The 72089-nt window shown below is 48.5% G+C and overlaps 1 protein-coding gene across 1 annotated transcript; it reads right to left on the bottom strand.

Moving 5' to 3' along the window:
- Nucleotides 1-25614: 25614 nt before the first annotated feature.
- LOC149335108 (uncharacterized) lies at nucleotides 25615-35771 on the bottom strand. The gene is made up of 4 exons (XM_089553876.1): nucleotides 35466-35771; nucleotides 30230-30871; nucleotides 26567-26632; nucleotides 25615-25671 (listed from the first exon to the last, which is right to left on the bottom strand). The coding sequence occupies exons 1-4, from the start codon at nucleotides 35769-35771 to the stop codon at nucleotides 25615-25617; spliced, it is 1071 nt and encodes a 356-aa protein (XP_089410002.1).
- Nucleotides 35772-72089: the final 36318 nt, after the last annotated feature.

Genomic DNA, 72089 nt, shown 5'->3' on the forward strand with positions numbered 1-72089 from the left:
CGGTCGCGTGCGGCCGGAGGGAGCCTATCGTGTACAACACACGATCGCAGCGGCGCAATCTGCAGGCGTCTTTCTCATGCTTTCTTTCGCTGCAGGCTCTGATCCTTCGTCTGCCGTGCGAAAGAACATTGCCGGTCGTCTCTTCAACGCCAAGTATTTGTCCCTGCTCACAACCATTCAGTAAGGTAAGTCCAAACCGCAGTCTCCGTTCAGAAAGGGGCGAGTAAATTAGTGTGCGCGCTTCTGTGGCACGTACTGCGCGCAGTGCTCATGTCTACTTCAGCACTGTATGTGATTCCTATTGAATAATAATCCCTTTATAATTTTAGCGCTGCAAGGCAACTCCTTCTGCCAGGCCGCTGTTTTTTTTTTTTTGCGAGTGGACGGCGTCAATTTTTTTTTTTTTCTTTACCGCGGAGTAGCAAGCAAACGATAAAACAGTAAACGTGAAATTTATTTATTCATAGGCAAGAAATTAGCAGCTCATTTGTGCTCTGCGCTTCCTGGCATGCGGCCGTTTTCGCTTACACCTTGCAATATTTTTGCTAACCCAGAATGTGACTTATCATGCCAGCAGTTTTACTGCATTCGAATGGCAAGATGCGCTTGCTAATGGTGTTAAGTTGATATGTAACTGGCTCTTCACTCAGGCTGAGAACTAATAGAGAAAAGCGAACTTTAGTTCTTTTTACTAGTGAAAAGGTCGGGGCTAGTTGGTGGCCAAACATTAGCTCACGAAAGCGTACAGTCTATGTCACCTGTTTTTGTGCTCTTGTATTCTCTTGTGAAAGAGTGAGACTTTAGGTTTGATGTCGCTCTAAGAGGTTGAATAGAAGAATACGCTAGTATCTAAGCTTTTCTGTTTAGAACAATAAGGATTTTGGTTGCACTGCGGTAATCTGTCAACGAAAAAAAAAATTCTGTAATGAATACTGTCAATCTCGTAAGCAGTAACAGTATAGTTCTTTCTTTTTTCTGCAGTAGCTGTTAGAAAATATGTTAATTATGTTAGGAACTTAGTGACAATTCACTGGTAATAGGCCATTGTGCTGTAGAAGTTTGTCTAGGCTTATTGTGCCAGTGCACTGTGTCAATTATGCCTGTTATAAATATGAGCAAGTGCTGTAATGGATAAAATTTGGAATCTTTCTCGTTTTCAAACTATTCCTGTCGTTTTTTGAGCATGTGTGCTGCCATTACGTGGTTTAATGAACATATAAGTTATCACTAGCCATTACACTAACGCTATAAACGACGCCTTTATTGCAGTGTACCTGGGAGAAGGAGGGATGCAAAGGTGCACAACCATTGTCACTCCTAGCACCGAAGTTCAGCCTGGATTCTTCAAAACCGTACAAGTGCCCGGGACTAGATGTGTATAGTATGTATGTTTTTATGTAATTGGGACATTGTTGCAAGTTCATCATCACTTGATGCCCATCCGTGAACATAGTATGCTATGTTGCGCAGCTGCAGCCATTCGATTACAGAGATTTTAGAGCTTTTCAATGTTTTCGAGGACTTAGTTCTGAAAGAATTTCTGAATAATGGTTTGAATAATTGTGACCACTTTTTATGGCATGAAGTATAAATGCAGTTCTTTTTCTGCAAAAGTAGGCTGGACTTCAGCAAAGATTTCATATTGAATTAGTTTGAGAGGCGCTGCCTACAATCCATGTTGCTTGCGTCAGAAAAAAATGACACACAGTTATGGTAATGCTTGGCAGGGTGGCATGCTACCAACCCAATATGACTAGCACCGTTTATGCATGTGAAGCTTAATGTGATATGCAGCTACGTGAGGCTGTTAATCTTCTTTGCACTGTTCACACTGTCTTTTTGAGTAGGAAGGTGCTGTTCACTGATGTGAATAATTTCCAATAACTCACATGAATCCATATTAGTTTTATTTCACAGCGGAGTGAACTTAAAATTTAATTAAGCTCACGTGCCTTGCATGTGACAGCAGATATGTAAGGCAACTGTTTTAATAGCCATTCTTGCATGCTCTCAGTCAGTGTTTACAATTTCATTATGCTAAGCATCTGAAAAGATGTGTAAAGGTAACATTGTATTGTGCCAGCAAAATGTAGTTCATGAGAATTACTGCTGCTGCATATGCTGCAAGCATTGGATGAAGCAGCACTGTCTAAGTGAAAAGACGAGATTTGTAATTTCCTCAAGCAAAATATTACTTTAGAAGGAGACTGTTCTATGCTGCTTGTGTAGTTAATGTAGTCTCTCAGTGAAGGCCAGTCCATAACCAAAGCTTTTTGCACAGGCATAATGTAGAGGTGTAGTATGAAACAGGCTATGAACATGAATAAAAAGTATCTTTATTATAATGTGGTCCAAATAATTTTTTTGGTATGACGTTACCTCATGCATGGAGACAACTCTTTAGATGTGTAAGTTGCCCTAGCTATTATTTCACATTTAGCCGAAAGCTTTTCCTTGTTTTCCAGGAGTGGTACACTAAGATTTATAGTGCATAGCCTTTGTGGCCTTTCACCAGGTATTTAAACTGTATCGAAAGGCTGTGACAATCGAATGCACCCAGAAATGCCATCACAGGCACAAGCTTCCTGCTGTTTGCTAATCGGAAATGAATTCACAGGTAATATATGCAGGTAAAATTACAGTTGGAAGTATTACTCATTGATGCTCAGATAATCACCTACACTTCCCTTTTAGGAAGGAAATTCACTGTATGGGCAACAAAACATGTAATGGCATCAGAGACCAGAGACATATTGTTAGCAAGGGTTGCATGAAACCTTAACCACTCTAGATACAGAGAAATAAAAACACGAGAATGGAGGGAAGGGTTTGTTAAATGGCATTTCATTTTATCACCTTTTAGTAGCTTCCATTTCATGCACATGTTTTTCTGTTTCTTGATATGACCTTGTTCTTAGTCTGGCATCCGGGATGCCTACAACCTGACCGTGCAACTGGGCACAATATTCTGGTTTTTCCCTGAGAAGCCAGTGTGCTTGTGATAATGTCAGCATATGTGAGTGATTAAGTAGCTGCCATTTAGGACATGTTTTGTTTTTCCTGCATATCTTTTCTGAATTTGGTTCTCAATAATAAACTGAAGCCTGGACTTGTGGCATTGTTTTCATGCATCTCCCTTTATCCCTGTCTTTTGTGTGGTTTACACTTTTAGACCTGAATTAACTAAGCCCATGGTCACGTCGTCTGAGCTTTGTGGTTGCAAAATTCATTATATGTTTTCTTCTCTGTGCAGGCCAAATACATGGTACATACTGCCTCCACCTGTATGAAGAAGACTGCCAGGGTCATTGCTGTAATATGGTGTAGCATGTGGCAAAATAAATATGACGGTATGTTTCTTTCTCCGATTCGTTTATGAATTCTTTGTGTACATTCTGCAGTAGTACCTGCACCTGAACACGCAATGACACAGACCATCTCACATGAAAGATTCGTCGCAACATTTTGACACTGCCTGCACTTCCAGAAAGGCTCGGGCTTCTACCATATGGGTCAACTTTAGTTCTGCATTCAGTGGGCAGGTTTACGCTACAGAAGTGTAATCATGCTCTCGTGTGGACAGTATAAATACACCACCGAGTAGTGCATAGATACCCTTTGCAGTAGGGCATTACTTTGTACCACTAGAAGGGTAACTTTATCCATCATGTAAGGGTATAAGCGTGCACCACAGGGGTGCAAACTTTGCTCTGTTTATGACGGTATAAGTGTAGTCTTTGACAAAGTAACTTTGCACTTCTATACATAGCATAAATTTACCTGCTAAAGGTGCAAACTTGCACCTTGCATGCTAGGATATGTTTATGCTTTCCTCAGACTAACATTTACCCCTTTTAGAAAGGCGTAATGTTATACCTAACTGGTTTAAAGTTACTCTTCTTATGTCAGTGCAAGTTTAGGCTATTAGAGCGTAAAATTACTCTATGTGCGTAAGCATAAATACTTAGTCTCCAAGAAACAGCGTAACCTTACCCCCAAAAAGGTGTCAGCTCAGCGACAAGTGTTTTACCTCCCAAAAAGACTAAGATCACACCTTTTTTTCTTAGAGTGTGTCGCTTTAAAACAGCGCCATCAAGCCGATAGAAGGCAGTCAGATACAGGATTAACGTCCTTCTTTCTGCTGCTCAATAACTAAGCAAATTATGCCCGGTAGTTCAAAAAGATAGGCGAGCGGTGTTTCCAAATGAAGCGTCTATTCCACTGCCCATTCACACAGTACGGGAAGCGTAAAACCAACGCAATTTATCAGACACCATTACTGCACATGAGTTCAGTAGATTAATATTGCCGCGAGGGCGTTTCAAACCCGCGGTGGAGCAAACAGGTCTGCTTCGCTGGCTATTGCACGAGGGCGCGATGCTATCGCCCCCCCCCCCCCCCGTCTATTTGCAACGCTCCAGAAACAATTGAGCATTGTTTCATCAGTCGAAAAGACTCGGTAGTCTTTTGGGGTATCATACAATGGAAATTGCAAAAGAAGTTTAGACACCGCATTCTCTACGATATCCCACTGCACTTTCATTTGCTAATGACCCTTTGTTGTTTTTAATTGGAGTACACGGCTTCTGGAAAGCGCTCATGATATACTGGCATTGTGAATCTTGTTTCTGCAAAATGTCACTTCAGAATGATGATTGTTCACTTAAAGGGAGTGTAAACCCGCAATGTGTTCAGACCCGAGTGGCACTCGCTCTTACTAATATGCTCTTCATTGTCTTTTTTCTATTCCTTGTTGCTTAGGTTTACCGTATTATGATGCGTTAGTCATGTGCTCTCTCCATCGTCTCTTTTCCAATCTTTGGTGACTTGAACGCGTCGTGTTTATCTGACGTTTTTTTTTTTTTTTCAGAACGTTAGCGCACAGTTCATATACAAAGGACATTGCTTGAATGTAATAAATACCATGTTGAAAAAAAAAACAACCTGTCTGGGCTATGTTTTTCATCAAAAGCATGAAAACTGCCTGGCCCTTTTAGTTGTGTTGCCTTCTGTCATGGTAGTGCAGTGAAGCCACTAGCTGAGTTCTTTGTAAATAATCTGTATCTAGATTATTTATTTCCACAATGGTTGCAAGTATCATGTTAGAAACAAAAAGCCTTTCTGGCCTAGGGACACCGTGCCTTATCCGCAACCAGCAGGTCAAGCGTTCGATGGACGAATTATGGCCTCAAAATTTGCTTTCAGCGCAAGTGAATTGCTTTATATACTTAGACGTCCAATGACATTCGAGTCTTGTTTCCACCTTCTATTCATTAGTTTTGCATTATTTTATCACTTTTCATTCCACGGCTCCACGTGTTGACGTCAGCAACCTCTCGACTAATCCGGTTTTCCGCGTACACCGGTGACGACGCCAACTAATCGGAGTTCTACGCTGAATGGCACCCTTACCACTAAAGCGTTAAAAGGAGTTCTATGTTCTTCCAACATGCCAAATCTGCACCCAGCTAAAGAACTGTTATTTCGCACTGAATAAAAATATCGAACGTCTTGACAAATGCCGTTTCCTCTCCTGGCTAATATACAGGAAGGCAAGCACGAAAAATTTTCAGTAACCTATCAGGCCTGGCAGAGCGAAATACTCCCAGTCAAACGCAAGGTTATGCGAAGTTGGTAATGCATAACGCACCAGGGGTGGTATTCTCCCGGTGCCGCCTTTTGCGACATGTCGCATTCGCTCTTCGCTGATTGGCTGGAGGCGCGGTGACGGTGGCGGGACGACACGGATCCGCCTTCCTGCTACGTCATCGTGACGTCGCCCCAATTCACTACGCTTAGTCGAACAAGGGAATGCGCTGAAGCGATTCGCGCGGGCGACGGGCTACGAATTTGATACTAGACGTCATGGATCCCACTCTCATTGCCTGGTTTTTGAGTTGTGAAGTGCGGCGTGTCTGCGGACATCGCGACCAGTTTGCCTCGGCCGACTAATCTTGTCGGCGGCATTACCAGCTGTCGAAGAGCACAGCACCGTGGCTACCGTCTGCTGAGCCGGACTGCCACTCGCCATGCGAACTTACTTTGCACCGTCGTAAACAGACGACGAAGCAAACGTTGCCCGCTGCGACGAGATGGCCTTGGCAGCGCTTGCGCTCGCATCTACATGACCCTTCAAGGCGTTTTAATGCACGCTAGTGCAACGAAACAGTGTCTGCACGAGCCAAACAGGATTTAAAGCAATGTGACGACTTTTACAAACCTACAACTGAACATTAGATAGTTTTAGTACTGCGGGCTTTGCGTAATTGCGTGCATAGCGGTATAGCTGGTCCAGAGTGCGCATGCGCAGAAGGCTAATGGGGAAATAGCGTTAGCGTAGGAATGCAACAGTTGGGGCTTTTGCGCCCTTAGCGTGAGAACATGGCGGCGTCCTTCCAAGCGAGAACCGCCCGCTTCAGCCAATTCAGCAGTCCTTGCGATTCCGGTCGGCATGTTTACCGACCACTACTGGTGTTGTTGCTTTTCGCTATGACTTACCTTGCTTCGACGATAAAGTTTAAGCTGCAATTCAGCCTAGTTTTTGAGATACGCTATCGATTCTGGAGCGCGAAAGCCTAATGGGATCTCCAGCTACACTGCTACCGTCTGCAACTGCCCGAAACGCAGCCGAAACCTAGCACAACAATCCGGAACGAAACAAAATAGATTTAGAGCTTTTTCGCTGTGCTTTATAGACTTAAATTAAGTAAAGCGAGTTTATTTTAAATTTGCAAATGTTTTTTGAACATCACAGGTCATGTGATGGCAAATATTCTTGCTATCAAAGATACGAAACTACTGCTGCTAGTGAATCAGCAAGTGTAAATTTTCGCTTCTCGGAGTGAATGAAAGCACCACCGACGAACGTGCCGGCGGCGTTTTGCGTTTCTTCGAGCAACTGTACGCACTTTTTTAGGCCCCGCCCTAATGCGACATGTCGCAAAAGGCCACACCGGGAGAATACCACCCCAGATATATTAAATAAATCAAATAGTTACCGCCTGTACTGCGGTACGTAATCTCCTACAGTGGTACATGACATGTTTAACTGTAACATCACTAAAGGTTAACTAATGGATCATATAGCCTCCAGAATGCCAAGCTGCTCGATTTGGCACAACGACACAGATGCAGCCTCGTTGCTTTATTTCTTTTCCCTCCAAGACATTATTTTGACCTTTATTATGCCGACGTGCTCATTTCAGGGACGTTGGATGCACTGTTTTTAACGAATGCAGATTATAGAATATTATGTATTGATATAGAGCCGTGATATATTTTGTCCAGTATTTATTTCACATTAGTTTATTTATTTGACATTCACTTCTTTTGCGCACCTCTTTGCAAAAGTGATTATAAGACAGGTTTAATGCATTTATAAACAGGTTGTGCTTTACCTTTTCTATTGGGTGCCATTCTTCGTGATATTTATTATGTTAATTTGTATGCTAGTCGGCCTCATCTATGCACTCTTGTTCTGCCATGCGCTAGTGTCCTGGCCTTGTCAAGTGTTTCTTACAGCCGTTTTGCCATGGCATCCATCAGCATTGTGGAAGTTGAAAAAAGAAACTTTCAATTAGCAAAAGCAGTCGTTAAATGCATTCCTGGATTCAAACCGATAAAATAATAACGTAGGGGCAAAGAGTTACTTCCAGAAGATACGCAGGGATAAATATTTTTTTTTTCATTGGAGAGTGCCAAGAAATAACTATTCTGCCATGCCCGAAATTCCAGGCGAAGCCCAATATCCCCAACTATTAACCACCTTCACTTACAATTGTAGTTTTGGTTTTCACTTCAAACATGTACCTGCAATCGAAATCACTATGCAATGATGTTGCAGTCAACCCTGTTGACTTTCTTCTGTTCTGTATGAGTGATTTCGAAAGGCAGAAAAATTTCCATACAGGACGAAATCCAGATTGTAATCTTTATTCCCATAAAAACAAAAAAGGAAAGCGTTGCGCATGTGAAACACTTTTGAATGTGTTCACTCACCATTTTAAGCGTATGCTGCCGGATGTTCAACCTAAGATGTTCCGCAATTTTTAAAGCCGGCCTTTTTCAGTAGGAGTGGTCTTTACGGCTTAGCATTGTCACCGCTGTAGCCCGTCCGTATACAGCTAAAATGTGCTAACCAGCTTAACTGAACTCGACTAGTTAATGTTTTTAACTCTCTGTGCTAGTCTCTATTAATTGAAAGGCACGTAGTTACCTTTAAATATTGCCCATATCAGTTTTTAGAATTTCCAAAACGCAGTTACACACGGCCCAACAAATTTTGCTCACACCGCGCCAAATTACGTGCACTTTTGGATAGCCCGCAGGCAAAGCAACAGTGCAGTTCAAGTAACCCGCCGAAATAGCCAAAACTGGTTGGGGCACTGCGCCAAAGGTAACGTTGTATTCGAAGTTCTAGATATTGATAGGATATTACTCACGGTGATCTGCACACCTCTCAACACAGAAGGAGGCTAAAAGTAATAGTTCAAAAGTTCACTACTCACTATTAGTTCCCCAGCGCAGTAGTTTCTGTGTCCTGGGGGCATTTTGATGCGTTAAATTGAAATGCTTTGCCGAAAATGCGCTCTTCTAACTCTAAAATCCTATGTTAAAACATTGAAAACACCGTTGGTGGAGAAACCTGTATACCGTGTTCGAAGTCGTGATTACAACTGTTAGTCCTCCACACGCGCCCTCAGGGACCCCGGCGCTCCTGAACTTGCTCAAGCTTATTCTGAACAAGTTATTTTGGCAACCACAAGATTCCTGTGCACTGAAAGTGAGCCCAGCGCTGCCCTTAACTGATGACATTCCATTTGACGCCCTTATCCCGGAAACCCTTCCCAAACGGCTACCAAAACGAAAGCGAAGTTCCACTTCTTCGCGTGGCTCCTCTTTTGTCACAGCCACAGTGAAATACACATGCCTAGTGTGCCACAGAGTGACCTCGGCCGACCACCTGGGGTCTTTAGATCACCTGGGGTCTTCAACGTGCGCTGACATCGCACAGTACACGGGCGTCTAGAATTTCGCCTCCATCGAAATTCGGCCGCTGCGGGCCGGGATCAAACCCGCGTCTTTCGGGTCAGCAGCCCGAAAGACGCGGGTTCGATCCCGGCCGCGCCTTCCGGGCTGCTCACCCGAAAGAAGCGGGTTCAACAGAAGGGTTGTTGCTTATGATGTGAATGCATGACACCGATACTATACACCTGCTAGACGATAAGGCGGCAACCAAACACGTGCGAAACGAAACAAAAACGTTCCGCAGGATTTAAGCAATATATATTTCACGTTTCTTTTTAGGGCCGCCAGATATTCAGTACCTATCAATGCGACTGGCATTACCAATCAACTAAACGAAATTCCGATTGGAAAGCGTTAACCACGTATCTCGTGGCGTCAAGAAGGTAATTCGCTCTGAAACAAACCCGTAATGGCAGAACAGCCTCTTGACCACTTACGCGCACTTTATAACGGCCTTTGAGCTTTTAATCTTGGTGACAGCAAAAGTACATGTTTTTTTTTTCGAACATTCATTCGTGTGAGTGTCATAAAATTACAAAAGTATTCCAAAATTTAATGGAAATAGTCACCCATCGACGCACTATGTCCGCTCACGCCGCGATTACAGATCACCATATCGCTGTTTCAAAAAATAGCCGTACGACGCCGCCACCATCGCTGGGATAACCGGGCCTTTTTTCTTACAGAAGCAGGTGTCTCAGCAGGATGTGGACGGGGCGGCTGAACGGCGTTCCAGAGCATGTCACCCACAGGGCTGTACTCATCAACGGCAAGGTCTACTCGTTCGACAGTTACCACGCGGCATGGAACTTGCTCTACGTTTTCATCTTCGACCCCGCGTCGGGCCGGTGGGATATGGTACAGACGCAACTTCCCGACGGCGGGCCGATTAACATTTCCCGCCACACAGTTGTAGCGTACGGTCACTGCGCGTATCTGTGGGGCGGCCCGCCCAGCTGGCCATCCCCGAGTGTCCTTTACCGCTTCGACACAAGCACCATGACATGCAGCCGCCCGGAGGTGGCCGGTGAGGTGCCATCATCGATTTACGCCAACACAGCTTGTGTTGTGCGTCACCGCAAGTATATCTTAAGTGACTGGGATACTTCGCCATATATTCGGGTCCTTGACTTGGATACCCTGCAGTGGAATCTTGTCCCCACCAGCGGAGAAGCGCCCGTTCGGCGTGCCTTCCACACTGCGTCTGCCATCGGCACCCGCATGTATGTGTTTGGAGGCAGCCTAGCAGACCCTTTCCACGCACCTCGCGTAGACAACTCGTTATACTACCTAGAGACGACCACCTCTTCATGGGTACACCCACAAGTGCAAGGAGTTCCCCCTATGTGTCGGCGAGGTCATTCAGCCTTCGTGTACAACAAAGGACTGTACATTTTCGGAGGTTACAGCGATTTGCTGCAGACCTATTTGGCAGATATACACAAGTACGACCCCGTGACGTCGCGTTGGACCGAAGTGAAGCCATGTGGCTCACCACCATCTCCCAGGTACTGGCATGGCTGCTCAGTGATGGGTGAAAGAGTGTTTATCTTCGGCGGCTTTGGGCCGGCACCCAACCATGATGCGGCGCAGGTTGCTGGGGAGCGAAGGGGGCTGACCGATCTCCACGTGTTGCACTTGGCTCCGACACTGAAGAACCTGTGCTTACTTGCAGTAATTGATGCACGGCTGGATCTAAGCCCCTTACCACCCTTCATTAGAGAAATGTTCTACGCCATCACTTCTCACCCATCGTAGTCGATGATTAATGCTGCATGTCAACCAGATGGAGTGCCTTCGGATTAGCCAGCTTGGGGATGCGGCGATCATACAACTTCGGCGCCGCTAATTCACACAGCAATAAACTCTTCTTTTATACGCAAAGAACGCCTTCATTGTGTGCTCTATTTTCGCGCAAGCAAGAAAGTCGCTAGTATTTTGTTTATATTCTTGTCGCCCGGGGCCACCACTTTTTCTTAAATAACAAAGGGAACAAATTTTCTGAACGAAAAATTATTCACTCCAGCCGGGTGGTTTCTTCAAGCGAGTTGCATTACCGTCACTTCGGCATGAAGCTGTTGTTCAATTCTAGTTTTACCGCGCAGCACCTGCTGGTCATGCTTTTAAAAGCATATGGTAGATAGAGATATGTGGCGGTAGGCGTCGATTTCAGCTCTTATCCGGAAACAACTTGCGTCTTTTGCGATGACTTCAGAAAGCCAAACAGTTATCACCTATTTCCGCATGTCTGCCCTCACTTTGACGCTGCTTTAAAGGTTCACTGATTTCATAGCCTGCTAGCCATGGTCCTCTTTTTTCCTATATACAGTCCAATTTCGATCTGGTAGCATCCGATCGGTATATATGTCGTGAACCTGAGCCGATAGAATTCGTCAAAGATTGTGTAACTGATCGTGTCAGGTTCGGGTCGTTTTGAAGGAAAACGACAGCATGCTGCACTATATTTAAAGGTTCCCGACAGCTTATTTACACTGATGCGAGAGCGCTCGAGTGCACTGCGCACGCCAGATACATTCTCGACAAGCCATCCCAAGATGGTTGGTGTGAAATGTTCGGAAAATGTGTCTGTGACACCAGCTTGAATAGACAAGGCAGCTTTTTGCCATGGCGCTCTTCAGCCACAGATGACCTCGCGCCATAAATATTCATCAGAATCGACAGTAAAAGCGAAGATGAGAGAATAAAATGTTAGAGCCTACGTGGATGGCTGAATTAGAAACGACGATCAACCGGAGTAAAGGAGACGATGGGGGACTGAAACACTATATGACATTTGAAAATGGAAGCAAGCATGATGGGAAGGTAAAAACATAAACCTGCTTCCTGGCTGCCTAATGGTGATGTTCGCATTTCTTTGTGACCTCAGCAGCCCGTCCATGCAGGTTTTCACAGACTCTGTGCTTGTGTTCGCAATCTTACGAGCACCGCAAATCTTGTGTGTGCGCTGGGCCTACAGTTCCGTGGTTTCTGAAGCAATCACAGAAGGCGTTTGCTGTGAAGGGATTAAATATTCCTAGCGCTTCGCGCCACCACATCGCAGTATTAACAAGGCTGTAGCGAAGAAAAATGTCTCGGTGACACACACACCTGCGCCACACAGTGCACAGCGCCCTCTCTGCCCTCCTCGTGTCCACCTTTTCGCTCCGCAAGCCTTTTTACAGCCTTTCTCTCTCTCTCTTCTTCGTGTAACCCAAGAAACAGTTGCCACATCGTCTTACCATCAAACTGTGTCATAAAAGCTATCACACTAAAACCAAGACAGACTTGAAAAAAAGAAAAACAACGCTTACGAGATCTGTTCTTTCCTAGTGCTTGCCGTTAGGTGTAGGAAAAACTAACACCCGGCTTCATTTCTGAGAGGACTGATCACCACTGCACGATGTGAACTGTGCGGCTGAACCGGGTTCCAGAAGCCGCCACCGGAATGGCTGCCACCATCAAAGGGAAGGTTTACTCGTTCGGCCTTCTCTACAACGGCCATGAATACATTAATGAAATCCTACGCAGCCGATTCGGCGTATACATCTTCCACCCCGCAACGTACAGATGGGGTATGCCGCTGACTAAGTTGCACCTCGACGACGATCCCCTTAACTTTGTCGTTCACTGCGTTGTCGCCTACGACCACTGCGCCTACATGTGGGGGATCCTTTCGGACTTAAGGTCGCGGATTGGCGGCATATATACCGGTTCGATACCCTCGCTATGACATGGAGCCTCCCGGAGAATCTGCGGCCAATTCCGACACTGAGCATCTTCTCTGCTTGCGTTGTGGGTTAACGGATCTACAGTGTTTGATTTCTTGGACCCGGAATTCTCACATCGTGTATATTATCTTGACCTGCAGAGCCTGACGTGGCATCGCGTTCCGACCAGTGCAGAGGCCCCGGCTAGCCGCTGCTTCCACACGGCGTCCGAGGTCGGAAACCGAATGTATGTTTCAGGTTGCCAGGTGTTCAGCATAAAGATCAACGACCGGTACGATAATTCCTTGCATTATCTGGAATCCACCACCTCGATGTTTGTGCACCAAAGAGGGGAATGTGAGCGCCCCAAAGGTCGCGAACGTCACTGTGCCTTCGTGTATGAAGAGCTGTACATCTTTGGTGGTGCAACGGACAGCTGGGTGCCCACTGTGCAGACATGCATAAGTATGACATCCAGAAATCCTGTTGGATCGAAGTGACGCCACGTGTGTTGAGCCCGTCTGCTAGGCACTCGGCCGACTGCAGCGTGATGGGAGAAAGGATGTTAGTTTTCCGTGGCAACCAATTGAACAGAGAGCAAATCGACGTTTCTGAAGATGAAAAGCCGATAACTGACCTGCACGTGTTGCAGTAAGCACCTACGCTGCAGAACTTGTGTCTCTCTGCTGTCATCGACGCAGGTCTGGACGTAGGCGGATTACTGGCAGCTATTAGAAACGAGATCAACGCTATCTCTTCTGGCTCATCATAGACAGCGGACTCGTGCGGCACTTCGAACGAATGGCGCGCCTTCAATGCAGCCACAGACACTGGTGCGGTGACCGCAATAGTGATATAAATGCTTCTAGTTGAGTTCGACATTCTTTGTGTCTGAGAAATGGCCTAAAAACTGAGCCACCGCGGCGCGCAAGCAACGGCGTCTTACCGCCTAGAAGCTCCCTACTCTGCGATCAGCGCTCCGTCCTCGGCAGCCAGTAGAACCGTGACTGTGGTCCGCAGCTCTTGTGCGTATTCAGCGAGACCATCGAACGCTTTGCAGAAGGCGGATGTGTCAATAGCGTGATGTGGTTGGCGGGTCGCTGCGGCGTCGTGGGAAACCAACGGGATGACGAACTCGCCACCCCGCAGACCAGCTGTCTCCCAACGACACCTCGTTCGAGTTTGGGGAGCAGCGTGCGGAGATTCGCGGTCAACTAACACTCGCAGAACTGCGCTTCGCACATTGAGAGCGCGGTTTCATCGCCAGCGCACGCGTTTAGAGTTGGAGCGCGCGTCTTTCTTGCGTGCCCCGTGGAAAGGCAGGTGCCCCACGGACATTCTACGAGCTACGCAGGCCTCGATTGGGGTACCGCGTAGCTCGTCGTAGCTCGTAAAATGTGGCAGAGTTTTGACGTGCCTCAACCGAGTAGTAGTATGAAATCCTTTGCTTAGCCTGGTTGACTCATGGTTTTGTTTTGCTCGGTCGTTGACACCTCTGGCTACAATAAACTTAGGTTAAGTGCCTATGTGGGTAAGCTGGCCTATCTGCTCGCGCCGCAGGTGAAAGTCGAAGACGAGATTGTGCAATGCGCAGCGCGAGATTTTGTAGCAGTTAAACACGAGGAGTGATCGCCTACGGTGATAGCATATAGTGCCCTCGTGCAGTGACCAGAGAAGCTCATTTGTTCTCGCCACCAAGGGTTCGAAACCCAGTCACAGCAATTTTTATTTTATTCATGCAGGGGCTGAGCTATGCTCGGCTTTGCCAAGGTTCACCTTCAAGGTCGAATTTAACGCAAACTCGGTGAGCTAGTTATACATACTGAAAAATGTGCACAGAAAAAACGAGGACAAAGCAAGACAGACAAGAACGAGCGCTAACTCACAACTGAAGATTTATTCCGAAACACAAGCACATATGAATAGGAAAAACAAAACGAATCATACCAATCTGACATCAAGAACATCACATGTCACCCACTGTGTACCCCAGTGATTTTGCCAAAAATCGGAACTCCCTATCAGAGAAGCGGACGGAAGTCTGGCCGATGCATTTTTCTCCGCTGATACGCATATGAAACGCCTCCATGAGTTCCCGCACAAGTTGGTCCCTATGCCTGAACAGAATTGTTGCTTGGTCAAAGAGCGGTTTACACTGCAGCTTCTTATCACCGGCATTACAAGTGCGGCAATATTTTATGAGGTTGTCAAGGGAATCACCCCTGAGTAATCTTCGGTGTTCACCTGATCGTTGGTTGACACATCGCCCTGTTGGCAGATGTACATCGAACCACAGGATAGCGGCAGCTTAAACACAACTCCCCTGGCACAGGGAACGAACGGGGCTGTGTGCTTGATACTGCACTAATTTTTTCTTCCTTTCCTTCTGCCGCCTCCTTCCTTCCGGCTGCTCACCAGGGAACAGATTGAAGCCAACTTTCTAGGGGCGGACAACACATGAGGAACGTTGTAACGTCCGGCTAGGATCTTCAGCCCATGCGCCAACCTGTGCATGTACGGTATAACGGCGACCCTTCGCCGGTCTGTTTCGCGGAGTTTGGGCCTCGAACCTGCGTTGATCCACCTTGACAACCTCCCGCAGGCTTCCACGATTGTTTGCGGAGGGCACCCACTCTGTCTCAGCCTTTCCCACTGAAATGCAACACTTTCGTTCATGACATGTGGGCACGACTTGAACACGGCCGGAAGTAACTATCCAATTTTTTACGACTTTTTAGTGGCCAGATGAGTAATCAAGCAAAGATTTCTTGGCCCTGGGATGGTATGCCCAACATACGTGTTTGGGGCGAAAATGCAATGACAGGTCTAGGAAGCTAGTTATACTTCGCGAAGTAATGCTTTCACAATAAAACTTTGACGAACAGAAAAGATGAGACGAAAACGCATTTTTCGGTAATATTGTAGTCATGTCAGATCTGCTAGCGCAACTTCATGCGCTGATGAAACGTGTGTCCTTAGGTCACATTTCCTCAGGAGTGGTGGCGATACAAGTTGTAATCCGTTTAATTTGTGCAGCCGGCCGCCGCGGTGGCTCAGCGGTTATGGTGCTCGACTGCTGACCCGAAAGACGCGGGTTCGATCCCAGCCGCGGCGGCCGAATTTCTTTGGAGGCGAAATTCTAGAGGCCCGTGTGCTGTGTGATGTCAGTGCACGTTAAAGAACCCCAGGTGGTCGAAACTTCCGGAGCCCTCCACTACGGCGTCTCTCAGAGCCTTAGTTGCTTTGGGACGTTAAACCCCATAAACCAAACCAAATCTAATTTGTGCAGCCATATCTTGAAAGCAAAGCAGATGCAATATTCACTGATCCGGTTTCGTATGCACGATGATTCTATTGACTTTGTCTCTCCGGATATCGGGACTATGCGGCACATTGTACCATGGCACTGAATCTTACAATTGTTTTATGCACAGCCCTGTTTTTAAGGCGAGTGAAAAGGTGTCAGTATTTTGTGGAAACATGAGAAAACTAATAAAGGTTTTCTGAATCGAGATGGCACTAGATTCTTTTGATTACAGACTTCACTTCTTGGCTTTCACGGACAAATGTTTGCAGGCCGAAAGTAAATTAGTATCGTGGGATCTAAAACGTTCAAGGGTTTGACAGAAAGTGTCGAATGTAAGGTGAGAGTTTATGCTAAAGTTGATATCTTGTACGCAATTTTTCCTTTGTTTTCGAATGTTTGCTACCACTATCGATCGACTGCCCGATGCAAAGGGACACTGATTGCGTTAGCTTATCCTTCCCCCTCTGATAGCACCAAGAAATTAATTAAATATGTGAGTGGTGTTCTTCAATATGTTTCTGTTTTGAAACCTGCCGTTGTCAGTAGGTCAATATTAAAATCTTGGTCAAGAGAACGGCAGGTTTCAAACGTGAAACACAATGAAGAACACCACTCATCGTATTTAATGAATTTCTTGTTGTTATCAGAGGGGGAACGATAAGCTAAAATCAATGTCCCATCGCATTTGACCGTTGTTCCATAATTCTAACAAACACGATGATGAGTAAAATCCTTGCTATCCACCAGGGGAATGCCTTTGCTCTCAGTTACGGAAAACTTCTCCGACATCTAAGATCCTCTGAAAATTCCAAATAAAGCAAAGGGGTGTGAATGAAGACTTTCAGTTTGAGGGACCTTATTTTGGAGTCCTGTCTTAAAACCCAAATACGCTTGTGTTGGTGTTATATACCACTTTTCTAACTGAAATATGCTTGCCAATGGTCAGGGGCTATGATTGTTCGTAGAATTATCTCGAGTGTGACTTTTCTTTTTCAGTTCATGATCATGGATACCGAATTAGTTTAAGGTGATATCGTATTCAGAACCCCTTGCGATTGGGCCATTTGGAATTAATTATTCATCCGCTGCCCCGCTCAGAAGTAGGAAACTCGGGCGACTGTACGGGGAAACTAAGAGGTAGAGAAACGATCACCTGATGATAGGTCTCCTGTAGGTAGCTAACAACTGCCTTCTCACACTCGGGAGCAAACGATAAAAGACTCGAAACGGTCACTGGACTGGAATACAAAGGGCACTTCATCGGCTTCGTCTACGATGGCCCTGCAGACGTTGATCGCTACTCAATCTGAGGAGGTCGAAGGCTGGGAAGACAACGATCACGCAGGTCTCGGAGTTGCAGTATCTGATGACTTCTCCGACGCAGCGGAGGTGACAACGAAGGTGAAGGTGAGTTCGCCTAAAATGGAGGATCGGCATGAGCAGTAGGCAACCTTTGTGCATGCTCCGCTTTAGAAATTCTCAGCTTGATCTGAGTGGGGCGCTGAACAATTGTTTTCGTGCGCTGAAAGATATTCAAGCGACCCGTGGCATCGAAAAGGCTTTTGGTAGAGTCAGGCTTTTGAAAACAACCATGAGATGGCAAAAAAATTTGCTTTGAAATACAAGCGTTCGACCACACTGTACCTCGCCTTTCCGTCCGTAGAGCGGAACAACAGGTCTTGCACAAACATTTTTTTTACGGGAACAACTGACCTGAGGACCAAGCAGCCCTTGCGCAGGGAAAAACTTCCTGAGCGTCCGACACTCGCTCTGATCCACTGGCTCACAGCAGGAGAATCAGCAGCAGTAAAAACTGGAGGTGCTTTTTTTTTTATGCTGATGGGGCCTGCTGCGTGCCAGGGGATCAGTGCGCGAGTTCAGCGCTCTGTGGACAGAACTGCAGGCGTCAGTGTGTAGGCACTAAGGGAGTTTTCCCACCGGAAGGGCTACTTTGTCCTCACCTATGAGGAAAGGCCGTTGCGCTTGTCTACTGGCATTCGAACTGCGTTTGGCCGAAGGGCACCGCCTTTAGCAGGCTGCGAGTGCGTTCTAAACTGGGCTCGGCCTGCGGGGGCCGCAGCGGGGTTTACGCACACCCCTGAAGAAGGCCGAGCGCCAGGCCGGGGGACGCTTGTACCCATTCTTACCGGCGGGTGTCCGGAGGTGGGTTTCGAACCAACCACCTCCCGCAAACGAGACGGGCGCTCAAACCACTGGGCCGCCTGGGCTCCGGACACCCCCCTCCCCTCGGCGTACACTCTCGGGAAAGCAAGCTGTCGTATATCGGCAGCTACAGACATTTCCCCGACGCCACAGAACCGACCAGCCATCATCTCCGCCGACACAACTCCAACTTGTAGCTTATGCGCAGGCTCCCAGACTTCCTGCGACATGGTCTGGGAATGTGTGGTGAGCATCCCCCAACCACCCATCCACTAAGCCTCGTGGGACTACTGGCTGCCCCTCCCCCTGCCCAGCCACCAACTTCTGCTGGCCCGCCGTGCGCGGGATATTATAGTCAGCGCTGGACTTTCGAGATAAAAGTTTTACCTTCGAAGGCAAAGTCCACTTTAATAAAATTTTCTCTCTCCCCGGTACAAGTAAGACTCTAATTCCGTCTAATCAAAGGCCACAGAGGCATCTTCCGCTCATTTCTTTTTTCCTGTCGTCACTACTTTGATGTTTGTTTGTTTCTTTGTACCCTAGACGCGCTGTGATGTGTTCCTTCCTTCTACTCTTCTTTCATTAAATTACTTTTTTTTTCTCGCTTCTAATCTTCTCCTTCTCCGGAGTAAACGTGGCACATACCTACGCGGAGGGATTGGCCAAGGTCTACTCGCTGTGCCCATCTCATCTTCGTCGTCTTCTCCGACGCCGAATATCAGGCCACTATACAACTATTGTGCGAAATACGTTCTTCCTTATATAGTTTGCATTATAGTACACTGGCTTAGTAAGAAATAGTGCGAACAACGAAGAATTCCCACCAGAAAATCTGTTCTGGTAATGTCCATGTCTCGCGACAGAAAGAACGCAGCTTTTATATCAGGCGGAGAAAGTGAATAATAATTAGGACGGCGCCAGCTTATGCCGCGCGCAAGCTGCGCGATCCATGCCCAAAGAACAAGCCCGTAGTGGTCCTGAAAAGACGCACATGTCCCGTCTGCAACCAATGGGGACTCCGGTGCGAATGGCATCACCGACGGCGAATGAAAGGAGTCGTTCGGCGGAAGGCCGGAACATCCCCGAGGCCGCGAACCACAGGGTGCCGGAGGAGTCCGCGGACGAAACGGAGCTGCGACGAGAGCCGCCGCTCAGTGGAGATGAGCCCCGCCGTTCGCCGCAATCTTCCACCCCGGACGGCGTATTCCCATCTGTCCAGCGGGACGCGGTAAGCATGCCGCGGGCGCGTGCCTCATCTTCGCCGTCCTGGCGGTGATCGCCGCCACGTGCTACATCGTCGTGTCGCGGCTGATCTTCATCGCACAGTGGCTGAACGCGAACGGCCTCCCCTCCTACAAGAATCACCGAAGTCCGGCCGCCCCCGGAGCCAAGTGGGGAGCCCTGCGGATATAGATGCCGGGCTTTCGGGACGGTACCGCGCCAGGTGCCTTGCAAGGCGGCACCGTTTGGAGCCGCAGTGTCGCGGCCGCCGTCATCGCAATTTTACGCCTCGTTCCGACGACTGGGACCGCTACGCTGTTAAGCACAGAAGATGCGGTGAATATATGTTACTATCGTACGTAACAAAGTTGGTACCGGCATGTGATTTACAAATAGCTACGCACTTTTGATTTTGAAATGCTGAAATACGTTCTAAGGATTCCAAGTTAGCAAAGCTTTTTGCAGACCCAGTTTTGCGTCCGCACTGCAGATCGCCTGGATGAGGCAGCGCACATTTCATATCATCTCGGACTACAAGAGAGCGAATTTCTAATATTAGATAGCCTTGTGTGAGATGAACCCTGTGAATAATGCGGCTGTGAATAATATGTGCGAACATGCGGCTGTTGGAAAAGGAGATCAACGCGCTAGGAAAGCCGAACTCAAACGCGCTACACGACAAGATCGCTTGCATCCCGAGGTCCAAAATGCTTGCGCCCCCAAAATCTGCTCAGAATAACGTAGACGCGAGTCCTCAGCTCTGCGGGCAAGCCATTCTGTCGCTGCAATTCCCGTTACTAGTGGTAACTGTTCCGCCAGTTTTAGTGCAGGAGTGCAATTTCGGCGTGATTAAGGATTCGTACTTGACAGGAAAAAACTTCGAGAAACTTATGTTCACCTTAAGAGTATGTAACGGTATAGTTAAACAGTCCCTACGGTCGCTAGGGTGTCTCCTGGTGCACCGCTTTGCAGACTACGACACACTTGGTGAAATCATAAACTGTTTTATTGGATATAATCGGCCTTATTATTCAGGTACGATAATTAGTAACTCTAATTAGCTATGCGGTTCTTTCATGTAATTTGCCTGCTGTGCGATGGGAGGTACTCGTACGAGGCCTCTACATATCCCACTTAACGCACGTACCTCAGTGCCGGTTTTGATTCCGACTGACCACATTTCCTTTTTAATATCAGCAAAATAGCTTTCCTACTACACTACCCTCTCGACCAATCAGGATTTTGCAGTGTCAACGATGCTGACGCTGGGTTGCTGGACGAACGGGACCTTTCATGCTGTCGCGTAAAAAAAAATAAAATTGGAGGGCACACTTAAACTCCGCCTTAAGAGTACAAAGCGATAGCATGATGGGTTAATTCCCGTATATGCAGACCATTCACTATTTTACACTGATAAATCCCTGGGAGTCCTCATACCCCTCCTGTCGCACTGGTGCAGGGGTTAAGCGATGGGCCTTGTGGGATCGAAGTTCCCATGCCCGAGTGGCCAATATTTTTTTTAACTGCCACGGTGGGCAGTTTGCTCACTATACGGTGGGAAGCTTGTGTTGACGTAGCAAGGACACGTTACCAAGGCGGCCCATCCGCCTCCTGGGTTGCTCTCGGGGAACCACCAGCCAGAGCCACGCCCATGATGTCTCGCTCACAACGCTGACGTGGACACCGGGGCCTTTAACGCTGTCGCGTGAAAACAGCGCCATCAAGTCGATAGAAGGCAGTCAGATACAGTGTTCACGTTCTTCTTTCTGCTGCTCAATAACTAAAGAAGTTATGCCCGGTACTTCAAAAAAAGAGAGGCGAGCGGTGTTTGCAAATGAAGCGTCTGTACCATTGTCAATTCATACAGTACCGGAAGGGTAAAACCAACGTAATATATCAGACACCGTTCGCATGAGTTCAGTAGGTTAATATTGTCACGACGGCGTTTCAAACCCGCGGGGGAGCGAACAGGTCAGCTTCGCTGGCCGCTGCACGAGGGTGCGATGCTATCGAGGCGACCGAACACGTCTCGGGTTAAACTGCAACACACTTTCGCGCTGTGCGTTGCAAATCGCCTCTTCAACAACTTCCACCCGCGGCACTCCGCTCGTAACACGTTTCCCACAACCGGTAGATACCCGCCGCGGTGGCTCAGAGGTTAGCATGATCGGCTACTCAGCAGTAGTAACCGGGTTCGAACCCATCCACGGCGACCAGCGCTTTGATCAAGGGAAAACACAAAAGTAGCCCGTGTGCTGTGCGATGTAAATGCACGTTAAAGATCCCCGGGTGGTCGAAATTATTCCGGAGCCCTCCACTACGGCCCCTCTTTCTCTCTTTCTTCTTTCACTCCCGCCCTCCTCCCTTCCCTCAGGGAGCGGTTGGGGCTTCCAGCGAGATATGCGAGACAGATACTGCGCCACTTTCTTTCCTCAAAACCACGTATTTAGAGGTGTATGTACAAGGCACAGTGACCAAATCACAAGTTTCTATTTCACCAGAAACAGCTGCAGGTATTCAGCCCCCTACGGCATTTCTTGCCAAAACAGGAAATGAAAATGTGAAATGCCAACGATCCACACCACATTCTCACGATCACGGGGTGGGGGGGGGGGGGGGGGGGGTCAACAAAGTGATTGTTGCTCGCGATGTGAATAGACCAGAGCTGCGTGACACCTATACCAAACACCTGGTAGACGATAAGGCGGCAACAAAACATGCGCGAAACGAAAGAAAAAAGTACCGCAGGATTTAAGCAATATATATTTCACGTTTCTTTTTAGGGCCGCCACATATTCAGTCCCTATCAATGGGACTGGCATGACCAATCAACTAAAAAAAATTCTCGATTGGAAAGCGTTAACCACATATCTCGTGGCGTCAAGAAAGTAATTCGCTCTGAAACAAACCCGTAGTGGCAGAAGAGCCCTCCTGAACACTTATGCGCACTTTGTAACGGCTAAGCGCTTTTAATCTTGGTAACAGCAAGAGTACATGTCCTTTTTGGAGCACTTATTCGTGTGAGTGTCATAAAATGACAAACATATTCCAAAATCTAACTGAAATAGTTACCCTTCGACGCACTACGTCCGCTCACGCCGCGAATACCGATCACCATATCGCTGCTTCAGAAAAAAGCCGCATGATGCCGCCATCATCGCTGGAATGACCGGCCCTTGTTTCTTATCGAAGCAGGTGTCTCTGCAGAATGTGGACGGTGCGGCTAAACGGCGTTCCAGAGCATGTCACCCACAGGTCTGTACGCATCAACGGCAAGGTCTACCCGTTCGACAGTTGCCAGATGGCATGGAACTTGTCCACGTGTTCATCACCGACCCCGCGTCGCACCGGTGGGATGTGGTGCAGACGCAACTTCCCGACGCCGGGCCGATTACTATTTACCTCCCCACAGTAGTAGCGTACGGCCACTGCGCGTATCTGTGGGGCGGCCCGCACAGCTGGCCATTTCCAAGTGTTCTTTATCGCTTCGACCCAAACACGATGACATGCAGCCGTCTGGCGGTGTCCGGTGAGGTGCCGTCATCGATTCATGGCAGCACAGCTTGTGTTACGGGTAACCGCAAGTATACCTTAAGTTACTGGGATCCTTCGCCATATATGAGGGTACTTGACTTGGATACCCTGGAGTGGCATCGTGTCCCCACCAGCGGAGAGGCTCCGGTTCGACGTGCCTGCCAACCTGCGCCTGCCATCGGGACCCGCATGTATGTGTTCGGCGGCAGCGCAACAGACCGTTCCTTCATCTTATACTATTTTGAAACGACCACCTCTTCTTGGGTGCGCCCAGAGGTTCAAGGCATTCATCCTGTGTATCGGCGAGGACTTTCAGCCTTCGTGTTCAACGAAGAGCTGTACATTTTCGGGGCGTACAGCGATGTGCTGAAGACCTACTTAGCAGATGTACACACGTACGACCCCGTGACGTCGTGTTGGACCGTAGTGAAGCCATGGGGCTCAGGCCCGTGTCCCAGGTACTGGCATGGCTGCTCAGTGATGGGTGAAAGAGAGTTTATCTTCGGTGGCTTTGGGCCGGCACTCAACCAGGATGAGGGGCAGGTTGCTGAGGAACGAAGGGCGCTGATGGATCTCCACGTGTTGCACTTGGCGCCGACACTGCAGAACCTGTGCTTACTTGCGGTGATTGATGAACGGCTGGATCTACGCCCCTTACCACCTTTCATTAGAGAAATGGTCTACGCTATCACTTCTCACCCATCGTAGTCGGTGGTAGATGCGGCATCTCAAGCAAACAGTGCTTTCGGCGAAGCCAGCTTGCTGGTACGGTGATGCAACTTCGGCGCCGCTACTTGACGCAGTAATAAACTCTTCTTTTATACGCAGAGAGCGGCTTCCTTCTGTGCTGTATTTTCGCGCAAGCAAGAAAGTCGCTAGTGTTTTATTTATATTTGTCGCTCTGGGCCGCAACGTTTTCGTAAATAATAAAGGGAACAAATTTTCTGAACGAAGAAGAATTCACTGAGATCGATTCACCTCCAGCCCGGTGGTGTATTCAAGCAAGTCGCATTAACGCCACTTCGGCTTAAAGCTCGTGATCAATTCTAATTAGCCGCATAGCCACTGCTGGTCATCCTTTTCAAAGCAGATGGTAGATAGAGATATGTGGCGGTAGGCTTCGATTTCAGCTTTTAAACTCGAGCGATAACGCCACGGCTATCCTCTTCGCGCCATCTCTGAGAGTCGTAGAAATTATGCGGGTATCAACGTCGCGAGAGCGAATGGTAGGAATGTGTTCCCGTTGAGCGATAGGGCTCTCTTCATTAGGTGGACGAATACCTGGCGCATGTCTTCGAGGAAAGCGAGCGATTCGCTCGCCAACACTTTGCCTTCTAAAAACGTGTCTCTCCCCTGTCCTGGTTGATCCCTGTCCAGGTTGATGGTTGAGTTATTCGGGCTGCGACCGTCCTTCCTTCCTGACCACCACGGAGGGCTGCTCGACCACCACTTAGAGCTACTCGACCGCCACTGAGGGCTACTTGGAAGTTTTTGTTGACCCGCTTATCTGGTTCTCATTCAGTGTCCTAAGCGTTTCCATGATTGTCTGCAAGAGGGCGTCGTGGTGGGTGACGCCGTTTAACTTGGTCCTCCGTCGCTGGCAGCTGATTCTGGTACGGTTCCAGCAGGAGTGCCTTCAATTCTTCTGCGCGACATTGGCGTCGCCTTCTCGATAGACCCGCTGTCGCATAATTCCGGACGGCTGGTTGTGGAAACGGCAGACGGGATGCCACGACAAGCTGTCGTGTAGTGCGTCACGAAGCCCGTATGCTGGACGGTGGCGCCACAGCGGTGACACTCAACTGCGTGGAAGGTGCACTCAAGCTCGTAGTGCCAGAGGACACTTGGCATGGAGCCCGTGAAGCGGCAGCCATGGTCTTGGTTCCAGCAGTAAACCTCGAAAAGAATAGAAAAGGCGAGGTTCAAATATAAAATCCCTGAACACTGCAGCTAAAGGTGATTTCTAGCTGAAGCCACCAGAAACGAAGACCAGCACCCTGTAGAAGGAGATAATCGCAGAAAGACTAGTGAACCACAGGCCTTAATGTGCAAGGAAATAACGGATGTGAAAACACCACATGCCCTCCCCACTTTAAGCCTGCTACTTGCATTCTATGTACTCTTTATAACAGAGATTGTTTTATATGTCATTTCTATTTACTGCGAACACGACATGAAGACCTAAAGACGTATTCGGTAATCATTGCGCAATGACATTATCGGGCTTTTTTACAAGCGCCTAAGGTGCCGTAATGTATCAGCGAATGACATACGCAAGTCACAACAGCGCGGCTTTATGTAGGTGAGGGAATGCGATATTGTGAATTGATTTGCTTCAAGTACACCTCCAGAACTCCGGGCAGGAGCCAACGTACGGATTACCCCTTGCAGAGGGTTACGCGCTGCTGTGACTGTAGTTCATGTTTTTAATCGTCGTAATTCTGGATTTGTCAACTTCCTCGGCATACACGCAGGTACCACCAAATCTGGCGACGTTGCCGATTCGCAGCCATATTTCTGAGCTTCAACCTCTGATAGATCATGACACGATTTTTTCAGCAACGGTTGCTGAAGGTTGTGTTACTTGATGATAAACCACGCCACATTATTCCTACGAGAAACGTAAGCTGTGACTGTGCCCAAGATAGGTGAGCATCAAAGAACAAGGTAAACCACTTTACGAAGGCAGACCTTGTTCACGTTGCGCTCAACCTAGAGCGCAATGTAAACATGAAAAACCATTTTTCTAGAACTGAACTTCTACTCACGTTCTTGTGCGAGGGTTTGGTAATTTGATTTCCCATTGTTTCATTTTGTGGGAGCGGAAATGTGGCCTTCCGCTGCACCTCACTAAGTATCACTATTTCTGAGTTAATTACTGGGAACGCAACCGCTAGCACACACACAAAAAAAACAAACCCTCATTACTGTTGACCGCGCAGGGATACAACAGTTATAGCGCTGAAGGATAGCAGTAATTTATCCGCCAAAGATAATATCAACCGAAAAAGAACCAAAATCGGGCTCGAAACTAAACACCGAAAAAGACCTGACGATGTTTTAAAACAGTAGAAACAGAAAAGTCTTGCCCAAGTACTTTTCATTGTCTTTCTATGGCTCACTGTCGCGCACACTTTAGATACCCCGAATTTGCACAAGAAACAACATAGCTGAATGAATCGATCAATAGATGAATCCCACAGGACATTACGCGCACCACTATGCTGAACCAAGGGCTATTGCCACAAAGCGCACCGGAGTAGCAGTTGTTAAGCGAATAAAACGTGCGCGCAGACTTTCACAGTGGACCTGTTCGCCAACATTGCGGCCGCTATAACGTGGGGTCGAGTCACCAATATGCCGCAACAGCGCTGCTTACCAAAGCTCGAACCTCGACCAGTGCCTAATTAATCGACGTGAAAGCCGAAAAATTAAAAAAAGGCTTCGTATATATTCTACGTTACGGCTGCAGGCATCGTACACATTAGGGTAAAAGAATTTACGCTGCGCACAAACACGGCTTCACACTCATGCTCGTATGAATACATGCTTCGCAAATGAAACGTTTAATCATAAGGAAAAAAATGATTAGGCGCCGCACACTCACCTTCAGCTTCTGGACTTCATTCGGCGGCAAAGGAATGTTCGGGCACACGTTTTCGTCGAAGCGTTCCTGGTCCATAGGACAGACACCACCGACGCCATCTTGGACACTGCCCTTCTTGCAGGTTTCGCAAAGGGAGTGGCAGCAAGGTAGTAGCACGGTGCTTTCGGGAATCAGACCGCACAAGGAGCACGCGTAAGGATGCAATGTTTGCTTGGTTGATCGGGTTAGCCTCCATTTGACGCCGATGAAATCTCCGGCACTCACCCGCAGCAGCGTTCCTGTTTTGGCGTCCGACATGGTGCAGTGCATGGCAGAGTGAAGGGTTGGGTATCGGTAACTGCCCGCGTGGTCGCTGTCACTGTTGCAAGGTCCCACAGTGTAAAGCGTTGACAGCCAAAAAGCAAAAAAAGAACACACCAAAATTTCACGAGGCAGTCAGACAGCGAAATCTTGATGCGAAAGACGGAACACTCGCGTGTGCAGCGTGTTATCAGTGACGTTGATTTCGCTCAGCTAATCCAGAATCACGGCTTTCTTCAGTAGAAGGAGTCAACGCCCAGTGGCAGGAAAGCGATAACCTTTCCGTTTTCATTGCAATATCTAATCCATAAATGAAACTTTAAACGAGCTTAGTGCATGTGTACATTTATGGCAACAGTGTTTCCATTTAGAAGAACATTCTTGCGGGCTAGCTGATTCATTTTCGACAAAGAGGGAAACAGAAACAATGGTGCGCCTATGGTGTCGTATTCGTTTCGTCACCTCCTGTCCTCTTTCTTTCTGGCAGTTCCTAGCATTCCTCTCTGCAATATGATCTTACTGCTGTAATGGAGACCTGGATAAAGTAAGGTGAGTTCCCCTTCATACCTGGCTACACTAGGGTACCATTGCCAAAAGATAGCGTCCCTCCAGGTTGCTGCGCCACTCTTATTTAAAGCAGCGTAAGTCATAAAGAGCTCAGTGATTCCGCACCAAAATTCTTACGCACTTAATTATTGATCTGAAAGGCAAGACGGTCACGGTTAAATAATTTTGTTCGAATCCTTCCTGATTAAAAACATCATTATCAATGCATCTGGTGGATTAGCTTATCAGTCAAGAACAATGACGTTTTGTCTAGCCTTGATATGAACGCCTGCGTCGATGCTGGTAAGATGAACACTACAGACCATTGTTGTAGTTTTCTGTTCTTACCACGATCAAGACGGCTCATAACTAGACGGCTAAATTCTGATAACTTTTCCAATATTATATATTGGGTGATATTTACTTGAAAATATGGACTGTGAAAGTTTGTATGATGACGTCGTTGATACAGATTTTTCAGTTTCGTCGGCACTATTGTGCAAGTGGCGCTGATGAACACTCTCAAGGTTAGGTTACTTGTAAACATAAATACCCCCGAAAGCAGAAGGTTTGACAGCCGTCGCCGTAGCTCAAAGGTAGAGCACCGGACGCGTAATTCGGAGGTCGTGGGTTCGGATCCTACCGGCGGCATGTGATTGTTTTTTCTTCTGCTTTTATCAATTAGCTTTAAGCGATAGTATATTCAGTAATATTCTAAATTGATCAACACCACAAAATAAATAAATTAATAAAAAAAATCTCCTGCACCCCTTGGTTTCAGTGGCTGTTGGCTTCTGCTAAAAAACAGTAAAGTAAGTTGAAAATGAGGGCAGCACAGGAGGCAATTTGGCATGGCAGGAATTGCCTTCATCGTCGTGCTTTTAAAGCGTGGTTTCTTTGTATGGTAGTAAATTGTGGCGTTTATCGTCCCGGAGAGACTCATTGGCTTTGAAAGTCGCCGTAGCAGTGGCTCCGGATACATTTAGACCCCCCTGGGATTAATTACGTGCGCAGACATCGCTCAGAAAACAGGCGCTTTTTTAGTTCATCTCCATCGACGTACAGTCGATGCGTGCTCGATGGAGCCCGTGACCAGTGAACAGCAAAGCGCCGAACCCCCTCAGCCACAACGGAGCGCTCTCAGGCGTTCCGCGAGTTTCTTTTCCTGGTCCTCGCGAATAAGGCTCCTCACCGCAGCCACAATTAGCGTGAAAAAACAATTGTATTATCTCAAGCTGTATTAATATCTTCTTGTTGGCTAGTTGTAACTCATCCAGAAAAATAAGCAGCCCTAAAAAAGAGCGACGAAGAAACAGAAGATAGGAGCAGCGCTGACAATGACGTCTGCTTTATTGCAGCAAACAGACCGGAATCTGTACAAGGTAAGAACATCACTTGACGAAACGCGGGAACGCAAAATCCGACCGCGCATCCACCAACAGTATGGAAAATGACGTGGTCAAAGGAAACCACGTGATACGTACGCGCACATGCCAGTATATCAGAGACACAAGAAGCCGAGGCCGAACCGCCACAGTCGGGATGCATTTGCTCAAGAAATATATCGAAAGCAGAGTCAAACGCTCGTAGCAAAAGCAGTGTCAGGACTAAAACATAACCTTAAACACACACTAAAACACAAGAGCAAAAACCATCATCAAGAGGAAAAAAGATGCAGTCACATTGGTCAGAATAATAAAATAAACGGGCACAATTTATAAAAGCATACACAAAAGGCTATTTCCTTCTATGATAGCGTAATTCAAGGCGAGCTGATGCACCGGTAACCAGCCTTGGAAGAGAGAACGCCTTCAAAGCCTCGAAATACTCGAAATACAAAAGAGAAATATCATAAAGGCGGAGAGAACACAACACTAGAAAGCCGCTGGGCACACCAACACACTGATGAAGAGAAAGAACAGAAGCGATATTTTACAGTGAAATGAAAACTCGTGAATAAGTCCTCAAGCCGTAATGATAGACCATAATTACGATTTATTTGTACATTAAACAATAAAAAGACGCTAGCCGGTGAAATGACTCGCGCGCTCTCTGTCTCTAGTAGTTCTTGCAGAATACTTTGCCTTTATTTGCTTTTCTTCCAGCATGCAGCGATGGCTGAAGATATTTAGGGGCAGGACCCTTGATACATTCGTCACCAGCTGACCCTCGCACGTGACAAATTCGTAAGTTACGGAAACATGCACAATCACGCGTAAATAACTCTATAATCCCGACGTAACACAAATATTTGTAAACATATACGGTTCCAAGTTGTTCAAGGCGTCGATAGTGGATATAGTGCTAACGAGGTCATAGGTGTTAAGTGTCCACCACGAAGACATCGAAGCTGATCTCGGTCTCACTGGTGAAGCCATTCGATTCGAGGTGTGACCAACTGCGGAAGAACTCTTGCTGCCATCCCTCAGCAAGCAGCTCTGAAACGTCTATCTCTTCCAAGAAACAAACACTCTTACTTCTTTCTTTGTTCCAGATTTTCACGCCCTCAACATGTGACGCCAAACGAGAAGTATCGAGGGTACCTTCAAAGCTAAAACGGAGGTCCAAGAATTCAACACACGCCCCCACAGCGACTCTGAGGTAAACGTCTTTCCAGTGCCACTTGTTCACTGTCAGGACCGTTTTAAACTCAGGAGTCTGGGTGTAAAGGCCGCGAGCATTTTTAACTTTCAAGGAGTAAAGGACGCGCCTATTCTCTCCACGACTTCTCTCAAAAGAGTAGACATGTAAGACTTCGTCGATATCGGTACTGCAAGAATGAGGAACGTCTTGCCACCAAGCAACAGGCCGCCTCACATGCTGGACAGCTGTCGGGTACCCGTCTTCGAGGTAAGCGAGTGATTGGCCGGTCAACACTTCCAGTCTTCGCAGGATGTGCCTCTTCTCCAAGCTCCACTCCAAAGGTGCTTCGCCCTCTGCGCGCTCTTCTTCGTTAGATCCGACACTCAGTTGAGGGGTGAGGTCTTCGGGCTGCGACTGTGCCTGTTCCCTCACTGCCACTGAAGGTCCTTCGGCAGGTTGTGTGCGCCCGTAGTTCAAACTACCATTCGTACTTCTGAGTGTTTCCACGATTTCCCGCATGAGGACAGCGTGGTTTGCCATGTCCTCTGAGAGTCGGTTAACCTGGCTCTCCATTGCGGGCAGCTGGTTCTGGAACGGTTCCCTAAGGAGCGCCTTGAATTCCTCCAGAGTGGCGATGACATCATTTGTTCGAAAGACGCGGTCGCCTCTTGAGTCCGGACTGTCGGTTGTGGAAACAGCGCGGGCGGCGTCGCTGCATCCGTTCACGTAGTGCGTCGCTAAGGCCACATGCGCAACACTGTTGCCACAGCGCGGGCACTCGACTGCATGGAAGGCGCATTCGTCCTCGTAGTGTCGGAGCACACTTGGCAGGGAACCCACGTACTGGCAGCCATGGACGTCGTTCCAGCAATAAACCTGGAGGTGAAACAAAGGCAGGGTGAAACAAAAGCACGCCTCAAAACTACTACTACAAAAAAAATGCGGTTACTAGACCAGACCACCAAAAACGTAAGAAAAAATTGGGTGGTGGTTGGACGTAGTTATACGGAGTTGGCGTGCGAAAACACAAGTTCAATCTTGAATTGGACGTCACAATTACTCAGCCTTTAAAAAATAAATTTATTTACTAATTATCTTTATTTTTTTGTAACGCTTGTTATAAGCTAGTGCTTTAAGTGCAGGGAAGAAGCGTTCTGCGATTTTTATTTAGCCTTGTCGCCGCCGCGGTGGCTCAGTGGTTATGGTGCTCGGCTGCTGACCGAAAAGACGCGGGTTCGATCCCGGCGGCGGCGGTTGAATTTCTTTGGAGGAGAAATTCTAGAGACCCGTGTACTGTGCGATGTCAGTGCGCGTTAAAGAACCCCAGGTGGTCGAAATTTCCGGAGCCCTCCACTACGGCGTCTCTCATAGCCTTAGTCGCTTTGGGACGTTAAACCCCATAAACCAAACTATTTAGCCTTGGCACTTGCAGATTACTTGTTACTGGCTGTGCTGAGACAGCGTTGTGACATGGTGAGTGAGGGTTATAAATATGTCCATTTTCATCGAGTACACAGCTGGTAGTGTACACTTGAGTTGCTTTTTTCTTTCTTGTGTTGTCGTCGCGTTGCGCCGCAGTATTTTCAGACAAACAGTACTCTCCGTTTCCCTGCCATAAAAAGTAAGATGGGCTCTCCCTGTCTTAAATATCTACTCTCAATTATTTGTAGTTTCACTCCTGCGCACGCTACGATAAGCGCCACTGATGCGATCATTTTTAGCCAACACTTCGCATTACACCGTGCCGCTTCCGCCTAATTGCATCTGCTTCCTCCGATGTCACAAATTGATTTTTTTTTCACTTAATTTAGAAAACCTTTCGGCAACCATTTGAATTAATGAAAACAGCTCAATTATTTTTGAGGACAGCGCACGGCGACGACTGCTGCCGGCTGCCTAGCTTCCGCGTAAGCTCTGAAGACAGAGCTACATCGGCACTTCTCCACTATTGTACGCGCATCCTGCTATGTAAGCAATCGTCGGTTCGAGGTTACTGTAGCCAGAACTACGCTCGACGGCCATTTGCATACGCCAAGGCTTGTGAAATCGTTCTTCGCAATCGCCGAAATTGCACGCACATATTCTATGTACTCGCTATCGGGCCCTTCACAGTACGCCGGCAGTACGCCGCCGACTGATATTTAAGAATCTGGCAAAAGTTAATCGCCGATTACTGTTAAAGTGTGAAGATATGAAACGCAGCGGCTCGTTTCGCTTTTTGTAGCGTAAGCTACACTACGCGGGATGGAAGGAGCTTCGCGTGCCCTCTGCGCCGACCATACCGCGCAGACGCGGCAGCCGCGTGACGTCACGAGAGGCGCAACGTCTCCCTCGCCGCCGCCGCCGCCGCCGCCGGTGCGCGCGCTCCTCTCCGACGCTCCGCCGGTCGACGCTTTCCAGAAGCGTGACGTCATCGTATCAGCAGACGCGCTGGAGCTGCGTGCGCCCGCCACTGTGTTTACGACTGCCGCTGTGCCCGCTACTGCGCATGCGCGGTAAGGGCGCACCTTGAGTTTATAACGGGCGGGGCATATGGTTGATGCAATGGGCTCTTCATGGAAGTTGAAGAGTGTCGAGCCGCTGCCAGTCGGCGGAGAAGACTGGAAAACCTCAGTTCCTAAGACCCCGAGGTTGTCGCTTGGCAGTTAGCCGCTCACATTACGTATATTGTGAAATAGCACAGCTAAGCCACTGCCATTTTTTTTTCTACAGGCATAAGGTAGGCACCAGCGCAGTTTCTTAGGCCGTTGCCTCACCGGGAGTGATGCCTTCGCTCGGCCGCGAGCCTAGCGACGGCGACAAGCGACGAGCAGCGCCTTCGCGCTGTGTTTTGCCCGTGTCGCTTGCCTCGCCGTTTGTTTCCATGCGCCGGCACCCGATGAAAGCACATCTTCGCTGGTGCTCGTACGTCTCGTGTGTAACCTTGGCTAGCATGTGGTCGTGGTTACCGATTAAGTTTTAAAATATTTAACTGTACAGAATGTCATGCCAACTAGTCCCTCATCGCACGCTCTTGGGTCGCGTTACGCACACCTTTTACAGCGTTACGGGGTAGTTGGTCATGCTGACGTCGTCGTCGGACCAGTGTGACAGACCAGTGCGTCAGCGTCAGCATCTATCTGCGTACCGAACAGCCCACCGAGGTTAGATCGGCGTCGCATCTGCCTGGCGGGACCGGACCCTTGCTATCCCGACGGAAATCTACGTTACTGTTGTCGATATTGCGACACGAGTCACTCATATGAGGGTTTGGTTTGGTTTATTGGGGTTTAACGTCCCAAAGCGACTCAAGCTTTGAGGGACGCCGTAGTAAACGGCTCCGGAAATTTCGACCACCTGGGGTTCTTTAACGTGCCCTGACATCGCACAGCAACGACTGCTATTTCGATCGCACACGCAAGTAGGACCTCGTTGCGCGCATTGCAAGAACGACAGCAGACGACACTGCTCTGTGTACGCCCTTGTGACGGCACGCGAGTATTCAGTATGGCGGTCACTGCCGGTGAGAGGAGTTTCCCGGTATCAATTTCGGTCGCTTTTTTTTCGGGGGGGGGGGGGGGGGGGGATATATACAGCGTGTCCAGGACACTCAAATTTTGCAAATTGAAAACCTTTCTCAGCTTGTACGTAGAGCTTACTGTAGCGCACTAATCGGTAGTGCTACATAGGGCTAGAAACCGCTTACAGTCAATTGCATCACAGGCTCTTGTATTATTTACTGAAAAGTATAAAAACATTAGTCTGAAGAACAACCATGTCATGGCTCTTTTAGGGTTGAATAAACGACCATGATGAACTGAAGTTAACGCTAGTTATGAAGCAAGATAAAACCTTCCAATTTGAACGTAGAGCTTACCGTTATAAGCACCAATCAGTAGTGCCGCATGTGGCTAGAAACAGATTACAGTCGAGTTCGGTATGCAGCACGTTGGATGTACACCTAGAAATGCGAATTTGCCTTTTAAAGGAGGGGGGGGGGGAGGGGGATATAAATTGCGCACTACGCAGCATTATATGTTTTCGTTATTACTCAGGATAGCACAAAAAGTTCTAGCACAAAAAGTTCTAGCACAAAAAGTTCTAGCACAAAAAGTGATAGCACAAAACGTGCAACTGTTTTATCTACCGGATGCAGGCAATCAAGTAAACAGTTTTTGTTCTTCAGTCAGAATTGATGCCTACTGTCTGTACACCGCGTGCGAACTGTGGACCGAAAATTGCAGTAAATTAATGAACCGAGGCACATATGGACTGCACTAGACGTCACGTTTGCAATGATGCTGAAGCATGCTGAGCTTCAAACACTGAAGCCTGCAGCGATAAACGAACCAGGTAAGCGCGCTGCCTTTCACTGTAGTCCTATTCGCTAGATGGCGGCTCGAATAACGTGGGTGCAAAGCCACCCACTTGTAGGAACACTGCTACAACCCAAAGCTTGGAGGCAACCGAGTTGCAATGAAAAGAAAAAAAAAGCCGATGCTGAGACGGCGATAGAATATCGAGTGTAAAAACACGTAACATAGGAAGCCGGTTCGAATCCCTGCCACGAGCTAGTCTAACTTGTAAGTTTATGCTGCACGAAACACGAAATCGTATGCCACGACCCTGAACATTCTGCGGCAAACGGTTGAGCTGCAATGTTCATATGAAGATTCGTAAAGACGTGGAATTGGGGATACATAAGTCACCGGTTCGAATCTTGCCGCGAGCCATGCTCTAAATTACCTAGTAAATTTACGCTGGACGAAAAGCTGAATTGTGTGACACCATTCGGAACATTCTGCGACAAACTGTTGGCCCACAAATTTTACACGAATGTCGGGACTAAGTGGCCCGACTTTGGCGCCTGCCAGACACGGATATACATATACGGGATCGACACGACGAACTTTCTAGAGGCCCGTGTACTGTGCGATGTCAGTGCACGTTAAAGAACCCCAGCTGGTCGAAATTTCCAGAGCCCTCCACTACGGCGTCTATCATAGACTAAGTCGCTTTGGGACGTTAAACCCCATAAACCGAACCAAACAATGAACTTTCAAGTTGCCGTGCTCGAGCCTTAAGCTGCCGCCTGTTATTTTATTCCATGATGTAAGCACCTCAGCAACCATGGTAACCAATGGATTATGACTTGCGTGATAACTTACAACGCATAACGCTGATACCCGGAACCAGAGAAGTAGAGCTTAACGCTCTAATACAATGTCGCTGTTATGCAGGCCGCCATCACGAATTCTATCCGTGGAATCAGCATAACTCGGAGGCTCGAAGCACGACCAGAAGAGCTAACGCTCTGAAATTAATAAGATAGTGTTTCTTATGCATCTTGCGTTATGGTTACAAGCTCCGTGCATATAACAGTAAAAGAATGTAGGCATCCGCACGCCAACGCTTCTCTGCTGTCACGACAGCTTTGGTAAATGAACAGTTAAATTATAAGTAAACAGCCAATCAGGTACTGCGCACTTACTTGAAGACTGCCGATTTTCTTCTCGGGGAAAGGAATCTTCGTGCACTCTTCATAGTCGAAGGCTTCCCGGTCCAGAGGACAAAGGCCTCCGGCGTCACCTTGGCAGATGCCGGTCTTGCAGGTCATGCAAAGCGCGTGCGTGCAAGGCAGCAGCAGTGTGCTTCTGGAAACCACCCCACAGAGGGAACACGCGTAGCGATGAATGGTGTCCTCTACAAACCGGGTCTGCCTCCATTTGACACCGCCAACGCCTCCAGCGCTCAGCCGCAGCAGCCTTCCGTTTGCTGGGTCGGGCACAGTACACATCGAGCCGAACAGTTGGTGGCGCCGGTAGTGAAGGCCGCGACAGGCAAACGCAGTCGCTATCGCCGCAAAGAGAATCGAATTCGATGGCAGACGCGGTGTGCTCTCTGCAGGGTGCTGGCGAAGACTAAAGCGCTCACACAGCCCTGCCATTATTTCTTTCCCTTCAGGATGAATGGATGGATAAGGCTGAACCAATGGGGCGGCGACAAACTCCACCTAGCCATGACTCGCGAAATTTCGCTCTTGTCTTGGTTTTAGCCACCAGTCAGGTAGCTTTCTCTTTGTTATTTCTACTCGCTTGAATTCCATTTTTCCTTCACTGTCCTTAAATCCTAATGCTTTGTTGGTGAAGCCCTTTACAGAAAAGCCTCCAGATGATTTCCCGAGCCCTTCACTACGACGTCCCTCATTGCTGGAGTCGCTTTGGAACGTTAAAGCCCCATAAACCCCGAAACAATTTTTTAATGTTTTTTTGAGATAAAAATGAACATTAACATTAAATCCGCCCTTCTTTATCCAACGTCTTGTTTGCGCTCCTTTTAGTCTAGTATAAATCTTTACATTCTGCATACAAACGGACAGCACGGTTACCACCTGTAACGGGAACTGCCGCGACAAAATTCCCGGCAAGTATCGCTTAAGGCTCGTGTTTTTTCTAAGATAGCGTCGATACGCGCCCTTGAATCACGTGATATGAGCGACCTTGGTGCGCTGCGCGTTGGTACCATATTTTCGAATGCATTTTACAAGCTACTTCACGGTTGCACCTATGGAAGCCTAGCTTTGATTTTCGCATTTTGTTCTGGCCTAAGTTTGGTTTATTGGTTTATTGGGGTTTAACGTCCCAAAGCAACTCAGGCTATGAGGGACGCCGTAGTGTGAAGGCCTCCGGTCATTTCGACCACCTGGGGTTCTTTAACGTGTACTGACATCGCACAGCACATGGGCTTCTGCCCTAAGTTGCAGGTCGAGCTATTGGTCGTAGCGGACTCTGCTCTCTTCCGTTCGAAATATCCTGCCCGCCTGAAATATTGCACGTGCACAGGGCCCGATAGCTGTTACATGCAAATCAATCAGACAAGACGTTCATTAGTCAAATGGCTAAATATTTCTCACGCGTCACGTCATCACATTGAACGATGCGCTCAGCAGAGGTGAAGAGGAATACGATAAGCGTCGCCTTCGCACGCGCATGCGCATGCACCGCCCGCAGTGCAGAGCGTTTCCCCTCGCCTGGCACTCTCCCGGAGACAGCCTTCCATCACGTCTTCCTCCTCTCTTTTTCCCGTGCAGATATGAACACAGCCGACCACATCTTGATTCCGGCAGACGGCGCCCAAGCAGCTCATTCTGTGAAACTAAGACCTGAAGAAAAACGAACAACGCCTACCAGGTTTGATTTCAGCCTGCGCCCGAAAGCTGTGAAGAAAGGAGGCCCGATTCACATTTCGTAAGAACTGGTTGCCATCGAACGATGTGGACGGCGAGGCTCAACTGTATTCCAGGACCTGAGTCTACTTAAAGCACGTTACCACGTGTTGCTCTGCCAGTCATCACGGGCAGCTAGTCGTGCACACCAGCTCGGGCGGCCGATATCAGACCCGGCTGTGCTACGACACGTACGCGCAGGCACGGCAGAGGAATTCGCTCCCGCTACTGTGCCTTTCGTGACACTCCCAGACGGCACCCAAAGCAAAACCACGGCCGATATCGGCACGATCTTCGCAAGCCACTTTTCGAACCTGTTCTCTACGGACAGTTGGCTACATCTTTAAGATGGTTATGACGGGCTTCTACAAAGTTTTTTTGGAAACTTGCCACGAGTAGCTGAAGAGTTGCATGAAAACCTTTGCGCACCAGCCACAAGCCAAGAGCTGCACGCCATCCTGCAGAGTATGAATGCAGCCTCTGCCCCCGGTCCAGACGGCATTCCAACAAGTTTTTATTCAAACTTTTTTTACGAGATCCAAGGAGCGCTCCTGAAGATGGTCAACGGCTTCCTCGCGGATGGGTTACGTCCAAACTCTTTCCGCGAATGTCGCATCATACTCATTCCGAAAGCGGGCGGTGACCCCTCCGACCCGCAAGCATGGCGGCCCATAAGCCTCTTAAACGCAGATTACAAAATAGTCACATCTTTACTGAACACAAGAATGCGGACGATCCTACCTCACCTAATCCACCGGGCTCAAACCAGCAGCGTGCCTGACCGCTCTGTGTTTGATGCATTGGCACTCACCAGAGACCTGTTCACATTTGCCAGCAGGACGGGCTTCAGCGGGTGCTTTGTTTCACTAGACCAGGCGAAAGCATTCGATCGGGTGGAACACTCGTATCTGTTCGGAGTCCTTGAAGCCTTCGGATTCCCTCCGCAAATTGTCAGCAGGCTGCGCTTACTTTACGCAGACCTGAATGCTCGTCTCTCCGTAAACGGCCACCAGAGCGCTCCCTTCTCAGTCACCAGGGGCATAAGGCAAGGATGCCCTCTCTCCCCAACATTCTTCGTGTTGTGCCTGGATCCACTCATCCGGCGCATTAACGACAGCCCATCCATACGCGGCTTCCCTCTGCCTGGCCAGGGCCAAATCAAGGTATCGGCCTACGCCGATGACGTGTCGCTTTTCCTCAAGGACGAGGATAGCTACGCCGCTTTTTCGCGGCTGTTTCTCGAGTACAGCGAGATATCTGGGGCCCTATTGAACAGGGGGAAAAGCAAGGCACTAAGGTTTGGCACCTTCACACCGAACCTTGCGGGCGAGGTGGAGTGGGTGCAGGGAGTGAAAGTCCTGGGAGTAGTATTCCTCGCCAGCGGAGAAGTAGCCCGCGAAACCTGGACTAACCTCCGCACGAACGCTGAGAAACGCCTCTCGGTGGCGTCAACTTTCCGCCTTTCAATGGCAGAGCGCTGCTATATAGTTAAGTCCACAATCCTAGCCGCATGTTTTTTTGTCGCCCGCGTCGCAAACCCACCGCGCACGTTTGCGCGCAGGCTAACCTCGGCCTGTGGCTCTTTCGTTTGGGCGGGCAAAACCGAACTTGTGTCACGAATGTTCATGCGCCTTCCATCGTACATGGGTGGGTTTGGTATACCTTGTATCCGCACCATGTGCAATGTGCTCGCCTTGCGAGGAGTACGAGATCTTGTACGCAACCCAGACTATCCCGGGAGAACACTCCTCACATATTTTCTGGGTACAGCGCGTAACGTGTTTTTTTCACAACACGTGGTTGGCCCTACAGCCGAGCAGCCGCCGGCATTTTTCGTTAATGTGCGTCGCACACTGACGTCGTTGACTACCAGCGTGCCCGATCTGGATGTTGATGAAACCCCACCCTCCAGAATGTGTGAAGCACTAACGGTCGCTGCGCTGACCCGCGAACAACTCCAGAAAACGAGACGGGCACGCTGGCGCCAACTGACCTCAGCTATGCTTCCTGCAGATGTCAGGGACTTCGGCTGGCTGCGAGGCTGGCGGGTCCTGCCCACAAGAGACCGCCTTGCGGCGTGGGGCGCGGCGCCCTCCGCCCGATGCCCGCAGTGCGGTCTGCTTGAAACTTTGCAGCACGCAATGTTTGAGTGTGTAGTTGCGCGCACTTTTTGGACATTAGTGTCACGCATGTTTTTAACCCACCTGGAAGCGCGCACTAGTTCTCCCGAAGTGTTTCAAAATATGCTCTTGTGTGTCGGCATGTTCGTTTTGTGGCGGCAGCGTGGAGTGGCATCCTTAAATGGGCGTCCGCAAAGAACAATGTTCCCAATGTTGCAGCGCCTGCGCACGCGCCTCTTTGAACAAGCATGCATGGACGCTCTGTCAATGAGCGAGGCTGAGTTCTTGCGCAAATGGTCGACATACTTTATCGTCCTGCGCGGCGGTCGAGTATCGGCATTTTTACTGCATTACTGACATGCTCAGTGCTGCGTCACTGCGCATGTGCTTGAATGATCAGAGAATTAAGTTCATCTGTTTTGTTGTATTTTCTATGCTATGACAGATAAAATAAACTTCTCTTTCTACGCCTACCAGGTTTGCTTTCAGCGTGCGCCCGATACCTGTAAAGAAAGGAGTCCCAGTTCATCTTTCGTAAGAACTGGTTGCCATCGAACGATGTGGACGGCGAGGCTCAACTGTATTCCAGGACTCCTCAACGAAACGTCGGTCACCATCGAAGGGAGGGTTTACTCGTTCGACTGTTGCGACATCTGCTACCCGGACAGTTATGAAATCTCAGGCTACCTCATCGACGTGTACACCTTCGACCCCGTCTCGTACCGGTGGGATAGGATACAGACTCGGTCACTTCCCGAAGATGAGCCGATTAAGATCATGGGCCGAGCTTTGTAGCCTACGGCCACTGCGCCTAACTGTGGGGTGGATGGCACATGAACCCAGAAATTAAGGGTCTATGGCACTTCGATACCCAAGCCATGACATGGAGCCGTTCGGACGTCAGGGGCGAAATCCCGGATTCGGACACCAACCACTCAGCGTGTGTGCTGGGTCACCGGATGTACATATTAGGTGGCATGGACAGGGATTCATCGAACTTTGTACATTTTCTGGACCTCGAGACCCAGAGTGGCATCGTGTCCCGACCAGCGGAGAGGCCCCCCTCAGGCGCTACTGGCACACGGCCACCGCCATTGGATCCCGCATGTACGTTTGGGGTGGCAGCCTAGTAGGCTCGCGACCCGGCGACCGTTATGACAATTGCTTATACTATCTGGAAACGACCACTGCGACGTGGGTACGCCCACACGTGCAAGGCGTGGCCCCGGAGGGACGCGAGTGCCACTCTGCGTTCGTGTACGATAGAGAGCTGTATATCTTCGGTGGCTACAACGGAATGCTGAACACGTGCTTTGCAGATATGCACAAGTATGACGCTGAACAGTCGTGCTGGACTAAAGTGACGCCAGATGGATCAGGCCCGTCTGCGAGGTATTCGCCCGGCTGCTGTGTGCTTGGGGAGAGGGTGTTGGTCTTCGGTGGCTTCGGGCCTCCACCCAGCCGTGAGGACGAAGACCATCTCGAGGACATTTCTGAGGAAGAAGAGGAGCTGACGGACCTGCACGTGTTGCACTTAGCACCAACGCTGCAGAACTTGTGTATGCTTGCAGTCATCGATGCAGGTCTGGATATGGGTGAATTACCAGAACTGATTAGAAACGAGATAAACACCATAAAATCAGGACAATCTTAATCGCCGGGTTGGTGTTGCACGCCGACAAAGCTGAGCACCTTGGACGGAGCCTCGATTCGCGGTGCGGTGGCTAATATGAAGACTTTAATGTCTCTATTTACGCCGGCAGTAAGTACTTTTTTTTTTCCACCTGGGGAACAAGGCGCACGTTGCAACCGCCCAGATGTGAACCTCCATTGCGCCGCTCGGGCCGACCTCAGCAGCCTAGAGAGCAGTGAACGTGGTTTCCAGCTATTGTGCGCGATTCGCGAGCGCATTGACCGCCTCGCGCAACACTGATGTTTTGTTCGCTCGAAGGGGGTGCCCGGTCACTGCTGTGTCGCGGACAACGAACGGGCCTGCGAATTCACCTCTGCTGCAGATTACCTGCCCCCAAAGGACCTCCACTTGCATTGCAGGAAGTGCGTGCACTAATCCCTCTAAATCCTCGGTCGGCTCCTGAACATGGGCATCGCACACAAAGTGTTTTCGTCGTCGGAGCGCCCTCCTTGACGCGCCGCCATAGCGCGTTGAGTGCCCGTTTCCAAGAGCGCATTGGTTGTGTGTAGCCCAGAGAAGGGCAGTTCCGTTACGGACTTGAGACAAGCGGAACATCCCGTGCTTGCTTGAACTATGTATTAGCCCTTTTAGATTGACACGTACGATCTGCCGCTTTTTTTTTTTTGCGTGCATTGCGTAGCACTGATTGTGCATGTGTTCATGATTGACGCGGCTTCTGCGTAGGATATTCAGTTGCATTCACAGAGATTACGTTGACGCGATAGCGTTACAGGCACCGCTGTCCAGAAAGTGGGCGTTGTGAGCGAAAAATCCGGTGGCGTAGGGTGGCCCAGGTGGCCGCCCGCCGGAGAAACAACCTAAGGGGGCTCACCCAGGTCACGTGACCCAGTGGCGTGGCTTCGTCACAACCAGCCCACCAGCCGCTGCGGTGGCTAAGCCTTTATGGTACTCGGCTGCTGCCCCGGAAGACGAGGATTCGATCCCGGCCACGGCGGTCGAATTTCGGTGGAGGCGAAATGCTAGAGGCTCGTGTACTGTACGATGTCAGTGTACGTTGAAGAACCCAAGGTGGTCGAACATGGCCGTTGCCCTGCAGTGGGCGTAGACAGGCTGGTGATTAGGATGATGACGATTCCAAGGTACATCGTGCACGCATTAAGCTGCGAACACTTACGGTGCACAGACTGAACCTTCTTTATTGGGTGAATATTATGTGGGAATGACCGCACATGTATTGCGTGAATGATGCATGAAATGATGTACAGAAATGTCAGCGGCGGTGTTAGAGATAAACTTAACGCCCGTGGTGCGCCGACGCGTACTATTTGTATTTTACGGAATGCTGTAACATAGACATGCAGATTAGTATGAGAAATATCTTTTTTATTTTAGAGTGAAAGTAACGGGAAGGATATGTGTGTCAATAAAACCATAAAAAATATGTTCTTCGTTCTCCGTACATTCGCCCAGCACTGCGATTACCGTTGTTGACCAGCGGCGCAGCAAATTGAAACGTGCCGCAAACAGCAAAAAAAAAAAAAACTGCGAAAACCGAAGCAAAGCGTGGAGAGTGGCCGCGCGCAGCAGGCAGACAAGGATACATCCGCCACCTCTCCTAGCGGGCCCGATTTTGGACCAGTCTAGGGGCGTGAAGCAGATGGCATGCGTACACGCGAACACCCCCCCCCCCCCTCCCCCATTCGTTTCGGTCGTTCGTTGTCATGGAGATAACTCGTACAGCATTCGCTATGAACGTAACAGAAGGAAGAATTGGCGGTACCGTCTGTAATTCGTGGCCGCTGGGAGGTGCAGGAAGTTTCACCCCCCCTGGTACTTGTTCGTCGCTTAAAAGCTGCACCACTGCGCCAGGGCTCCCAGTGATATGTTAACGTAGAGTAGACAATGACCCATTCCGCATATATAGGCTTTTATCCATTCCCCTTAAGGCGGTGCGTGTGTGTAACCTCGAGTTGTTTATTCCCAAACAGTTAATCTATCCCTTCTTTTCTGCGCAGCCCTCGATTTAAAGTGAGCGACAAACTGTCAGTTTCTCATGCAAGTTTTCCGTAGATTACAAACCTGCCCACAGGTCCAAAGCGAAACCCGTTTCCAGGAAACTTGGGAACTTTCATTCACGAAGAAAAGACAGCGCATGACTGCAAAAGCGGCATCGCTTGTTTCGTTGTCGCTGCCTTATCTATAGAGCGCCGATCGAAACCGCGTATGCCTCCGCTGCCCAAGTGTGGGAGCACATTAGTTTATTTTCTGTTGCGGGGCACCTTGGAACGCGTTGGCCTCATTTTTTTTTTCTCTTTGCGGGTTCTTACACATTCGTTCTTCTTTCTCCAGCTAGTCCTTTTTGGCGAAAGGGGCGATCTCATTTTTTTAACACAGCGCTGGCGGACAAACGGACGAGAATGAAGACACACAGATGACACACAATGCGCACTTGCAGGCAACAACAACAACAACAAGAACTTGCAGGCCTGGCAGACTGTGCCGCCTGCATTGGGCCTTGTCGATGTAAAACACTTGTGCTGCCCGATAGATGCCAGAAAGCTCGCTTCTCACAGCAAGTCGCATCATAGTCACGTGGGCTGGCTGCCAACGGAAAGAGCCCTCCCGTTATCCCGTCTGTAAGGCCTCCTCGTCACCCGAATCACGGTACGCAAATTAGCTCCGCTCCTTCGCATGCCCCTGAGTCTCGTTGATACGCAAGATCACGGTAGAAACGGGCTCCTTGAGAGCGAAAGACACGACGTGATGCTGTTTGGGGCGGCCGTGGACTGCAGAACGAACAGCTCATCGCGCGCGTATACATTGGCGGCGACGACGCGAGTGGGTGTCGTCCGTTCTTATAGCGCAAGCAAAAAAATTCAAGGCGCACTTTGGCTCTCTAAAGTACTATAAGGCGAAAGTTCGCCTACTTTCGAAAGTTTAGCGGGTGTGTTTGTCCCTTCAATTTTGTGCTATGGATCCTCATGCTGGCGCACTGTTTGTTTTTTATTCATATTTTATTCTAATTTTATTTTTACTTATTTCTTTATTCTTGTTTTGTTTTTTCTTTTCTTATTTTATTTTTTATTTATTTTATTTTATTTATGAAACCCGTGCATTCACTACATGCGCCTTTATTCATGGGCAACCCCTGAGTCTTCGTGGCGTAGTGGTAGCTTCTCCGCTTCAAATGCCAAAGATCCTGGTTCGGTTCCCAGCCTCGGCGCAGTTTCTTTTAAAGTAGTGACGCCGAAACGGGGACAGATCTGGCGACACGGCTGCTAACGACAATATGAGGCATTATTGCAGTCTTTCGCCTTAATACTGCGCCAGCTTTCGAGCCGTCGCGTAGCTCCCGGCGGCGGCCACAGTCGACCTTTAAGCGGTAACCTCATGACAGTGCTTTCACATGCAACGCGTACCCAGCGAATTCGGTCGGAGGGACACGCAAGGTTGCTCGATGTTCGCATAGGCAACCCACGATTAAAGGGCAACTCCGGCGATTTTTCAGCCATTTTAAGTTAATGGCTGTTTTGTGTTCCTAAGAACCTCCTGTAATGTGTACGATACAAGGTTTTCAAAAGCAACTTCGAAATAATTTTTAAACAGCAAGAAACGCGAAACTCGCAACCGAAACCGCAAAACCGAAACCGCAGAGGTGCCTTCGTGCGGTATTGACTGTGACGTCACTAGCGGGTTCGCCGCGCTGCGAAGTTCGGAGCCGCGCTGTCGACATGGCTGAAGCGCGGAGACCAGCTTTTCCTAGACCAGCGAAGCGAGTCTTTAGAACACGACTCATTCGACGATTTCGGACTGGAGGAGTCGCCTTTCAGGTAGGATCCACCGCCGTGCGAGCTACCCGAGTCACACCACAGGCCGCGTCACCTGCGGCATGGAGACGGTCTGAACACGAAGTAAGTATTTGAGTCATTTCTCGTGCATAGATTTGTGACACAGTCGTCAGAACAAAAGTTAATGTGATGCTTCCGCTGATAGCTGTTCGTGTGGCGAGTGCCGGTCGACCCGGCCTGATGAAAGAATCTGCTGCCGACACGTTGCCGCGGCGCACAACGTCCTTACAGGGGAATGCATAACCAAAAGTCCTCTCTTTGCGAAGCTTTGTCTCGACGGCGAGCTTTTGGAAGTGAATTCACGCCAGCTACAGTTCTACAATCCAACATACTTTGAGCACGCTCTCCGTGGTCCGCTTCCTCTTGACGGCCGGGCTTCGTTCAGCTGGCCGCTGCGGTGGGCGGTTGTACTCTAATAACGTTGGCACAGAATCTGCCTTCAAGCCCCGGTGGAACGAAGCCTTAGAGACTCGAAAGCTCCCTCTGAGGTACACGCTGTCTTCATAGCAATCTGGCGCGAAATGTTCCGAGCACAAGCGGGAATGCTTCCTCGGAGACCAGTTGACACGCCGGACAGCTCCCACCCAATTGTCGCGAAGGTTCTTATCGCTAGGAAACCTATGGTAGGTCACGCCCATTGTCACAGATGAAGAAATTGTGCAGCCCACAGCACATCACAAGTTGCCGTGACCCATCACTCTGGCGTACACATCACATGAGACACGTTGAGATGGTGCGAAATTGCACAGGTGGTCGAAATAATTCCGGAGACCTCCACTACAGCACTTCTTTCTTCATTTCTTCTTTCACTCCTTCCTTACGTCCCCGTTCAGGTGTCCGCTACTGCGTCATTTACTTTCCTGAAAATCAATTCTCAGTTTTCCCCTGCACTTCCAACGCCAGCGCGCGCCCGACTAACTTGACACGCCGCCCCGCCAGTGACGTCACAGTACAGGGTGGCCTGTAGAAGTTGCTCGATAAATGGGTGCCGCTCGAATCGAGGAGCGCTTGTCTTCAAAATTCGCTTGCGAGAAAACTACGCCGCTTTCAGGTGCGAAATTTTACATGAGATATCAGACTACCATAAAGAATAGTCTTAAAATTTCATTTCGATCGATGAACATCGAAAAATCACCGGGGTTGCCCTTTAAACGCGACAGAAACGCTGCACGGAATGTGTTGATGATGTTATGACCAGTGTGTTTTTAGATGCAAGGCAATATTTCGTGTGTTTTGATTAGAATAAACAGTTTTGCTTACGCCGCGGCAACAGCTCGTCACGTGCCGTCTCGGCGCTGCCCATTGGTCAGTGGCAGAGCGAACACACCGACGCTGCGACTGAATTCCAACCGGACGGAACTCGGTTGCAGGCCGTCTGCGGCTAGACCGACGGCCCTCCACAGTCGCAGACCGACAGAATTCGCAGCGTCGCAGGCGAGAATCGCATGCATGTTAAACGGCCCTGAGGTGATATTCCGTCGTGATGCGTCGCGCGATGACGACGCCGTCGCCCACCGCTGTCGCTGGCGCAAACCGCACGAAGCGACGGGACTCAGCGTCGGAGCGGCGCGTTTTCACTGTTGCTCGATTGCTGCCACTTCAGCGTTCAGAAATTTTTCGTTCATTATCGCGTAGAGCAAGACAAAAACAATAAAAACATTGACAAATATATACGTGGGCAATAACTGCATATTTGTCTAATAAGCAAAGTCACGTGACACAGAAAAACGCACGCATTTTTTTCCTTCCTCCATGAGCGCGCGCTTTTTCCGTCTGCTGCCGGCTTCCCCAGCGTCGTTGTCCGCCATGAAACGATGACGGAAACTCGAAATGTTCAGAACCTGCTATGGTGAGGAGTACGTCGGCTGCTGCTCCGCTGAAAAAAAAACAAAAAAAAAACAACGACTTTCGCGCGCAAAACGGATCGGAAGTTGCGCACCCGCAAGACCTACCGTAATTGGCTAGTCTCGCACGCCATTTCCGGGCGATGGGCGAAATCTTCTGCAAACCCAGAAAGTGGGCGACGCGATGAGCGACAGTGGTTCGGCGGCCCTCACTCAGCTCATCGCGCCGGCATGTTGCATGCGGTTAGCGCTTTAGCCGCAACAAGGCCACACAGATGGAGCGCCGTTGCTATAGAAACCGTTTCAGCCACGCTTCACCAGGCGGCAGGACCGCTACCACTTAAAAAAAAAATTGTCAAGGCCGGGAATCGAACCAGGTCCTTTGGCATTTGAGGTGGAGACGCTACCACTCCGCCACGAAGACGTTTTTTGTTTCTTCAACATGGTATTTATTACAGTGATGTAATGTTCTATGTACATGAACTATATACAAGCCATTATGAAAACAGTGTTAAACAATACCTATTGAAAAGACCATGCACTAGAAAAGGGGCAATGCAGAGCACATCACTAATAGTGAGTGCCACTCCGGTTCGTACTCAGTCTGGGCATACACGTCTCTTAGATGAACAACCATTCGACTGAAGTGATCCTTTGTAGACACAACAGGTTCGCAGTGTCTGTCCATCATGCGGGTTTTCCAGAGGTTGTGCAGTCCAATCAGAAAGAACATGTCCAGGGGTTCTGCAACAAATGGCAGCGCAGTGAGATAGCGAACAGAATATGGAGTCAGATGAATTCTTTTTTTAACTGTGCGTTGCAGGATATCCCAGAAGAGTACTGCATCTTTGCAACTGATGAAACAATGCTCAATACAGAAAAGACTAGATGCAATCGAAACAATACTTAAAAAAGTAGAAGAAACTGCACTGATATGTAGAGAGCTTGGATCTAAGGTTACTAGCTTAGAAAGAACTGTCCACCAACTCGAAATAAAGCTTGTCGACCTTGAGGACAGAAGTCGGCGGAACAATCTTATCGTCTTCGGTATCCGAGAAAACGAAGAAGAAACACCGGAGTCACTTGCCAGAGAGGTTACTGAGAGCGTTTTTCAAAAAACGTTGGGTGTCACAGTGACTTCCGTCGAAAGAATACACAGGATGGGTCGCAAGCAGACAGACAAACCTCGTCCTGTCATACTCAAACTATTTGACCATCGTGAAAAAATTAGTGTGCTAAAGAACTGCCATAAGTTGAAGGGGGGAAACATTTCCGTATCCGAAGATTTTTCCGTACCCACAAGACAGATAAGAAAACACCTTTGGGAAAGCACGAGTGATGCTAGAAGGGCAGGCAGCAAAGTAAGGCTTGTGTATGACAAGATTAGAATTGACAACAGCCTATTCGAATGGGAAAGTACTAGCAAACAAAGAGTGCACGTCACGCGCGTGAGGCACGATTCTGAACGCACTGAATGAACTGACAAAACCGGAAAGCAACTTCGATGCCTGAACATAAACGCTCGCAGCATCGTAAACAAAACATCTGACATGGAAAGTATTGTGATAGCGCACAACCCTCATTTACTGATAACTGAAACCTGGCTACATCCCAACATCACCGACTCAGAAATAACGCCCCCTGGATATAAAATTCTGCGCAAAGATCGAGATTCACGTGGTGGCGGAGTGGCAATAATGTTTCAAGAATTCTTACGTGTGTCGCGATTACCTGATATTGCTGGAGTTGAGTGTGTAATAGCCAAGCTGTTTCTTGAAGATTTGAACATAGTGATTGGGGGCTTCTACCGTCCCCCGAACTGTGACAGTGCATTTTGTGATAAAGTAAACGAGTTCTTGTGCGCATACAAGAACCACTCGTGCAGTTTGCTTTTGGCTGGTGATTTTAACGTTCCATCTATAGACTGGAGCGGCGATTTTCCAGTTGCTCTTTCTAGCTCCTCTGAACCTTTCGTTGATCTTGTTCTACTCCACGGCATGAGCCAGCTGGTAAAAGAGCCCACCCGCATTCAAACAGGTCAGGGTTCCATCCTTGACCTTTTTCTCGCTAATAATGGGATCGCTCGCCGTAACCCGCGCATTGAAGTAGTTGAAGGAATTTCAGACCATAAAATTGTGTCTTTATCACTGTACATCAAGTCCATTCACAAACCCCCTGTAAAAGAGCGGCTAGTTCCAGTGTTCACGCGTGCCAGCGATGTTGACATTTTAGACACACTTGAGAGCTCATATTCTGTCTTTGCTTCCCTTTGCGCTTCAAATGAACACGCCATTGACGGTGTATGGTGCTTCTTTAAGGACCTGGTTCTGACATGCATTAAGAAGTACGTTCCTTGTAAACTCAAAAAACAGGGAAACAGCAATCCGTGGATGGCAAAAGAAGTCATATGTTTGAAGAGGAAACTAAAGAAAACTAGGAAACAACACAAGCAGCGCCCCTCCCCATCTACCGCAGTGAAACTTTGTAACATGAGGGCAATACTGAACGGAAAAATTAAGACAGCCAAAAATTATTACCAAAGCGTCTCACTAAAAAACTTACTTCTATCGTCCCCAGCTAAATTCTGGCGTCACATTGCACCAGTAAAGAAAACTGCTCCTAGCATCTGCGTAAATGAGGTCGCTGTAACGGACAAAGCGGAAATCGCTGAAGCGCTGAATAACTTTTTCTGTTCTGTATTCATCCAAGACAATAGCTCAGCGCCCAACGTTACTTGTTTCGAAGAAATCCCGGCTATCCCAGACTTGACCGTCAGCGAGGAAGGCGTCCTATCTTTGCTACTAAGCTTAGACATTAAGAAATCGCCAGGAATCGACATGATACCAAGCGCTTTTCTCGTACGCTATGCCGAATGGTGTGCAAAATACCTTGCCCCAATTTTTAACAAGTTCCTGCAGTACGCACAACTGCCACAGGACTGGAAATACAGTAAAATCATTCCCGTACCAAAGACAGGTAGTAGCTCACTTCTCGCGTCATACAGGCCGATTTCACTACTTTGTACATGCGCTAAAATGCTTGAGCACATCATATATCAAACATGTTTCAGTTTTCGTCGAAGAAAATCAGATTATTACTGACGCTCAACATGGTTTCCGCAAAGGACTATCAACTGTAACACAACTGCTAGAAAAAGTTCATGACCTTGCATCTGTCCTTGACAAGCAAGGTCAAATTGACATCATTTTCCTTGACTTTGAAAAAGCCTTTGATCGCGTCTCCCACAAAAAACTTCTCCTTAAATTAAAGCCAATTCTTAAGCATGACAAGTTACTCGCCTGGATTGAAGCATACCTTTCTTATAGATACCAAGCCGTCAGCATCGACGATGTGCTATCCCATTTTTCACCAATTGAGTCGGGCGTCCCGCAGGGCTCAGTTTTGGGACCGCTCCTTTTCTTGGTTTTCATTAATGATATCACTGCTGATATACCAGTAAAAATAAAGCTTTTTTGCAGATGACTATAATCTACCACGCAATATCTACTTCACATGACCAGGTAACCTTAAACTCATCTCTCGCTAAATTACAAACCTGGTGTTCCACGTGGCAAATGGCTATCAACACCAAAAAAACAGTTGCAATGACTGTAACGCGAAAGAAAGAACCGCTAACTTTTAAATACCAAATCGGAGATCATTATCTAACAAGAGTGTCAAGTTTTAAGTACCTGGGAATCATAATCACGCCTGACCTTAGTTGGAACCAGCACATAGACTACATTAAAAATAAAGCAATGCAGCGACTGGGATATCTAAGAAGAACCCTCCGAAAATCCCCAGCTGAAATAAAACTACTAGCCTACAAGACATACATTAGACCGATTTTGGAATACGCAGCCATCGTATGGGACCCTTTCACAACAACAAACATAACGAAACTAGAAAACGTTCAGCGTAAATCAGCGAGGTTCATTTACAACTGCTATAGTCGGCGCATGTCCCCCACCTGTCTCTTACGGACTGCTAACTTAGAAGCACTGGAATCACGCCGGTATCGTGAAAGATTAAAGTTTTATTATTTACTGTACAACGAAAAAACACGAATAGACAAAAACCGATATATTCAACCCGCAAATGCGCGTGCGACCCGATCATTCCACAACAGAAAGGTTAAGGATTTCACGTGCAAAACCAACGTGTTCAAGAACTCTTTTTTCCCAAGGACGATACGTATCTGGAATGTGCTGGATGCCCAAACTGTGGAATGCCCCACTCTTGACGCGTTCACAGACGCACTCCTGAGTCAACAACGAAATGTATGGTAACCTGCTCTGAACCTGTTCTTGTGCCCCGTGTTCACCTCTTACGCTCTCGACACATTTTCTTTGTTGTTTTTTTATTTTTTTTCTCCGGTCACAATCAAACTCTGTACAAAGAACCGTGCGAATTTTGTCGCTGTTGACCATCTGTTATCTTGAAGTGCGCTTTCTTGTCATGTGCATATATTCTGTACGGTCACGGCCACCCACTCCTGCCCAAGACCTTGCATAAGGTTGGCAGTACCTGTAAAATAAATAAAAATAATTGTTTCTGGTTCATCACAAAGGCGGGAATTAACGGTAGACACAAAAAATGCCCTTTTTCTCTAACCATGTTCTAACGGGCAACGTATACCGGTGTGTAACTTAGAGAAAAAGGTCTTTGTACACGGCGAGGCTGGCATCTTACGTGCTCTTTCGAGTACGTCATGCCCAGGTGAACCAAAATACAGAGAGCGGTACATGGGCGGAGGGAAGAGCATACTAATCAAATCCTTATACAACTTTTTCCTCGACACTAAAAAAAGGAACTCAGGAGAAAAACGAACAAGTAGGAAACGGACAGCCAAATACACCTCTTGCATTACGCCCCACAAACACGGACGGTCACAAACATTGGAAGACACAATGAGGTTGGGTAAAACATGAACTAAATTTGTTTGCAGAAATGAACGTAGTATTGGGTGTGTAGTGTCACGGAAAAACATGAAACGTGACACTATCTGTCGCACATACACGTGAACTAGACCAAGGCCGCCAGCGCTTACAGGCCGAAAAAGGTTATCACGCCTCATGGATTCAAAAGACGAATCCCACACAAAAGTAGCGAAAACCCTGTGAAAACGCTGGATAGGAAGTCTTACGCAATGAATAATTTGCAGTACATAATATATTTTAGTGGCGAGAAACAGATTACAGGCGGTCGCCCTGCTAAAAATTGAGAGGCCATGGGGGACAAACGAAGACGTTTTTTTCTTTCATGGTCCGCCACGAAGGCTCAGTGTTGGAGCATGAATAAAGGCGCATCTAGTGAATGCGTGGTTCTCATAAATAGCATATATAAAATAAAAAAATGATAATAAGGAAATAAAAAATAAGAAACAAAATAAGAAAAGGAACAAAATAACATATTGTGAGACGGTAAACAGCGCAGGATGGAGCGAGCTTTAATGGCACCCGCAGTGGCCACGGTCGGTAGTGCGACCCGGCGGTGGCCACGAGTGACCTTTAGCCGTAGAGAGGTCAAACAGCTGGAACGCCGTTGCCATAGCAACCGTTTCAGCCGCCCGCCACCAGGCTCCACGCTGCTTACGCAAATTGCCCGGGTTAACCCCGGTTGCAAATGGGTGCCCGGTCACTGCGGTTTCGCGGACAACGAAGGGGCGGCGAATTCATCTCTGCTGCAGATCGCCTGCCTCAAAGAGACCTCCACTTGCACTGCAGGAAGTGCGTGTACTAGTTCCTCTAGATCCTCGGTCGGCTCCTGAACATAAGAATCACAAAAAAAAATAGCTAGTTTCCGTCGTTGGCCTCCCCTCCCTGACGCGCCGCCATAGAGCGGTGAGTGCCTGATTCCGAGTGCGCATTGGTTGTGTGTAGCCCGGAGAAGGGCAGTTCCGTTACGGACTTGAGACAAGCAGAACATCCCGTGCTTGCTTGAACTAAGTATTAGCCCTTTTAGATGGACACGTACGATCTGCCGCTTTTATTTCTTGCGTGTATTGCGTAGCACTGATTGTGCATGTGTTCATGATTGACGCGGCTTCGGCCTAGGCTATTCAGTTGCATTCACAGAGATTATCTTACCGCGGTAGCGTTAAAGCCACCGTTACCCAGAAAGTCGGCGTTGTGAGCGAAAAATCGGGTGGCGTAGGGTGGCCCAGGTGGCCGCCCGCCATAGAAGCAACATAGGCGAGCCACCGAGGTCACGTGACCCAGTGGCGTGGTGTCGTCACAACCAGCCCACCAACTGCTGCGATGGCTCAGCGTTTATGGTACTCGGCTGCTGGCCCGTAAGACGCGGGTTCGAACCCAGCCACTCCGGTCGCATTTTGGTGGAGGCGAAATGCTTGAGGCTCGTGTACTGCGCGATGTCAGTGTACGTTGAAGCACCCAAGGTGGTGGAACATGTCCTTTGCCCTGCAGTGGGCGTAATCAGGCTGGTGATTAGGATGATGACGATTGTAAGGTACATCGAGGAAGCATTAAGTTGCGAGAACTTACTGTGCACAGACTGAACATTATTTATTGCGTGAATATTATGTGGGAATGACCGCACATGCATTGTGTGAATGATGCATGAAATGATGTACAGAAATGTCAGCTGCGCCATTTGAGATAAACTTAACGCCCGTGGAGCGTCGACGCATATCAGCTGTATTGTACGGAATGCTGTGACATAGACATACAGATTAGTCTGAGTTATATCTTGTTTAGAGTGAAAGTAACGGGAAGGATATGTGTTTCAATAAAACCATGAAAAATGTGTTCTCCGTTCTCCGTACATTCGCTCAGCGCTGCGGTTACTGTTGTTGACCAGCAGCGCAGCAAATTTCAACATGCCGCAACAGCAAAACAAAAAAAAAGAAAAGACTGTGCGGAAAGCCACGTAAAGTTTAGCGTGGAGATTTGCCGTGCGCAGCAGGCAGACAAGGATATATCCGCCCACCTCCCCTTAAATCCCAATGCTTTGAATAAATCAGATGTTCCGTTGCTTTCAACTGCATGGGTGAAGCCCTTTACAGAAAGCCTCCGGATGATTTTCCGAGCCCTTCTCTACGACGTCCCTCATAGCTCGAGTCGCTTTGGGGCGTTAAACCCCAATAAACCAGAAACCATTTTTTTCATGTTTATTTGGGATAAAAATGAACATTAACATTAAATCGGCCCTTCTTGTTCCAAAGTATTGTTGGTGCTCCTTTTAGTCTAGTATAAATCTTTACATTCTGCATCCAAACGGACAGCACGGTTACCACCTGTAACAGGAACTGCAGCGACAAAATTCGCGGCACGTATGGTTTAAGGCTCGTGTTTTTTCTAAGATAGCGGTTATACGTGCCCACGAATCACGTGATTTGAGCGACCTTGGTGCGCTTTTCGTTTGCAGCCAGATTTTCAAATGCGTTTTGCACGCTACTTCACGGTTGCACAAATGGAAGCCTAGCTCTGGTGTTTGTATTTTCTGCTGCCCTTAGTCGCACATCCAGCTACTGGTCGTCGCGGACTCTGTTCTCTTCCGTTCGAAATATCCTGCCCGCCTGAAGTAGTGCACGTGCACAGGGCCCGAATAGCGGTTACATGCAAATCAATCAGACAAGATGTTCATTAGTCAAGTGGATAAATATTTCTCACGCGTCACGTCATCACACAGAACGATGCGCTCAATGGAGGTGAAGAGGAATACGATAAGCGTCGCCTTCGCACGCGCATGCGCATGCACTGCCCGCAGTGCAGAGCGTTTCCCCTCGCCTGGCACTCTCCCGAAGACAGCCTTCCATCACGTCTTCCTCCTCTCTTTTTCCCGTGCAGATATGAACACAGCCGACCACACCGTGATTCCGGCAGACGGCGCACGAGCAGCTCACTCGGTGAAACTAAGACCTGAAGAAAAACGAACAACGCCTACTAGTTTTCATTTCAGCATGCGCCCGATAGCTGTAAAGAAAAGAGGCCCGATTCAACTTTCGTAAGAACTGGTTGCCATTGCAAAATGTGGACGCTGAGGTTAAATGGCATTCAAGGACGCCTTAATCACAATGCTGTCACCATCGAACGGAAAATCTACTCTTTCGACTCTTACACCGCCTGGTTCTCAGGCGGTGATGAAAACTCAGGGTGCCTCATCGACGTGTACACCTTTGACCCGGCATCGACAGCGTGCGATTTCGTGCCGGCTCAGTCGCTACCCGGTGATGGGCCGATTAGCTTTGACTGCCATAGCGTTGTAGCCTACGGCCAGTGCGCCTACCTGTGGGACGAATTGCGCATCAGTCCAGCGGTTAACGGTCTATGCCGCTTCGATACCCAAGCCATGACATGGAGCCGTCCGGATGTCAGCGGCGAAATCCCGGCAGCGGACATCGACCACTCGGCTTGTGTGCTTGGTCACCGGATGTACATATTTGGTGGCATGGACAGAGATTCATCGAACTTTGTACATTTTTTGGACCTCGAGACCCTGGAGTGGCATCGAGTCCCGACCAGCGGAGAGGCCCCCCTCGGGCGCTACTGCCACACGGCCACCGCCATCGGAACCCGCATGTACGTTTGGGGTGGCAACCTAGAAGGCTACCGACCAGACGACCCTTATGACCATTCCTTATACTATCTGGAAACGACCACTGCGACGTGGGTGCGCCCACAAGTGCAAGGCGTGGCCCCGGAGGGACGCGAGTGCCACTCTGCGTTCGTGTACGATAGAGAGCTGTATATCTTCGGCGGCTACAACGAAATGCGGCACACATACTTTTCAGACATGCACAAGTATGACGTTGAAAAGTCGTGCTGGACTGAAGTGACACCAAGTGGATCAGGCCCGTCTGCTAGGCACTCGCCCGGCTGCTGTGTGCTTGGAGAAAGGGTGTTGGTCTTCGGTGGATTCGGGCCTCCACCCAGCCGTGAGGACGAAGAGCATCTCGAGGGCATTTCTGAGGAAGTAGAGAAGCTGACGGACCTGCACGTGTTGCACTTAGCACCAACGCTGCAGAACTTGTGTATGCTTGCTGTCATCGATGCAGGTCTGGATGTGGGCGAATTACCAGAACTGATGATAAATAAGATCAACACCATCAAATCAGGACACTCTTAATCGCCGGGTTGGTGTTGCACGCCGAGATAACTGAGCGCGTCGGAGGGAGACTCGATTTGCGGTGCGGTGTCTAATATGAAGATTTCATTGTCTCTATTTAGGACGGCAGTAAGTTCTTTTTTTCCCCCTGGGGAACAAGACGCACGTTGGAACCGCGCAGACGTGAACCTACATTGCGCCGCTTGGGCCGACCTCAGAAGCCTGGAGAGCAGTGCACGTGGTTTGCAGCTTTTGTGCGCGATCTGCGAGCGCATCGAGCGCCTCGCGCAACGCTCGTGTTTTGTTCGCTCGAAATGGGTGCCCGGTCACTGCAGTGTCGCCAGCAACGAATGGGGCTGCGAATTCGCTTCTGCTGCACATCACCTAGCTCCAAGGGACCTCCACTTGTACTGCAGGAAGTGCGCGTACTAATCCCTCTAGGTCCTCGTTCGCCACCTTATCACATTGCACAAAAAGTGTTTTCGTCGTCGGCGCGCCCTCCCTGACGCGCCGCCTTAGCACTGTGAGTGACGGTTTCCGAGAGCGCATTGGTTGTGTGTAGCCCAGAGAAGGGCAGTTTCGTTACGGAGTTGAGACAAGCGGAACATCCCGTGCTTGCTTGAACTAAGTATTAACACTTTTACATGGACACGTACGACCTGCCGCTTTTTTTTTTGCGTGTATTGCGTAGCATTGATTGTGCACGTTTTCATGATTGACGCGGCTTCTGCTATAGTATATTCAGTTGCATTCACAGAGATTTTCTTACCGCGATAGCTTTACAGGCACCGTTACCCAGAAAGTCGGCGTTGTGAGCGAAAAATCCGGTGGCGTATGGTGGCCAATGTGGCCGCCCGCCGGAGAAACAACCTAGGTGGTCCACCCAGGTCACGTGACCCAGTGGCGTGGCGTCGTCACAACCAGCCCACCAACCGCTGCGGTGGCTAAGCCTTTATGGTACTCGGCTGCTGACCCGGAAGACGAGGGTTCGATCCCGGCCACGGCGGTCGCTTTTCGGTGGAGGCGAAACGCTAGAGGCTAGTGTACTGTGCGATGTCAGTGTACGTTGAAGCACCCAAGGTAGTCGAACTTGGCCTTTGCCCTGCAGTGGCCGTAGACAGGCTGGTGATTAGGATGATGACGATTGCAAGGTACATCGTGTACGCATTAAATTGCGAGCACTTACTGTGCACAGACTGAACCTTCTTTATTGCGTGAATATTCCGTGGGAATGGCCGCACATGTATTGCGTGAATGATGCATGAAACGATGTGCAGAAATGTCAGCTGCGCCGTTTGAGATAAACTTAACGCCCGTGGTGCGTCGACGCATATTAGTTGTATTATGAGGAATGCTGTAACATAGACATGCAGATTAGTTTGAGAAATATCTCTTTTAGAGTGAAAGAAACTGGAATGATACGTGTGTCAATAAAATCAGGAAAAATGTCTTCTCCGTTCTCCGTACATTCGCCCAGCCCTGCTATTACCGTTGTTGACCAGCAGCGCAACAAATTTCAACATGCAGCAAACAGCAAAAAAAAAAAAAAGAAGACTGCGAAAACGCAAGTAAAGCGCGGAGAACGGCCGCGCGCAGCAGGCAGACAAGGATACATCCACCCACCTCCCGTAGCGGGCCCGATTTTGGACCAGTCTACGGGCGTGAAGCAGACGGCATGTACTGTACATCTATAGTGCGCCGATTGAAACCGCGTATCCCTCCGCTGCTGAAGTATGGGAGCACATTACCTTATGCGGGGCGCCTCGGGTCACGTTGGCCTCATTTTTTTTTCTTTGCTGGTTCTTACACAGTCATTCTTCTTTCTCCAGCTACCCCTAGCTACCTTCCTAGTCGTGGCAAAGCGAAATTCCATCAAAGGATCTGAGACATCCCGTAGAGTCTCATTGCACCAGCGAGGATCTTGGGCCCAAGGCAACGGTGAGCTAGTAAGGCACACATCTACGGAAGATTGCTATTGCCACGCCAACGGAATCCTTTGCTTTAGTCGTCCAAAGACACCGGAATTGTGTCATATGCTGTCTGGAGTGCGCTCGGGAGTCAATAGTTGCTTGGTCAGCTGTCAACAACGAAAATAGCTGAGCGGACACCATCCTCGAGAAACAAAAGTGGAAAACTTTGTCGCGTTCACTCACCAGTCACATCTGCTCACTCTAACGCCCATTCACTACCACTCACAGCCACTCACAGCCACTCTTTGGTACGTTAAGCCCCCATAAATCATAAACCATCACATCGGCTCATCACTCGTGTCCCCTTACACTAATCTCTAGTCACACTCATCTCTCCTTACACTCACATCCACTCACTCACACTCATGACCACTCACACTCACATCCGCTAACTAGAACTCACACTCATGTCCACTCCCACACACGACCACTCACTCACGCTCACATCCGCGAGTGTGAGTCAGGCGATATGAGTGCACTAATGAGTGAGTGTGTCGACATATGGCCGAGGGTAACCGCGTTTTCGAAATTGTAAAAACTGATATTGGTATTCATTACGGTCGGCTGCGCGCCCCTCAGTGATTAAGGAGCCTAACAGTAATAGTTAGAAGTTAACTATTTAATGTTGGGAAATCAGCCTGCTAGTTAGCATGTCTTAGCTATGTTCTGATATACTACACTGCTGACAGTGCTATGTCGAAAAAGCTGTCGTCTAACTAAAAAAGCCTATTTTTAAAAATTATCTAAAGCTTAGGTGAAATGCCCTATACATAGTATATGCGTAAAGCAGCCATGTGAAAGGCGACATACAAACCGCGCCAGCGATTAGACCTGGATTGTCCTCAACCGTCTTGCTCAGAATAAGGTTTGTTGTGTAATCAATGTACGACATTTTTGCCTGGCCCAAACGATGGAAAGAATTGCGCTAAGAGGGTTCATGATGTAAAAAATAGCGCACAGGGAACACACGGGACGGAAAGTAAACGACGCAGACAAGCGCTAACTCGCAACTGAGGTTTATTGCTGACGCGCGCAATATAAGGTAGTCACTTTAAAAACAAAAAACTAAAACAACGACAAACAGTCCCTCCTCGAAAGACCAAGTCAGAGGGAAAAAAAAATTGAAATTGAAGCATCAGGCGCCACTCATCGCTGTGGAAGATCAGTTAAAAAAACCGTTATCAAAAAAGGAATTCAATGCAACGCTGAGGCTAAAAAATCGATTTCACAGTCTGCCAAGTTAACAGAGGGCTCACTGATACACGGATTCCGACATTTCCTAATATGGTATGCCTCCATTATCTCGCGTACACGCTGATCTCGATGTCTGAAAAGTATGACGGTACTAGAAAAAATCGGTTTGCAAATTTTCCCCTTCTGCTCTTCTTTTTTGCTACATTCCCGGCAATGCTCAGGAAGATTGCCATAATGATCTTTTAGGGAGTTACGGTGTTCACCAAGCCTAACGTTGAGGCATCGCCCCGTTTGTCCTACATAGACAGCTCCGCAGGACAACGGTAGTTTGTACACTACACCCAAGCTGCAGGGAACAAACGGGGCGCGGTGCCTAACGGTGCATCCGCGCTTTTTTCGCTTATCTCCAACACCTTCCTGCCTGTTCCGTATCTGAGAGCATAAACTGCTCAGCTTGCTTGGCCCGGAAAAAACCACCTGGACGCCGTAGCGGCTCCCTACCTTCTTTAACCCATGTGCCATTATATGCACGTAGGGCACCACGCCGACTTTATGCCGCTCCCTTCCAACGTCTTGGGATTTTTGTGCCCTTTTAATCCAGCGCACTAGTTTGCCGCACGTCATCTAGATGACATGCATGGGAAACCCTGATTCCTTGAGCCTGTTCACCTGTGCAGAGACGCTCTTTTGGAAGGAGTGAATGCACGATTTGGTGATGGCTGCCTTAATGCAGGACGTCGCGATACCATTATTCACGATTTTTGAGTGTCCCGAAGCAAAATTAAGAAGGGCCTTGGCTGAACGGGGGCTGTAAGTCCAGCAAATGTGATCCTTGCACATGGACAACGACAAGTCTAAGAACTGTAGCACCCCTTCTTTGGGTGACTCAACGGTGAAATTCAAACCTGAGCTGCATTCTTTAAAAACGTTCAAAATGACAGGTATGCTATGAGTTATATCACACTGATATGAAAACACAAGGTAGTCATCAACATATCTGCAAATTTTTTTAACCAAACCTGGTGAATTAAGTTCAATGTTTCGGTCCACCTGTGCAAGGAAAATGTTACTAAGTATGGGGGCTACGCACGAACCGATGCAAACCCCTGTACGTTGAATGAACAAGCCTCCTTCCCATCGGACGACGGTTGAGAAAAGATAGAAAGAAAGAATTTCCATGAAGGACTCTACTGAAACACCGCATCTGCCCATAAAGGCGACTTCATCATTGTCATCCGTGATACAGACTTTAACACTTTCCATTAATCCTTCATGAGGCATCGAATAATACAAATCTTCAACGTCTATGCTAAAAACACCAAACTGTCCAAGGTTCATGGTTCTCAGAAGGTTGACCACAGCGTCCGAATTAGGTATCACGAAGGGATCCTGGACAACCAACGACGTGAGATGTTCTTGCAGGTATAGGGCGACCAAGCGCTGCCAGGTATGACGCTCTGACACAATGGAACGAAAGGGCATGCCGGTTTTATGCGTCTTTGCAGTGAAAAATACCGCTAACTGCCCCCCCTTTGACTTCTTCACGGAACTCGCCAGCTTCTCCAAATTGTGATCTAACAATAACGAAACTGCGTGTTCTTTAACCTCCTTGCTCTTGAAGTCAATTCTTTTGAAGTTCTTATTGATGGCAGCTGCAGCCTTTTCTCCAAAAGTGATATCCGGCATCACCACGAAACACCCTTCCCTATCAGCGCAGACTACACTCAAATTCTTCGAGACAAGGAAGTCAACGAGAGGGCTGGTGCACTTTACCTTCCTTTGTCGGCCTAGCGTCTTTTCGAGGACACCGACCGCTAAGAGGGGCCATGAACTTCCGTAAAAACGTACACGCCGGACATCCAATGCATTCCGTTTTGGCACCTTATCTCGGCGAGATTTGCCTTGAAATGTTTACGTCACAGTCATCCTGTGCACGTCGCTGACGTTTTCTGCGCAGGATTTTGGGCACGAGGCCAATTGCCATACGGTTCACTCGCTTAAAATTTGAAATTCGCTTAATTACCATCACCTGTTGACAATGTGGTAGCATTAGTTATTTTTGCTGAGTCCATTCAAAATAACAATAATTGAAGTTCGTGGTTCAAATCTTTCGCTGTCCTGTCTGATGTGATGCATGCTCGTGAAAGGGCGCTTCCTCGCGTCTTTTGTTTTTCCACTAATCCGGCCAAGCGTACGAACCTGAACTCTGTGCGAGATGAGGCTGGCTCACACAGAGCTTCCCCTTCAGCGACACTTGAGCGACCATGCCTGAACCACGGTTTACAAAAATGGTTCCCCGGACCCCCTGACCTGTGCGAACCACACGTGTAATCACATCATCATCGTCATCAGCCTGACTACGCTCACTGCACGGCAAAGGACTTTCCCATGTCTCTCCAATTAACCCTGTCCTTTGCCAGCTGCGGCCACCGTACCCCCGCAAACTTCTTACTCTCTTCCGCCCAACTAACTTTCTGTCGCACCCTACTACGCTTGCCTTGTCTTGAAATCTCTGTTACCCTTAACGGCCACCGGCTCTCTTGCCTTCGCGTTATGTGCTCTGCTCAAGCACATTTCTTCTTCCTCTTGATTTCGACCAGGATTCATTAACCAGCGCTTGTTCCCTCACCCATTCTGCCCGTTTCCGGTCTCTTAACGTTACACCTACCATTTTTCTTTCCATAGCTCGCTGCGTTGTCTTTAACTTAAGCTGAACCCTCTTCGTTAGCCTCCATGTTTCTGCCTCATAGGTGAGTACCGGTAACATAAAGCTGTTGTATGCTTTTCTCTCCGAAGGCACCAATAAAATTTGGTCTCCCTTTCTTTCGACCTTGGACCCGCACACGCAAAGCCCACGTTTTCTTCCTTATGGACTCACTTGAGCGCAGATGGAAATTGATGAAGATGACGACATTCAAAACAGTGCCGGAAATGGTGACAGCTTTTATTAATCAACCGCTTGAGATAAGTCTGGATGAATTTTTCTCCTGTTTGGATCTGCAGCACTCTGGCCAATCCCCAACCGTGGGTATGTGCCATTGTTTCAGAGAAGACAACAACAACAACAACGGTTGACAGTTTAATAAACGGGATGTTAAGCTGCGGCGATTGGGTAGTGGTGGGAAGCCGGAGACTGTCAAGCATTCTTTCTTTTTTTTTTTTACTGTGCCGATGCAGTTCTTCATTGGCACCTTTTCAGCGTACACTACATAACTACCTGCCACCTGCTAAAGTATACTCCTTTTCTTTCTGTAGGAAATCATGATTATGTTCTATAAAAGATATTCATGGCGCTTAGCCTGCAGAGTATCTATGAAAATAGCATGGTATCAGACACGCTTACGAAATTTCCATCTACGTTAGCGATTACTTTAACGAGACAAAATTGAGGCTACCGTTCAGCAGAAAACGAGGCATCCTCCCAGCGGCGTTGTGTTTAAAAGTCCACGTGACGCGTGACGTCACGTGCGTGAGTGACTGGAATGATAATGATTGCAAAGAGGACTTCTAATATGAATTAAAGGTCGGCGCATGTGTTAAATGACAAGTTCATGAGGTAGTGATGCGTGTGTGTGGTGTTGGCTTAATTTGAAGCTATTTAGTTCATTGAACTAGATACAGGCAGTGAAGTTCGCGGTGCCGTGTTTTGTTTGCTGCATCCGGTCGCTTTATGGGAATGCCCATTAAGTCCCTTTTCTTGGGCCCTCCGCACAGAAAGGGGTCAGTGAACCCAGCGGGAGAACGGAGGCGCCGAATGGCGGGGGATTACAGGAGACGTCAAACTCCCCTCATGGACTCAGTCGTTAGGCGGCATCCTGTGTGCACGTGTGTACGGCGAGGCTGACCCGCGCCACAGTGCGTGGCTCTTTGTACCATGTCTGCAGCGGCATGCTTTGACATATTGTCACGCTAGCTGCAGGCATGAGGAGCGACGACGAGAAACAGATGAGTTGAAATGGCGTTCCTCGAACTTGGCGGCAACCGGACCTTGGGAAAGCGAGTGTTCGCGAAGCTCGCAGCGGGAAAGCATAATTATCCGAAATCGTGATGGTGGAAAGTGTGCATATGTGTACAGTGTCGCGATGAGTTACCTTCTTTCCCCAATCATTCATTGGTTGTGTTATTCTTTCCCCAACTGCTGATTTGTGGTATTTTCCTTTCCCCAATAAGTTATTGGGTGGATGTTTGTATAGTACTTGATTGGTTATTCTCCCACCGAGGGCGGGGACATTGGTTTTAAAACCAGCTGCTTCGGCAGGACCGAGGGCTGGTTTCGTCACCTAGAACTGCGAGCCAGTCAATTGTAAATATGTTTTCTCCTTGCTTGTATCCTCCGTTGTGCTTTTAATTGTTATAAAAGTTTAACCTCTCCAGAAGTGTCCTCTTGCAATGTGATTGAGCAAAACGAATCTGCAAGACGTCAAGAATCCTTCAATCATCATCATTAACTAAATTTCCCTCTACGAGATCAAGAGGGAATCCAACTGGCGCAGTCGACAGGATTTGCTACGTCTTCCTGCTCGAGGTATCTGACGGAGGGGCGGAGGATCAAGTCGGTGGACCAGCTGCAGAGCGGTACGTCCTAAAGGAGGAACGTCAGCGTCATAGAGCGACGTTGAAAGCTTCAGAGACTGCTGGTATTTGTCAACGGGACGTAGGAGGCTCATGTCGGCGAGGAGCTGAAGGAGCCAGGCGACCGACGTGTCGTGGAGGTGCCTAGTCCGTGAGCTGCGGAAGGAACCAGGCGTCCCCGTTGAGGTTCAAGAGAAGAACCAGGAGACCAGCAAGTCAAACGAGGCAGGACAAGTCAGCGAGCTGCTGTGAGAGCCGGGGCTCAACTCAACTCATCCGCATCAAGGAGCCCGCTGTCGTCACTCAGGGCGACGTGACTACCGTGGCAGAGGAAAGCAACCTGCGAGGTAGGAGACCTTTCTGCTTCCTCCGAATTCACCATGTCGGTGTAGTGTTTTCGTGCTATAGATGATAGCACGGAAAAGGGAGATGGCTGCCGTGCGGTACGATCGGGAGGGCATGATGCGATGTTTGGAGACTGAGCAGAAGGCAGAACAGCTGCTTGAAATTGGCAAGTTGAAACTCGAAATTGAACGAGAAAAGATAAAACTTGCACAGATGCAATCTAAATTCAACCAGGGAACGAAATCTGATAGAGGGATGTTATTGGCAGCAGTTCAATCTTTTGACTGCATGGAATTTGGGCATCTAATGATTGACTGTCCGAAATCGAAGCGAGAACAGCATGTTCCCGTATTAAGAATGACCTGTGGGCCAATGGCTATAGGTGTGAAAGCTGCAGCGTTTAGGCAGCAGGGCCCAACCGTGTGTGCCGTGCCAGGAGAGATGGCCGAGGGCATAGGGGCGTTAGTCACGCCTTTGAAGCGCTGCTTGTCAGAGCAAGCCGAGATAGAGGAGACCCAGGAGGCACATGAGTGCATTGTTTGTGAACAGGAGTTCAGCATTGGGCCAGAACAGGTTGACGCAAACTCTGGGGCAGCTGTAATGCTCGACGAAGAGGTAGAGCAGGCACGAATAGTGGCAACACTCTTTGCAGGCGAAGGTAAGCTGGCTGCCAAAGATGAATCGGTTAGCCAGCCGGAGCTGACACTCTGCGCAGTGGCAGCAGATGTAGATGATGGTGTAGCGAAGTTGGTAACACCTGAGACGCACTCGCTGTTAGAGCAGACAGAAAGAGAGCGGCTACATCAAGAAATTGAGAGAGCTGATTTGGAAAAGCCTTTCAAAATTCGAGACAAATATAAGACGCCGGTAGAGCTTGAGGCCAATTCGGTAGCTGCAAAAGTTTCTGCAGCAGATTGTGAGCTATCAACGAGCGATGAGGCTGCATTTGATGCCGAGAAAGGAAGGAATGCGCGTTTGTTCGCTGCAATGGTTTTCGAAGCTGATAAGAAACTGCAGGATTGGGATAATGCATCTGTCCCTGTGGGTATCAGCGTGGAGGAGACACAGTATGTTTCATTGCCAGAAGTGCGGCAGCAAGCTGGTGAAGGCAGTTGTCAGAAAAGGCGTGACGGCACGATTTTCTTTGAAGCGAACGTCTCTGGGCAGTTGTACGAAGAGCTAGGGCTACTTGAATCTCGTTGCAAAACTGCATGCGAAGTAGCCGATGAGAGGCCTGAACGAAATGTAAAATTGAAAGAAGTGGAGAATGCAGACGCGAGGCCAGCAGCAATCTTCGTAGCCCGCGGGGAGCCAGTCCGCTCTACTAATCTGATAGCGGCGGCAGCCTTTGGAACCGGCGTTGTCCCGGATAATTCGGAATTTTGGACCAGTCTTCTGGACAAAGCCCAAAAGAAACAAGTTTTGTTTCGAGATGTAGGCGGCTAGAAGTAATTTCTGCCAGTTTGGGGCAACGATCTGACATGGTGAATTCTGGAATGTGCAGATTGGTCTCCAGCCTTGTGTGTGCGGGTTGAAATATCCGCTGTGTGCGCGCATGTGTGCGTGCTGGTGTACTGACCGGACAGCCGGCGCATGTGTGCGTGTTGGTGGACTGGCCGGACAGCCGACGTACGTGTGTGTGCGTGCGTATGTACTTTTGTTGTTGGACACCGTGGCTGAACTTTAATGTCCCACTGACAACAAGTGTCTGTGTGACATTCTTGGTTGGGAGGAGTGAAGTTCGCGGTGCCGTGTTTTGTTTGCTGCATCCGGTCGCTTTATGGGAATGCCCATTAAGTCCCTTTTCTTGGGCCCTCCGCACAGAAAGGGGTCAGTGAACCCAGCGGGAGAACGGAGGCGCCGAATGGCGGGGGATTACAGGAGACGTCAAACTCCCCTCATGGACTCAGTCGTTAGGCGGCATCCTGTGTGCACGTGTGTACGGCGAGGCTGACCCGCGCCACAGTGCGTGGCTCTTTGTACCATGTCTGCAGCGGCATGCTTTGACATATTGTCACGCTAGCTGCAGGCATGAGGAGCGACGACGAGAAACAGATGAGTTGAAATGGCGTTCCTCGAACTTGGCGGCAACCGGACCTTGGGAAAGCGAGTGTTCGCGAAGCTCGCAGCGGGAAAGCATAATTATCCGAAATCGTGATGGTGGAAAGTGTGCATATGTGTACAGTGTCGCGATGAGTTACCTTCTTTCCCCAATCATTCATTGGTTGTGTTATTCTTTCCCCAACTGCTGATTTGTGGTATTTTCCTTTCCCCAATAAGTTATTGGGTGGATGTTTGTATAGTACTTGATTGGTTATTCTCCCACCGAGGGCGGGGACATTGGTTTTAAAACCAGCTGCTTCGGCAGGACCGAGGGCTGGTTTCGTCACCTAGAACTGCGAGCCAGTCAAGTGTAAATATGTTTTCTCCTTGCTTGTATCCTCCTTTGTGCTTTTAATTGTTATAAAAGTTTAACCTCTCCAGAAGTGTGCTCTTGCAATGTGATTGAGCAAAACGAATCTGCAAGACGTCAAGAATCCTTCAATCATCATCATTAACTAAATTTCCCTCTACGAGATCAAGAGGGAATCCAACTCAGGCCAATGAGTGAGATACTGAGAAGAGTAAAATTATATGCGCAAACAGCAATGCGAAAAATTTCAAGGACAAGAATACAGAAACTGTGCTTTGGTGAAAAACGTATGATTGTGAAATATTCGTACGGTGAACGATGAGCACAAGCACTCGACAATCCACCAAGAATAGGCAAACACAATGACAGTCGCTACATTAACTGTTTTCTTCTTCCTGAAACCATGCATATAGTATATACCATTGGCCGCCACGCTTGCGCAAGCAAACAAAATATAGACAGTTCATCCGAGACAAGTTAACAACGACGCGAGCACAGGAACTTATACCTGGCTGTGTAAAGGGAAAGATACGGATCGCTAGTCCAGTCTTCTGCTTTTTGAAGCGAAACCTTCACTACGGTGCATTGGGCCTCAATAGTGGATTGTGCAAATTTGCCCTTCAGCTGAGTTAGAGGTCAAACCACGGAAAAGAAATTGAATCAATATCCATCACTGGCAGTCGAGCCCGCGGCTGTGCGAAAAGATCTCCTTTAAGGGCCGCTCAGCGAGACCACTAGGCTACCGCCACAGCCAACACGCCTCGCGTTAAACTGGACCACACTCTCGTGCTGTGCATTGGACAGCGTCGTCTTCATCAACTTCCATCGTCTCCCTCCCGCGGCACTGCCTGCTCACCGTCGTCTTCTACGTAGCACAAATCCGTGCTTTCGCTCAGATTCGAATGTACTAAACATTCTCTGTAGTTTTTTTCTTTATGTGATAAGCTTAACATTAAGCGTTACATCACAGCGCTAAACAACGAAGACAAGGGAGAAGAGGACAAGACAGGCGGCACGTCCGTAAGAACTCCCTCCGTCGCAGTACAAGAGAGCGAATTTCCAATATTACATAGTCTTGTGTGAGCTTGCCTTTGATTCTTTTCCTTTGTTCCTGTTCACCTATATTTCCTTTTTCGCGTGAATAAACCTTGAGTTGAAAGATAGCGCCGGCCTTATCTTCTTCTCCGTAGTGTTCGTTCCTTAGCGCTATGACGTATAGTTCAATCCTACTAGCGCAACTTTCCGTTATTCTATGTTACATTAAGCTTCACAAGTAATTTTGAAGTAATTAATCATTTTCAAAAATAATTAATGTATTTCCATTATTTTTGGAACCAGCAATTGCTATCATAATTTACTTGCATTCGCGCGATCTTGGGATAGTAATTAGTATTTGATTTAATTACTTTTCAGAAGTAATTTTCCCATGTGTAGTGTACACAAACAAAACACCGACTTTTAGCCACAAACGCGACTACACCATTCCAGCTTGCACTCCGCGCCAATTGGTACCGACACCGATTTCTCACGCGCTTCTCCGCTGCCTGGTTGCTTAGTGCTGCTAGTTGTTCTTGACAGAAAACTGAAACAGTTTCCTCGGCTGTTTCCTTTTCTCGTGGACGGCATTCCTTGATGCCTTTTTCCAAAGGCGGAGTTTCTGTAGACGGCGTGTCATCTGCATTGACACGTCTGATCCTTGTGTTTCTGCAAACGCCGCAAGCAGACGACAAGTAGACTTCGAGGCTCGAGCTGTGCGCTCACCTGAAATCTTGAGGACAGATGCGATAGGCTCAGCTCAGCGATCAATCAAATAGTAAATATGAAATCACCAGGATATGCACTAAAATTTCGATGCGGACGCCAAGAACGATACCGTGCAGCAATACCTAAAAAAAGCAGGGCGTACAAGAGGAAAACGTCGAGGAAAATTAGCCGGCGATACGGGCCCGGATTAATAACTGAATGCGCTAACCAGGTAGAGAACGACATAACTTGGAACTCAAGGACAACAAAACCAAGATGACAAGTGCGATGCATGAAAACGCCTTTTTATCAGGCATAGCCTTTGTGTTCATGATTGCACATATCCTCAATGCTTTGATGATGCGACATGCCTCTTTCAACCCACACCCGCGCTGATCTTGCTTGCAAGAAAGAGCCCTGTTGTTGTTGTTGTTCTTCACCTGCTCCCCGTATTATATCTTTGTTTTCTTCTCACATTCTCACAAATGGGAAGATAGGAGGGTACAGGAGTCGTTAGTTAGTACATTTTTATGCACTTTCATGCCTGATTTTTTTAGAGCGACCTTTCTGGCTGATATATAGATCCTGCCATACAAACTCTATCTGATAAACTGCAATGATTTTTACACAGTACATAATCAGTAGAAATTCTAATTGCACTGATGGTTTCGGTTATTGGGGTTGAATGGTTTAATGTCCCAAAGCAACTCAGGCTATGAGGGACGCTGTCGTGAAGGGCTCCGGAAATGTCGACCACCTGGGGTTATTTAACGTGCACAGACATCGCACAGTACACAGGCCTCCAGCATATCGCCTACATCGAAATTCGTCCACCGCGGCCAAGATCGAACCCGCGTCTTTCGGGTCAGCAGTCGAGTGCCATAACCACTGAGCCATCACCGCAGATCTGATTGCATTGAGAGGTAGTTAGCAAGTGCCGCCCTTCAGCCACTTGGCATAATTCTTTTTTAATTTATCAGGGGCACCAACAAACCTTTACATTATATCTGGCTGCATTGTTCCACAGTCTTCTTCGCGCTCCTTGAGTATGAATACTCACCAACACGCCACACTAGCACCTCTTCCGCTTTCAAACTGAGTGAACGCCTACCACCTAACGAGGACTCAGGCGACAGATTCTGCGGCACGCATGGCTTGTAGCTCGCGGCTACGTTGTTTTCCCTCGGTAACTGGGGGAAGTACGTTTGGATCTGGGGATCTCAGGATTTTTGTCTTTCGTCAAAAGGCGAAGCCCAACAAAAGACATCAAAGAAGGAAGAAAGCCGATACATGCACACTTTGTCGCGCAGCGCGCTTGCGACCAGTTTTCCGAGCGCACTGATCCTCTCTTGCAATGGCTGCATGTTTGCTGACTCTTACTTGCCTCTCCTGCGCAGACGCCGGAGCACTAACTACCTGTCGCCCACAGTAATGGTAGCTTAGCTTCGATGTTCGTATTTTATTCTGGCCTGTTACGCATGTCGAGCTAGGTCGTCGGAAACTATCTGCCTCCACCGAAAATTTCCGTCTTCCTGCAGGCCTTCAGCGCGTAAATGGCCCGCAATATCTGTGGCATGCGAATCAACAAGACGAGGTGTTTATTAGGCTATCGGCCAATTACTTCTGGTGTGTGACGTCATTACACCAAATGGTGCCTTCAACAAAGGTAGGTTTTGCTCGGGCAAAAATATATTTTGCTCCTGGTGGATTAAACTAGAGTTTCTAGTCAGAGCGTTGTGTGTCATTATCTTCCTTCGTCCAGTGTTTTGCGCTTGTTTACCTTTATTCAGAAAGATAAACGGGAAGAATAAAAGTCTTACGCATGCGCGTTGCGCCCACTGTGCAGCGCGTATCCCACCGCCTCATACCAAGTCGGACGACAGCCTTCTTTCGCGTCTTCCTCCTCTCTCCTGTGCGTGTAGCTATGGACATCACCGACCACGCAGTGATTCCGGCAGGCGGCGCACCAGCCGCTCGCACTGTGAAACAAAGGACGAAGAAAAGCAAATAACGCCCACCACCAGGTTTGATTTCAGCGCGTGGCCGTTGACTGGAAAGGAACAAAGCGGGCCGATATCCTTTTTGACAACAACAAGAACTGGTTGCCATCGAACGATGTGGACGGCGAGGCTCAACCGTATTCCATATTTCCTCAATGAAACGTCGGTCACCATCGAAGGGAAGGTTTACTCGTTCGACTGTTTCGACATCTGCTACCCGGACAGTGATGAAATCTCAGGCTACCTCATCGACGTGTACACCTTCGACCCCGTCTCGTACCGGTGGGATAGGATACAGACTCGGTCACTTCCCGAAGATGAGCCGATTAACATCATGGGCCGCAGCTTTGTAGCCTACGGCCACTGCGCCTACCTGTGGGGCGGATGGCACATCAGCCCAGTAATTAATGGTCTATGCCGCTTCGATACCCAAGCCATGACATGTAGCCTTTCGGGCGTCAGCGGCGAAATCCCGGAAGCGGACATCAACAAGTCGGCGTGTGTGCTGGGTCACCGGATGTACATATTTGGTGGCATGGACAGGGATTCATCGAACTTTGTAAATTTTCTGGACCTCGAAACCCTAGAGTGGCATCGGGTCCAGACCAGCGGAGAGGCCCCCCTCGGGCGCTACTGCCACACGGCGACCGCTATCGGAACTCGCATGTACGTTTGGGGTGGCAACCTGGAATTCTCACGACCCGACGACCCATATGACAATTCCTTATACTATCTGGAAACGACCACTGCGACATGGGTGCGCCCACAAGTGCAAGGCGTGGCCCCTGAGGGACGCGAGTGTCACTCTGCGTTCGTGTACTATAGAGAGCTGTATATCTTCGGTGGCTACAACGGAATGCTGAACACCTACTTTCCAGATATGCACAAGTATGACGTTGAAAAGTCGTGCTGGACTAAAGTGACGCCAGTTGGACCCGGCCCGAGTGCTAGGCGCTCGGCCGGCTGCTGTGTGCTTGGACAGAGGGTGTTGGTCTTCGGTGGATTCGGGCCTCCACCCAGCCTTGAGGAGGAAGAGCACCTCGAGGACATTTCTGAGGAAGAAGAGGAGCTGACGGACCTGCACGTGTTGCACTTAGCACCCACGCTGCAGAACTTGTGTATGCTTGCTGTCATCGATGCAGGTCTGGATATGGGCGAATTACCAGAACTGATTAGAAACGAGATCAACAGCATCAAATCAGGACAATCTTAATCGCCTGGCTGGTGTTGCGCGCCGACCTAACTGAGCACCTCGGACAGAGCTTCGATTGGCGGGGCGGTGGCTACTATGAAGACTTTAATGTCTGTGTGTTAGGCCGGCAGTAACAAGCCCAGCATTGATGATGTGTTGTCCACAATAGATCGTTTTGGCATCGTTTCTGGTGCTCACATGAATCGCTCCAAAAGTTCTGGCCTATGGTTTGGTTCATGGGGCACAACTCCGCCCCTTTACGCTGGAATGGAATGGTCTTGTGTGCCTCCTAAATATTTTGGTGTTACACTTCATGCCTTCAAGTCAAGTGTGCATTACTGGAGAGAGGGAGTTCCGGCCGTTCAGCGTTATGCTCAGACGTTTGTACCGCATCGGCTTTCAATTTTTCGTCTAGCGCAGGCTTGCAACACCTTTCTCGCAACAAGAATTTATTACGTACACCAGGTCCTTCTCTGCGCCAGACATTACATACAGCATTTCCATCGTATATTTGCGACGTTTAATTGGTCGTCAAAATTTGAGCCTATGCGGTGTGATAACCTTTTCGGGCCTCTTTGTGCAGGATGACTACGCCTAGAGCACCTCTATGTGAGACAATCGGTTGCCGGTTTCTTCTTTTTTCTTGATTGTTCCCATCCGATTATTGGAGCATTCTTGCAGGTTAACTTCATGAATCTACTTCGGAACTCAGTAGTTTCTTCCAATTTTACTGAACGCCCCCGTTTACTAGGCTTCATGCAGTAAGTTTATGCCTCCGTGCGTTTTTGACAGTTCGGTTTTCAAATGAGTACTTATACTCGTATTCTCTTACGTGCAAAAATCTGTACAGGGATTTCATATCGACGCTCCTCCCGCCCCCACTGTATCGTTCTGTCTACTTTGGGCTCATGGGTCATGATGTTTTA

Source organism: Amblyomma mixtum, chromosome 7 (assembly GCF_055824585.1).
Source record: "Amblyomma mixtum isolate Tamu chromosome 7, ASM5582458v1, whole genome shotgun sequence".
In the NCBI taxonomy this organism is placed as follows: domain Eukaryota; kingdom Metazoa; phylum Arthropoda; class Arachnida; order Ixodida; family Ixodidae; genus Amblyomma; species Amblyomma mixtum.

Excerpts from the sequence above, each read along its gene's own strand:
- LOC149335108 (XM_089553876.1), bottom strand. The coding sequence starts at position 35,771 with ATGTGTACTGTGCCCGACCCAGCAAACGGAAGGCTGCTGCGGCTGAGC. Across the intron at positions 30,872-35,465 it reads AGAAAATCGGCAGTCTTCAA|GTTTATTGCTGGAACGACGT; the intron begins GTAAGTGCGCAG and ends TTTCACCTCCAG. Across the intron at positions 25,672-26,566 it reads ATGAAGTCCAGAAGCTGAAG|GTTGAGCGCAACGTGAACAA; the intron begins GTGAGTGTGCGG and ends ATTGCGCTCTAG.